Source organism: Micromys minutus (genome assembly GCF_963924665.1).
Source record: "Micromys minutus genome assembly, chromosome: 12".
NCBI classification, from domain to species: domain Eukaryota; kingdom Metazoa; phylum Chordata; class Mammalia; order Rodentia; family Muridae; genus Micromys; species Micromys minutus.
This window is the reverse complement of record NC_137981.1, coordinates 27,411,115-27,466,004: the sequence shown is the minus strand read 5'-3', so window position 1 is coordinate 27,466,004 and position 54,890 is coordinate 27,411,115. Positions and strand designations below refer to the sequence as shown.

Genomic DNA, 54,890 nt, shown 5'->3' with positions numbered 1-54,890 from the left:
TGCTCTCTTGTTCCTCATGACTTGCTCAGTTTGCTTTCTTACAGAACCCAAGAGATCAGCTTAGGGAATGGCATCAACCTCCATGGGCTAGGCCCTCCCCATTGATGGCTAATTAAGAAAATGTTCTACAACAGGCTTGTGTACTGCCCAGGCTTAAGGAGATATTTTCTCAGTTGAGGTTCCCTCTTCTCAGATGGTTTGTGTCGAGTTGACATAAACTAGCCAGCATAGTAGATACATTGCTGTTCCTGTGATATATCTCTCAGACTGAAGAACTGAAGGCAATATCTTTGGCTAAGGAAGCTGGTGCTTTGGTTGGTTTTGACAATTTCTTTGCGTGCCATTTATTTAACGACCTATCCAGGGGACTGAAGATTATAGGTAAAGTGAAAAATCTCTACAATAGGACAAAACTTGGATTGAAATGTTTGTCCATAAAAATAAATTCCACAAGCCAAACGTGGTGGCACATGCCTTTAGTCCCAGCACTCAGAAGACAGAGGCAGGCAGATCTCTGAATCTGAGGCTACCCTGGTCTTACAGAGCAAGTTCTAGGACAGTCAGGGCTACACAAAATAAAAAAAAAAAACATGTCTTACAAAAACAAACAACCCAACAAGACAAAACAAAACAAAACAAAACAAAGTTCTACAATTATTTAAGGAGAATGTCTCCAAAAGGAAGATTTCTTTCTAACATCTTTTCCTTCCCACTGCTAAGGTGATTTTTTTTTTTTTTTTTTTTTTTTTTTTTTTTTTTGCTTTTTTGTTTTTCTGAGAAGAAAAGATTATACCCCAAGAGGAAAATAAACTATTTCAAACTAGCTTTACCACGCTTGTGTATTTTGTCAGTATCTTCAAATAACCTGATTTTTCTTTCTCTTTTCTACTGTTTTGTTGGTAACTGTTTTTCTCTTCTAGTTCATTTGAGGTCACCATTTGGTTGTTTCCTCTAACTGAAAACCTTTACTGTTGGTGTTAGTGCTCCATGCTGTGACTGGGGGCCATGACAGTGTCCGTGTCCGTGTTGTTGCTGAGGACCACGGCGGTGCTCATATCCACGCTGCAGCCGAGGGCTGTGGTGATGTCTGCCATCCGTACTGCCACTGGAGAGCATGTCCGTGGTCAGTGGTGTTGCCAGAAGCCATGTAGACATCCATCGTCTGTGCCGCTGTTACTGCCTCAGTAAAGGGCAAGGAGGCTTCTAATGCAGTGGTATCACTCACTGCAGACGCGCAGTTGAGAATGAGAGATGTAGAAAGGTTCTGTGACAACCTCCTCTACTCTCACCCACCAAAGAAACAGTCTAGACAGGAGGCCGTTGAAGAGCTCTCTCAGAGGTGTGGTAAGGATAGTGCAGTGTAGCTAGCTCCTCACAGCTGATGGCTTCTTCGGGGGTGGGAGTTGGGAAGGACCCAGTTTTCTTTGGGGGACTGGCCACTGGGGGTTTGAACATGCAGTCAGTGTATGGACAAAAATACTAAGTTTTTTTCTCTCTCTTTCCCTTTCTTCCTTCCTCCCCCCCCCCCTTCCTCCCTCCCTCCCTTCCTGCCTTCCTCCCTTTCTTTCTTCTTCTCCTTCACCTTTTTCCTGGGAGGGGGTTACAAGGGTGGGGGTAGATATGGGAGAATGAAGAGGTGAGTGTGACCAGGTTACATTGTGAAAATTTCCAAATAATCAATAAAAGTATTATGTTGAAAAAAAAAACACTTTACTTTTTATTGGGTTCCCTCCCCCTTTTCTTATTTTTCTGTTTTGTTGAGTTTTGTTTTTTAGAGACAGAAAAGTGTTTTTCTGTGTTAGCCTTGAATGTCCTGGAACTTGCTCTGTAGACCAGGTTGTTGAACTCAGAGATCTGCCTGTCTTTGCCTCCTGACTGCTGGGATTAAAGGCGTGTGCCGCCAAGGTCTGACCTGTCTTTGTTTTTAAGACAGAGTCTCATTATGGCCCTCTGGCTGGCCTGAACTCATTGTGTAGCCTAAGCTGGCCTTCAACTCCTTATCCTCCTGCCTCAGACTCCCAAGTGCTGAGATTTATAGGGATAGGCCACCATGTCCAGTTTCCCCCCTGTTTTTTCAAAGTTATGTGTACTTCATCAATTCTTTTATCATATTTATTTCTGTCATGTTTTAAGGTATTATTTGCCCATAAAAACTTTTGCCATAACCCATAAGTTTTTCTATGAGGTACCTTTAAGTGAATTTAATTTACTCTTTCATACTTTCATACATATATTTAACGGATTTTGATCATATCTCACATTGTCCTCTTATGTCTCCCCTTTCCACTGAACCCCCTTTCTTCTTTTTCTATAAACCCTTTTTCCTACATACATGTCTTTTCATTGCTTTTATTTTTTTAACCTACTGTATTTAACTACAGTTGCCTGAATGGGCACATATGGAAGGTTACTTGCTTGATTAGTTACCAGTGGACATAGCACTGAGAAATATGGCTCCCCCAATCCCAGCAAGCTTGACGTTCTTATGGCTCCATGGATCCCTCCCCGTCTGGGAGGGAATGTTGGTAGGTCCAGTCGTATGCAGATCTTGTATACTTAGTCACTGCTGCTGTCAGTTCACCAGTGGAATAGCTGGAGGCTTCTTTCCCACGTGGCTAGCTCTCATAGCACCATGACTAGAAAATAGCAACTCACAGCACCCTTCCTATCCTCTGCTCTTGCCACGCCCTCTTCCACAACGTTCCCCAAGCCTCGGAGGAAATGACATCATTGTCAAGTTTACAGCCAAACACTCAGCATTCCCTTATTCTCTGCATAAATGACAAACAGAAGCCTCTCTGACCATTTTGGAGAGTAGCCCTAATCTATGGGTATATATACCTTGGGAGGCAGTTTGGTACCATGTCTACTCAGCAAGACACCAGTAGTAAGGTTCCCACCTCAGGGTCTATGATCTCCCTAGCAATGGGTTTTGACCATGTTTATAGTACCAGACACGAATTCCTCTTGTGAAGAGACACTCAGATCTAATGATAAAGTGACTGGACACTTTCATGTCAGCTGTGCCGCAATTACATGAATGAACACACTTGTCTGGCAAACTGGTCCTGCCTTGTATAAAAATGTAAACTGAGTGAGGCGTGAAAGAGCAAGCCAGTAAGCAGCACCCCTCCATGGCCTCTGCTTCAGTTCCTGCCTCCAGGTTCCTACCTTGAATTACTGGCCTGACTTCTTTCAGTGACAGACTGTGATGGAGATACCTAAGCCAAAGCAACTCTTTGCTCCCTAGGTTGTGTTTGTTTGGCTACAGTCTCTATCGCAGCAAGAGAAAGCAAACGAGGATGCTCCTCTTTCAACCCTCACATGTACATCAGTATTCCTTATCTTGTTTCCCTTCATCAGTGTCTTTAACAATATTAAACACATCTGTTTCTTAGCTTCTCTGAAGTGCCCATGGTACTGATTCTATTTGCCTCTGTGAAGCTCTCCTGTAGTGCGCATTATTTCCTGGCTTTGTATTTCTGACTGTGAGCTCATCTGCAATAGACAGTTTCCCACTGAGGGTGTTTGATGTGTCCAAGGTGAAAAGTGGTTTTGTATGTGATTCTCTGGGTCTTATCATATCAGGCCAGTTTGGCCTTTTAAAATGATTGTGTAAATGCAGACTTCTCATTTCCACAGGGCAAAGCTTCTTGTGGTTTTGCTTTCTCATGCATTTCTTTTCCTCGAATCTACCACCTTGAGTAGATGGCAGAATTTCTTGTTGCTGTCTGGTGTGTGTGTGTGTGTGTGTGTGTGTGTGTGTGTGTGTTTTGCTTTGTTTTTGTTTTTTGCCTTTTCACAGACAAAGATGCCTCTGGGGCTTTAGTTTATGCTGGAAACTAGGTAGTTTCTTCACTCTCCATGGGCTTGCACATCTTGTAAGCTCCACCGGACTGTGTGCCTGCAGGGCCCAGTGGATATGTCGCTGCTAGTAATAAAAGTCAACTTGCCACCACCTACAATCACCTGGGTAAGGAGTCTCAATTAAGGAATTATCTAGCTCAGGTAAGCTTGCCCGCATGTCCTCAGACTTGTCTGATTGTTTATTAGTGGGGAGATACTCTCTGAATGTGAGTGGCAGCATTTTCTGGGCTGCACTCTGAACTGTGTCAGAATGAAGACAGTTGAGCATCAGCCGTGGACAAAGAGGAGGCAGGGACCCAGGGGTTTCTTCTCTCTCTGCTCCTGGATATGGGTGTGATGTCCCACCTCCTGACTCCTCAGCAAGGCTACCCTGCAGCCTGCAACTGTCCGTTGAAGAAGCCCTTTCGCACCTGTGCTGCTCAGGGAGGGCGTATCAGCACAGCGACAGACATGAAGCTAGCACACACCTGCCATGTATGATGGACTTGTAGCTCCTGCTCACTACTCATGGTGGGCATCCTTTTTTCTGGAATTTGAGATTTAAGCTCTTCTCCTCTCCTAGTCTCTCTTCTTCTTTCCTGTCCTCTCCTCTCCCTCCTTTTCTCTCCTCTCTTCCTTTCTCTCTTTCTTTCTCCTTCACCACCTCCTCCTCCTGCTCCTCCTCCCACATCTTGACTTGCTAACCAGCATGCTGCAGGGTTTTACTGGGACAGCTCTGGGGTTTCCATTTGGAAGAATCTCCACTCTGCACTACAGATTGCTCACTCATGGAGAGGTTCTTGCAGCCCGGACCAGTGTGATTTTGCTTTGGTGATCTTGCAACAAGAATGCGGAATCTTTATGTTTTTCCTCGATTTTCAAACAATGGCCATCTCATGCCATCTTGTCCCACACCCCAGAAACAAGCGGTATTTATTTCTCCTATTCCATATTGCAAGTAAGGACACCTAGAAAGATGACAAGACACAAGTTTGGAGCACCATTGAGCCTCTTAGCTAGGCATCTCCACCATATGCCATCCACAGACATTTTTGAACAGGCTTCCAGAGAGCAATCTTTTCTGCACGGAATTCCTGTCAATCAACCACAAATGAAACCCATTCCTCTCCTCAATCATGACGTGGCCTGCCATATGCACTAGCAGAGACTCAGTTCCCTCCCTTTTCTTTTATAAACTGGTGTCATTTATTTCGATTCTTTAGATGTACAGTTTCCTTATGCTACCCAGTCTGGGTTTAGACTCCTGCCTTTGTGTGCTGTTCCAGCCATATCCTAAGACACTGTTGCTGGAAGATTCCAGATACAGGCCAATGAACTGTTGACTTGGATCACATAATTTATATTATCAGTAGAAACAACGACATCGTCTTTCTTGGCATTACATTTTATTGAATACAGACCTTAAATATCTTGAATAGAATGCTTTCAATATACTATTCTTTGTTCATACATGTATTTCTTTAAAGCACAGAACTATAAATTAAAATGTACATATTGCCATAAATCTAGAACTATATTATAAAAATAGAACCCAAACATCAACTTCATAAATAATTTGGCAATTTAGCAGTATGACAGGGTAGCCATACTTACAATACATCACTCCCTCAAACAACTGTCTCGTTTCCCATCTCTTAGGGACACATGGAATAGTCAGTGTCCTTCCCCAGGGTCCCCCCAGAGCAGCCTGTGGCCATGGCTCAGTGTTGCCTTTGCATAAATGTGAGTATACTCTTTTGTTCTTAAAGGGGGAAGGCCAGCTTCCGGTCCCTTCCTAAGGGAGGAGGTGTTCCCTCCAGCCAAGGGTCTACCACTTATGGGTCTTATACCCTCACAGTGCATGGTTTGATACATCCAATAAATACAGTGAGTTTCTTTTCTGATAGAGAAGAGCAACCAAGGTGTGGTCCCCCCAGCTCAGTGTAAATAGTCTCGGAGAAAAACCACCCAAGCAGTGCTTTTGGGCAGTGTCTTCCCAAAGGGGCCACTGCTGTTTATCAGCCAAGCAGCCTTTCACCCACAACACAGCCTTGATCCTCACAGCCTTGCCAGAGACTTAGTTCTCTCCGTTTTCAAATGGAGACAACTGCTGGTCAGTCAGTCAGTCTGTCTGCCTGTCTTTCTTTCTGACTAGCTGAAGGAGAGTGTATGAACTCTAGGAAGACTGTGCTGTGGAAGATGTGTTTGTGTGTGCAGGCCACTGTATTCTAAAGGAACTCTGGCTATCTGTGTGCATGTGAGTGTGTGGCAGGGTAGTGGCAGGTGATGATCCAGGGCGAGCCTCTGCCTTCATGGCTTATTTGGGCCCATAACATGTGATGAGATGACCATTCTTCCGCTAGGCAGAGCTAGCATGTGTGCCACTGGGTGTTTTGGGGGAAGAAGCATAAAGGTTAGTTTCTGAAGACCTCAGAGGGGGCTCCCAGCTCACCCAGGCTGCTTCCAAACCAGGCTGGGTCTCATTTCCAGTTGTAAAGGCCAGGGGCCACCTTGATAAATAGTGAGGGGCTCTCTCTCTCTTAACATGCCTGCTTTCTGTGAGCCCCCACAGATAGGGGAGCATCAACAAGCCGGGGTAGGGGGGTGGGAGCAGGGCTTAGTAGGGTCTGACTCCTGTAGGAGGTTGGGTTAGTGGCAGGAGTCAAGCTTGCTTGGCTTGGTTGGGCCTCTAGCTTTTCCCTTTGCTGCTGGTGGCATGCTGTCAGCAGGTTGCCGTGCACTGCAGAGATCTCTCATGTCAATAAGGCTCGCTCCCACAGCTTCCGCAAACGCCACAGAGGAGGTCTCTTTGCAACTGTGAAAGCTGGAGATGCAGAAGGTGATGGCCTCAGGCTGGGGGTTGTAGCAGGCTCCATAGCCATTGGGGACCACGGGGCCATAACAGCAGAACATCTCCATGGTGGTGGGGACCTGGAGAAGAGCATAGGTCAAAACCTGGGAGCCTGCTAGAACATGGTGGCTTAGTTCCTGCATCTAAAACCTCCATCATATTTGCTTCCTGCCCAAATCCCCTCAACATGGGTTTGACCAGATTGAACTGTGTTAGCATGAATGACTGGGCATGGCTATCGTAAATGGGCCCATCGAGGTGTAAGGTGTCAGGGGAGAGACCCCAAACCACTCCCCAGTGTGTACTTAGCCCTGCTGGTGGAGCTGGAAGCTCCCAAGGAGACTGGTTGCTCTGGCCTGAGTCATGGTTTTCCTTCATCCAGAGGCCATTTGAGGCACTGTGACAATCAGGCTAATTTACTAAATGGCACCCTGGTGGCACCCAGCCATTAGATGGCTTCCCGCAGGGAGTAATTTATGAACTGGAGGAAATCTGGCCTTCTTCTCTGTTGAGTTCCCCCAGATCCTTAATTACTGTCAGTATTGCCTGGCTGGTCTGATTTCCTCCCCAAGGCCCACCCACCCATGCACAGTTAGTTACTCAGCACCCGGCACCTCCAGTCCTGCTGTCACCTGGAATTTCAGTTAATCGCTTAAGATGTTTTGAATTTAGGAGGCTAAGACTTTGATATCCCGGATCACAAACCAAGAAAGCGCGACTCTGAAAGCATCCAAGCCATAAATGTTACTATTCAGTGGGAAAGATACCGCTAAACCACTCACACCCCAAATTCATCTTATTAGATGATTTTAGGGATAAGGAGAAAGGTTTGTTGAGCCAGTGTAGTGTGGGCCAGGGTCTGTTTTAAATCCACAGGTTTCTGGTGCTGTATTCTTAGGCCTTCTGAAATGGCACTGGCCATTTTAATGGGGCAGAACAAGCCATTAGTCTTGCTAATAGAGTCACTGCATTGTCAGATAAATTTGCCGTGCAATGGCTGGAGGCCATGAAGCCATTCCAGAGCACTCTACGCCCATGGATGGTTTCCCGAAGAATTTATGTTGTAGTATTCTGGTCTCATTTATTCATGTCTGCAAGCCCACTGCTGTAATGACAAAATTAAATCACTGAGTGGGCTTTTATCATCAGACACAGCTTTGTCAGCCCCCCTCACCTCCTATGTCCAGCGGTTTGCAGATGTGGTAACTTCCAGAAGGCTGGTGTGGTTATGTCTCCTCCCCTCCCCTGCAGCTTTATCCTAATGAATGTCATTCTGTCTGTGTGGTTGTGGTCCTTTAATACAATGGCATGTGTACAACACCAGGTAGGAAATGTTAGGGTGATAATTGATTTTCTGTCATTGGTACCCTGACCATTCATTACCATAATCGCTATGACCTAATTGAGGGACCCCCATCCAGACCTGCTAAGCTTTAGATCCCAGGGTCCTCTACAGTGGGATATCCCCCATGCAATAGATGGCAAGGCAGTACTGCATGATTGCTAGAACCCCCAGACAGATGTGTTTGTTCCCAGCCAGTCTACCTTGGCTAAGGGAGACTATGATCATTCCTGCTGTGAAGATGGGAGACTATCAATGTCCTGAGCACTTAGATCATTCTACTGAAGGTGACAAACTCCTAAGAGCCAGAGCCTGGGGGCTGGAGAAATGGCTTTGTGGTTAAAAGGGCTTGCCGTTCTTCCAGAGGACCCAAGTTCAATTCTTCCCAGCACCTTGATTAAGCAACTAGCTCACAGCTGCCTCTAACTCTAGCTTTAGAGGATCTAACATTCTGTTGTGGCCTCTGAGGGCACCAGAAGACACAGGACCCACACTCACACAGGCACATAGACAAATGCATACACACACATAAATAAATATAAAACTTGTTTAAAACGGGGAGTGGGGGGGGTGGGAGTGTTGAAGCGACGGCTCAGTGGTTACGAGCATTGGCTGCTTTTCCAGAGGACCTGATTTCAGCACCTAGATGGCAGCTCCCAACTGCATGCAACTTCAGTGTCAGGGGAGCTGATACCCTCACATAGATGTACATACATGCAGGGGAAAGCACCAATATGCATGAAATAAATATAAATAAATAGATAAACAAACAAACAAATAAATAGAAAAGAGCCATGTGGTGGGGTTGAGAGTGGAGAAGATATAGTTGACTTCATTGTCGTATGTCAGTGTGGCTGACAACAATAACTTAAATATTTCAAAGTAGCTAGTACATAGGTTTTGAATGTTCTCTAAGTAAATAAGTTGATAAATATGCCATTAGGTTGATCCGACTGTTACCTGTTACATGCAGATACTTCAGCCTGTATAAGTATGCATAATTACTTTGCTTAAGTAATACATATTAAATACTTGCAAATATATATGTACATGTGCATGCACGCATGAGTGTATGTTGTATGTGTGTGTTGAAAAAGAAGCAGAGACAAAGCCTGGTTCAAGTCGCTAACGTCTTTACTATGGGGCCTCCTGGGCCCTGGCCACACATGCAGAGGCTGTACCTGGCTGGTGGAGAGAATAAACCGGTTGCTCATCAGGTATGTTTCATCCATGAACATCTCAGGTGGTTCTTTGCACAGGTCACGGGCCAGCTCCCTCAGTGCCAGAAGATGGTTGTCGATGGCCATGCCGGTGATGGCCTGGGAGTCAAGAGCACAGGAGGTAACGAAACCTGCACTGAACTACATCCTCTGTACCTCCCCTCCCCCTCTTGTCTCCTCCTCAGGACCAGTGCGACTCCAGCCACTCCATGCTTAAACTGCTCTTGGTAGACAACCTGTACGAGCATCTGCTCTGGTGCTCCTGGGCTCCAGCACGTGTCTACACACGCAGGTCGTGTCCGGAGAAGGCTGGGCTCTTCCTTAAGAAGGTGAAGATTAAAGGTTAGTGAGCCCAGCATCTGCTGCACAGCCAGTCCTGCGTGCTACTATCAGGGAGAAAGTGCATGTGTTGGATCCAGGCATGGAGGACGGGTGTCAAAACCATTAGGGCTAGAATCACACCATAACTGATTTTTCACCTTCCAGCACAAAGCAGGGTTCGTCACCCAGTCGAGGCAATGTGTGGCCTCACTTAAATTTGATTTATAATCTTGGTAATTGAGTCAGGGATGAGACAGCCAAAATGGAAGTTCTGCTGATGTTTTAGAGAAAGATGGGTGCACTTTTTACATGACACGAGGTTTCATTTTTGGTTTTTGATTCTCTTTGTCTCCGTTTCTGTCTATCTCTCTTTCTCTCTTAATCTCTTAATCACAGAGATAGTTAAACTTCTCAGTGGGTGAGGCAGAAGAGGGAAAACTCCAGGATGTCATGTGGAGAGGACTCTGGGACTGGAAGTAGGATCAGGGCATTGTTCTAAGCCTCTCCCCCTAGAGGCTGAGTGAACAGGGTCAACATTCTTTCCTTTGGTTTTTCTTTGCAATTATCTGTTTATATGGAGCAATTAGAGAAGCTAGAGACTTGTGGGGTTGGGGTGTGTCGGGACAGGTGAAGAGGTGGAGGGGATTTGGGGGATAGCCCACACCTAACCTGCAGCATGGACCTTATTACCACCAGAGTAATTAAGACTTTCGGGGTCTGTTATGTATGGTGGCCATTTAGTTATTACAGACCCTCCTAGGACGTAACCCCCTTCCCAGTGAACTTCACTTGGGTTTGCAAGGCACGTATTAACATCTGACAGCCATTCTCCTTCAGTTGAGAGCAAATGCATAAAGATGATGCAGACACTTCTCCCTGAAGGCATCTAATTATAGTCTGAAAAGACAAGTTATAAAACTCGAGCTAACTTTATTCTTAATTAATTTATGTAAGGTGGTGCTAGAAATGGAGCAGAGGGCCCCACACATGCTAAATGCATGCTCTACCATAGTTTGCCTTTTATCTGCCCTGCTGGGACAGAAGGGAGGTACTAGGAGCTCTCTCTAGTAGTGGGGATGCTTTGTTTCTATGGTGACCTCTATTTATCCTTTCCTTTGTGAAGGTCCACAGAGGGAGATGCCCCCTGCTCTCAACAATCCAGTGTATCCAGAGGAAATCAAATGAACAGTTGTCTATAGTGGTGAGTACTCACCACTGTCCAGAGTACAAGGAACAGGGAGTGTTGAACGGGGCCTGGACAAGCATGCCCTCCCACTGGGGTTCCACTCCTTACTATCTCTATCAAATACATTCTTGAGGTGCTGTCTTGTTCCCTGTCTCTTTCCCCTGGTCTCATGGCTGAGCACTAGTCTCACGTGCCAGCTGCCTTCCTATCTCTCCTCTCTACTGCCCACTCCTGATTCAGTTGTTTTTGTCAAGTTAACATGGATAACACAAAAGGTCCCACGGTGATGCTTCTGAGGATGTTTCTCCAAAAGAGAAAGTTTATAACTTTAAATTTGTTACCGGAGTAGTGTTGGGTATCCCTATGTTTATAGTTTAAAACCCAAAGAAGCCAGTGGCTTATGTCACCTTGAGAGCAACATCTCCCACTACACAGGAGCAAGGTCTTGTAGCTACTCCCTTTGACATTATGTTTATTGCTCTGAATCCATGCTTGCGAGTGCTGTGAACTGCATTTTCCAGGTTTACTTAGAAACGTCCTGTTCTAAGAAATAAAGCATTTGCTTCTGCTTTTTAGTCTTCCCAGGAGAGTCACATTTCAACTCCTTGGTGCTTGAACGACAGTGGTTATAGAATGTCATGTAGACACCCACAGCTGGGTCTTCTAGCATACTATGATTAGATTTCTCTCCCTCCCTTGAATGGACAATCATGAAGTTGTGTTTTTCTATGTATCTACTTCTCATTAGTTCTGAAATGCAGCCTCCTCACATTCATTCCTCCTTTATGTACTAATCGTTCTCTAAGTCTACCGAACAGCTGTTGACTTCTTCATCGCTGTTGGTGTGTTGAATCTTCTATGTTATTAATTTATTTAGTTTACCTTTCATTTTCACTCTTTGGAGACATGCAGCCTTTAGTAGTTTTATAAGAAAGAATATTAAGTACATAAAAGGTGTAAATCTCCTCCGTTTAAAATGTCTTTATTCTGCCTTTAAAATCCGCTGATATTTTAGCTAGGTATGGATGGCGTGTTGAAGATCATTTTCCCTTAGGATCTGAAGGCATTTCTCACTATTTATCACCTTCCTTCTGATGATGATATTGAGAGATCAATTATGTCTTTATTTATGACCTTTGCCTTTCTTTTTCCTCTGAGAAACTTAGGATTTCTCTTTGTCTCTAGTGCCATGAAATTTCTTTTGCATAAATATTTCCTATTGTGTATGATGGTGAATTCCCTCAATATAGCAGAGTTTTCTTTGGTTTTGAAGTTTGTTTCATTTTGCTTTGTACTGGGGATTGTACCCAGGGAAGCTCTCTACCACTGAACTGTCCACAGCCTTTGATGTTTTTCTTGAATTATTTTGTTGTCTACTCTCCAATTACTCTTTCTGAACAACTATGACTTGGGATACTGCTCACCTGAACTAAGCCACCCTATCTTTCTTATATCTCACCTCTGCTTTGTTGGTGTTTAAAGTAGGTTACCACATGTTTATCTTCCAGTACTTCTACTGACATTTTCTGATACACTGAACTCTAGAGCTATCTTTATTTCTTGATCATGTTTTTAGAGTTTTCTGTTATTTATTGAATAAAATTTTTTTTTAATTTTGTGGGGCAGTGGACCATGACAAGAAACTTGGTAAGGTTGAGTAGGTTCTTGGACCCAAGCACCCAGGCACCCACCTAAGACAGTAGGTGTCTCCCTGCTCCCTGCCAAATCCTTGGCCCAGAACACGTGACTACACTTACACATCAGAACAGAGTTCTCCATGCTAATGAGGTATCTAGCAGTCCCAAGGGTTCAGCTGATAAGCTTCCTTTCCCAGACATTCATTCCTGCAAAAGGTATTTAATCTCTGGTCCACCCTGAGGAGGTGGTGTGCACCCATTTTCCACAATGAACAGTCAATAAACGGCATGGGAAACATGGCAAAAGCCTTCATCGACAGAGCCACACTGCCTAAGTCTCCCACTGAAGGCCCCTCCACTCTCCCAGACAATCACAACTAAACTAAGGACAATCTCTAATGAACTAAGCTGGAATTCCCATCCCCATGGCCCTGAGCTTCTCAACCTGCAGACTCTGTTCCCAACTCCCCATGACCCAGTGGAATCTGGATGTTCAGGAGTTTGGGAACTCCTGGCCCCGGGCTCTCCTCATCACAGGCCCATGGACCGCAGACTCTCGGTTCCTGACTCCTCTGTACGGTTTTCTGGACACCCGCTCAGGCGTCAGGGACCTTCAGCTTCAGTCTCAGATCACACCTTAGGCTTCGTTTTCCCATCTCCTGAACTGTGTATCAGTGCTTCCCTCAAACCCAACTCCTGACAGTGGGCATAGGGTAAATACAGTCTAGTGTCTCATGTTTTGACTGCCCAGCAGCATTCCCACAACCCAATGGTGGGGCAAAATCAAAACCACACCAAAAAAAAAAAAATCATATCTCAAAAGTTACTAGTCAATGAAATTTTCTAAGAGGCTCTGCTTTTAATATGGGATCAGGTCATTGGAAAGTGAAGGCCCCATATGAGAGAGATAGATCAGCTTCCAGCCTTCCTGCCTTCTGCCTTAGTCACATGAGCATCACACATCCTTCCTCTTGAGGATGCAGCAGCAGGTAGCATCTTGGAAGCAGAGACCAACAACCTCACTGGTTGGTCCTACGATCTTGGACTCCCAGATCCCAAAATTGTGGGAAATCTTTAGTTCTTTATAAATTAGGCACTGTACCGGATTCTGTTACAGCAGGCTAAACAGACAAACCTACCAGTCAACCCTTCTTTGTTCCACACACTCCTACTTTTGTTTCGTCACTGGTGCCTGAGTTGCCCCGAGGTGCTGCACCTCAGCCCTCTGGGTTGTCCAGTGTCTTTGTCCATGCCCTCAGCCATCTGCCAGCTGCTCTACCTTCCAGCACCAATGCTTTGCCAGTTGTCTTCTCTCCGATTCTCTTTTCATAGGAATATGGCTTCAACTACCTCTGTTCCAGAGAACTTCAGAGTGGGGGATATTCAACTCTTATGTTCAACATGCATGTTCAATCAGAAATCCCCATGTTCCTCTTTATCCCTTTGACTCTGCCCAACCACAGTTTTCTCCAGTATCATACATTTCTGCTCAGCAAGCCGCCCCCCAAATGCAGCCTGTCCTCCTGCCCCACGCTGGAGTAACAGACAATCCAGTTCTCCCCAGTCCTTTGCAAGCTGCACATACGGAGCTGCTCTTTCTATGAGATATATCATACTTTTAGAATGTGAGGCTCTCTCCTTGGCTTTCCTTCCCTTTCTTAATCTTTCACACCTCACATTAAAGACTGCTTCCTCTGGGAAGTCCTCTCAGCTTTTCAAAGCAGAGGAAGAAGCTTGCTCCTCCATGTTCTCTGTAACTTCCTCCTAGGACTCTTCCTCGTGTAGGTTTGACATAAGTTTGAAGCACCTCTACTTTGACTCCTTGTTAAATACCTACTGGTAGTGCTTAGGGATGTCAAATTCTACTGAAGCAGGGGAGACATTCATTGACTACAGAGCGGGCACTTACTGGAGTTTGGATCCGAAATGTCTCTAAAGACTCATGCATTAAAGACCTGGTGCCATTGGAAGTTGTGGAAATTTTAAGAGGTGGAGCCCAGTGGAAGGTTTCCTATAATTGTAAGTTGTGCCCGTGAGGCAGATCATGGCACCCTAGATCCTCCACGTCGTTTTCCCTTTATATTTGTCATAAAAGGGAAAATTTTTGTTTCATGTGCTCCCTACCACAATGTGATGCTGCCTTTCCACTAGCCTGAAAGCCCTGGAGGCCACCAACCAACGGAAGCCCCTGAAACTCTGAGCCAAAATTGGCTTTTCCTTCTCTGTGCTGATTGGCTGGTTGTCTCCGTTATTTCCTTCTCTGTGCTGATTGGCTGGTTGTCTACGTTATTTCCTTCTCTGTCCTGATTAGCTGATTGTCTACGTTGTTTGCTAGAGTAGTAGAAAAGCTGATTAAGAGCTTTTTGAAAGAAGTCTCACTCAGATCCCACACTCCTCTTGAACTTGTGATCCTCCTGCCTCACACTCCTGAGTACGTGGAGTATAGGCCTGAGCTATCATGTCTGGCTAACACAGTGTTTACACAGAACAAACAGCAATTGAGACGAATCAGGGACCGAGTTAGAGGAACGTCTACACCGATGAATTCTAAAACACAGAAATATGTTGGATTTGCTCTCAAGTACATACAGAATAATCCGCTCAATCTTTCTCGTCGATTTTTGTCATCCTTCTGCTTGTTTTTTGAGTGATCTGTAATTAACACATTGATCACCAGCTCAACTTCCCTCTTGTTTGCATGCAGATAATAGCTTTATGATATTAAAAAATAAATGATTCCCTCCAACTAGAGAAATAGTCCTCATACAATTTTTATTTCACCATTAATTTTTAGCAAAGGCTTTCAGTTCACAGGCAGCATAAATGAACATATAGAAAACAAGAGGGAAAATCAGCCCCAGGTGATAATAAATTCTGACTCCCTTCCAGTGTCAGGGAACAAGCCAATATTCATCAGCCTGCCCCCACCGCACCCCCAATTTGATGGTTCCTATAAATACTGTAAAGTACCATAAATATTGTGAACTATTATTATCATTATGGTATGTCAACAGGTTTCAAATACTGCTTACTGTTCTGTGGTGAAACCTGGGGAGAGCAGGAAGGGCGTGTTGCCTATGATGAAGAAATAAGGAAAAGACCATACCCAGTGGAACTAGCCTATAATCAGTTCCAGTCACTTGAGAGACTGAGGTAAGAGAATTGCATATTAATGGCCAACCAGGGTTACATAGTGAATTCAAGGCTAGCCTGGGCAACTTGATGAGTCTCTGTTTCAAAATAAAAAGTTAAAAAAAAAAGGGTGGGGGGGATTTGTCATATAGCTTAGTGTGATAGCACTCGCCTAGTACATGTAAAAGCCTAGGTTCAATCTCAGTGCCATTAAAAAAAAAAATAAAAAATATGAATAAGGGAGTGGTAGCCTTGCTAGGCCACCGAGCAGTTGGTGCTAGTGAGGGATGGCTACTCACCTTGACTGTGTACTCAGTCTGGGCTTGGATGGCTGTCTGTAGCAGCTGCAGTTTCTCAGAAGCCTGTGAACACAGAAGAGGGTCAGCCATGGAAGGGAGCTGCAGCATGGAACAAACGCACTGGCAGCCTGTGGAGGCCTCAGTGGCAGAGCGGGGTTTACCGGCATGGCAGCCTTGTGGTCAGTCATGGCTTGGACAAAAGCCAGAGCCTCTGGAGTGGCCGATCTGATATTGTCCACCCGACCTTCCTGGAACCGGCGGATGGATGCGCTCTCGTAGGTGGGTACCAGTCTCTGATACAGCCTGAACAAGATAAAAGATGGGTAGCAAACAAATCTGTTCTCAGAGAGTCATAAATCCTGAAAGAAAAATAGCTCCAGCAGGCTTTATTTCCATAGCTTTGACATGACGTGGCACAGTATTTCATTTTAATGTTAATAGAATTCTAGAGGAGAATTCCAAAGGTGGATGCTGGGAAGTCTTTGATGTGAAGAACCGTCTACACTTTTATACACTGGGGACACCATGTTGATATAAAACTAAGAGGCTACTGGTTTAAAAAAAAAACCAACAATCTATAGGGAAACCTAGGATTTTCTGTGAGACCCAATGAGTGTTGATTTATATCACGGTGTCAGATGAGCACAGTTTTTCACACACACCTTATTTTAAATGATTCAGCCATGGTCTCTGGTCAAAGCCCGTAAATATGGCGAGTGTGGACAAATGCCCTGGCCCACCAGGGGATCAAGGTGTATCTTGTGGAGAAAACTGTGTCTAGCAGCCACACACTGTTTTCGTTTCCTGGACACTAGCAGAGCTCATGCCGATGTCTAGAAAGCCTTTGCGTGGGAACCAGGTAAACAACCATGGGCTTGCATCCCTGACTGGCAGAATCTCCACTTCCCACTAGCCAGTAACATCCATGGAGTTGACTATGAGGAAGAAGAAAAGCCATAGGACTGAGACTAATGAGAGTCCAGTGTCCCATAACAAGTTGTGGCCCCACATCTATCTCTACAGGAGCTACACTTTTGCCAGTCAGTTCAATATCATAGAGAACTGGGTGGCAACAAAGCCTAAGATGGTTGCTTCTGGTGAGAGAGTATCTCCAGACAGCAAAGGCGACCCCTCAGTTGGAGGTGAGAGGACAGATTCACAGCTAAGGCGACGATCTAGAGGTCAAAAAGTTTACAGGATGGCCCCAAAGCACAAGGGGTGCCAGGAATGCCAGGCAGCCAGGAAAGTGGTAGGGTCTGATTTGCATACACCACACCCACTCTTCATGAAGACAAGACCATAGAAAACAGACAAGTAGAAGCAGCCGTCTCTGGGGCCTGTGCTGCAGCTGGTCAAGCAGAGGTTGGTCATAGCTTCTGAGGGACTGACTGTGGTGGTCAGGAGGACAAACGGCAGGTTTGAGAGACAACTGAAGAACCAATATAGGAATATGTAGGTGAAATAAAGGAAAAAATCAACAGGGACCCTTTTGGCTGGACTAACTTGGGGGGAAGGGTGTCACTGTTTTTATGTTCTGAACAAGGCTAGGAAGACCAGGGAGGTGTAGGTCATGTCAGAGGGACTCTGATGAGTGGAGGAAATCAGGTAAAGAGCACTCACTACAAGTTCATGGTCTCCTTAACCCTTCCAATTCTCCTTAGCTCTACAAGGCAGTCCCTGTGAGTCCAGACCCTTGCTCAGGCAGCCCCCCATTTGTGACACCTTCCTCCTGCTTCTGGACTTGGATTCCTATTTGGAACCTGGCTTGGATGATAGCATCTCTTTGCAGCTGGCTTTGGTTATCCTCCAGCCCTCTGCCCCCACCCTGAAAGCCACACCTCCCTCCAGGATGCTTCTGGACTCTAAAGCATCCCATGCAATAGTCCAGCTGGGCACAGGCTTCTCTTGCCCCCCCTCACCTGTAGTAGGCCAGCTGGAGGGCCACCTGGATGAAGCCATCAGGGCTGCATTTCTGCTTCTTAATAAATGTTTTTCCATAGTTGTCAAACTTATAAACAATGAAATCCAGATTCTTTACTATTCTGTGGAAGAGAAAGAAGATACTCTGCATGCAAGATAAGACCCCTATACCACAGATAAACTCCTATACCCCTATACTTCTGCACATGGCAGAAGGAACACTGGAACGGGGGCTTGTCTAGGCAGGTGAGTTCATCCCAGAGGGACCTTTCTAGGGAGAGTGGGCCTGGGCAGCAGATGGGAGGAGCATGCAAATGAGACATTTGCATGGGCAGAGTAAGCCTCACCCACACAGACTCCTACCTGCTAGCTGCCTACAAAGCAGGCCTGAAAAGACCATTTATACGACCTGTGTGGGAACTGTGTGGGGTCCAGTGTCCCTGTGGACAGTTAATTTCTCAGCTGTTTGTCATCCAGTCTCTCCTTGCTGTGCTCTGGGACAGAAAGACTTGGGATCTGACAGACTGCCATGGTAGCTCCAGTGAGGACTGGAGCTTTCTTTACTCACCCGTTGTTTTACTTGTTAACAGAAGCCCCATTTTACCCAGTGACTGCTAACACCCCCCCTCGCCCTGATCGATTCTCCTTAGTTCTGCAAGGCAGTCCCTGTGAGTCCCTGATCCCTAGACCACAGTTTAGACAGCCCCCCACTTGTTACACCTTCCTCCTGCTTCTGGACTTGGATTCCACCTTGAAACCTGGCTTGGATGGTAACATCTCCATGCAGCTGGCTTTGTTATCCGCCAGCCCTCTGCCCCCAACCTGAATGCCACACCTCCCTCCAGGATGCTTCTAGACTCTAAAGCACCCCATCTGACAGCTCACTTGAGCGTGCCTCCCAGGATCTACCCATCATTCATTATGAGAGAGGATCAGGAAACTTCCCTGTGTCTACACAGAAATGCCTGTGCCTCCCCGTATTGGCCAGTATTCTGTCTTATGATGAATTTGGGGTTGTGTGAGCATTGCCAGCAAGGTGTGTGTAACCAGGTGTGAGCACAGCTCCTGGAGGAGTAACCTGCCCCCACTCACACTGTCCCTGGGACTTGGTGCTACATCTGCTGTCCCATCGCTCACCTTAACTGAGTCCTTCTGCCTCACATGAGCTGAGCTCCCAAGAGTTATGCAGATGCTTGGGACAGGAACCCCCCCCCACACACACACCTTTTAACAGACTCCCTGGACAGATTTCTCTGTCACCATGGCCACTCAGAAACCCCTCTACCGACTCAGCTCACCTCGGCCCACCACCTCCCATGGACTGTGTAGGTCCCGGTAACACCTTGTACCCCATTAGGAGAAGCTGGGGGTGGGGGGATAGAAACACACAGGTCCCTGAGGAAAAGCAAACCCTTCAGCTATTTTCCTCTGTCTTCCTCTTCTGGCCGCCCACTCACCGTGGACCCCCATCATCAAAGATAAGATGTCAACGACATTCCATGGAAACCCAGAGACCTCTTCCTCACTCACTAAAGTCAGGCTGCCTCCATAACAGCTCGAAGTGAGGAGAGTCTCCGTCCTAGGTTCCCCAGCCTGGCTACACTGTGCAACCCCCATAGACTCCTCACGGGCTCCCCAACAACTCCTAACCAGGAGGAGCTCCTCATAGGCAGGGCAGGCTCTTCACAGCATGGCTCAGCTTCTCTCTCATGTTCCAATTCCAGCCATCTCCTCATTTGCTGTCTGCATACCAGCCTGGATTTTACGAACCTACAGAGGCTTAGAGAAGCCATTGTACTGACTCTTCCCTGTGTACAAGCCTCTCAAGCTGCTACTCATTCTTTGAGCCCCTTGCTCCCTGTCCGGGCAGAGTTCAACCCCTTGTCCATCTGCAGGCTCGGGTCTGCATGCCTCTTTGTTTTGGGCATTTCATGGCTTGTATGTGATTTGATATGCTTCTACCGCCAGAGTATGGAAGATAAGCCGGGGCCCATTCATTTCTGAGGTCTCAGTGTTTTACCACAGACCTGGCACACACGATAGAGCTCTTGGAGTCTGAGCGAGTGAATGGGTGTTCTCACCCAGAAAACCACAGCAGCAGTGCAGAGCTAGCCCTTCTGCCCACTATGACCAGAACCAGCTCCTCCCCTGGGAAAAAGGCCCCCTTGTCAAGTTGCAGTGTAAACTCAAGCAAATTGAAATAGCTTGGATTCAAATGACCTATTCAAAGCAGTTGTTTATTACTCCCTCAAAGCAGGGAATCTATTCCCAGCCTTGAATCTGCTTAGTCAGGTGAAACCTGCAGGGAAAAAAATAGCTTCGAGTTTGCATTTTATGAAAATGGTAGACATTTGAGCAAGGTTATTTCCTGAGAACCATAACTCCTCTTTAGTTTGACTACTTCTCCATGAGGGATGAGAATGGGTGGAGTCCGGAGGGCAGCAGAGTCCTAGGGGCCTTTGGAATCTTCCAGAATGCTTTGGCAGATAGTAGGGGTGAGGAAGTGTAGGGGTTCCCTTACCTTTGAAGTTTCTCTGCTGAGGAGGCAAGGTGGCCTTGAGTTTCTGGGGAACATTTCCACCTCAGCCTTCTGGGTGCAGGGAGCTCACTCACTGAGTCAGCTCTGACGAGCTTCTTGTTGCTTGTCATCCTGCAGACGCAAAGCGACAACCTCCTGAGACCCTGCATCCAGGGCTGAGTGTAGCACAGCCTTCCTGTGCAAGCATCTTAGCTGCTGCTGTGCACAGCCCCTGAAATTTAGGGTGTCTGAGCTGCCCACTGAGCGCATGAACCAAACTTCATTTGTGACAGGCAGGATCCCATCCACTTCCACCTGACTCGACCATGTATCATTTGCTTTCATTCGTCCTGGTGCTCAGCCCTGTTCGGGCTGTCCTTATGAGAGAGTTGGTAACGTGGTAGCAAGTTGAGCTGCTGTGTCTCCAAAGGCCGGTTTGTGTCTCTGTCAGGCCAAAGACGTCAGTGAAAGAGACTAGGGACCTATGTCCAAGAGGAGAGTGAGCAAAGCTAGAAGAAACGCGGCGTGGCTAAAGGATAGACAAGCAGGGCTTCGCCTAACAGCGCAGAAGTTGGGGATCTGGCCCGAGATGGAGGAGGCCTCCTTCTGTGCTGGGCCACCAGGTCCCTGGCACTGTCTCAGGGCCAAGAAGAAAGATTGATCTAAGCTCCCTGAATCAACTCTTGGATCCCCCGACTTCTCCTTGCCTGCTCTGAGTTTCCTGCCCAACCTGCACCTCCCATCTGTGGCTCGTAATGCTCGTTTTGCAGTCTTTGAGCCTCTTTCCAAATTTCATCTTTGGCTCAGCCATTTTCTGGACTGACATCCCAGTTTCTCCTGGCTCAGCATGGCAGCCCTCTGAGGTCTTCCTCTGCTCTGCCCAGACTCACATATGTTTCAGCAGGTGCTCCGTGCACTGCACCAGGACGATGCCATCAAATGGAGAGTGCTCACACACCACACCGCAGGTTCCATCTCGGCCCACCACAAACTGCAACAGAGAAGAGGCAGGTGAGCTAGGCCTGGGTTAGGACCTCCTGACTCTTGGGGGTGTTTCTTCTCCAGGAACTGCTGATTTCTAACAAGGATGCTGCTGGTACCTAACAGTGTGGAAATTCAAGGAAGCTCTTCCTGTAGGACTCTAGGCAGTGAAAGGGCAGCCCAAGTTCCCTGCTGCAGCAGTTCAGGGTTCTTAGTGAGCTCATACTGTCTGGGCAAAGTCTATAGGACCGAGTGGTTGCTCAGTCCCATTTGTCCTTTATGGCATGCACAGCAGAAACCATTGTCCAGCACTTCCACCATTTGCCTAATAGACCCATTCTGCTCCTATTGGCAACCACTGAGTTTATCCCCAAGATCTAGATGAGTGTCCATCCCAGAGCAGCTGCCAGTAATTGTGTTGCATAAATGAATAAACTATAGTGATGTGATTTGCCGGAAAGAAGATCTGTAAGGAGAAAGAACAGGTTCCTCGGTGGGAAAGGTGTGGGGAGCTTGCTCTATTCAACAGCCAACAATCTCAGTCTGCCGTTGTGTGTGCTGATGGAGGAAACGTCCACCAGAGCCTTCAAACCCCTGGACCCAAGGACTCATTCAAACCACCCCAGTAAAGCAGCTCACAGGACTGAGATGAAAACTAGAGAGAAGAGATCCACAGACACTTTAGAGATAGCTTAGGCACCTTTGCATGGCTTTACAAAGACAATGTTGAGCTCACTTGGGAAAGAAATATTCTCAGGACTCAAAAGGACGAAGGGAAAATAATGAGAAAGATGAGGCTTGACTCTTGGACTGTGAAGTGGGGTGCTCTGGAGTTCCTCACGCTGTCTGCCCTTGGTAAGAGCTCATAAGGTGTTCGCCGGAAGCATTCCCACGGCACACACATTTTGAGCTGCCTCTCCCCACACCTCAACTATCTGTGCCAGACACTGGAATCTCAATGACTGTTGGCTAACAATCGCACACCCACAGAGCATCTCTAAGTGTGTATCATTCCACCATCCATCTTTCTTTCCACGAGAAAACTTATCTTCCATTGCCTCAAATTCAGGTCCATGACACCTCGGTAGCAGCCCTGGCTCACCTAATCTCTGTCTTATCTACAAAATGGGGAACCTGCGCTCACACTCTATGGGCACCTTTTTGTCCCTGTCACTTAAAGGGAGGAAAATAGGTCTTTGAAAACTGTACCCAACTCTCACTATGTTCTGTGTCCTGCACATCCATTATATAATTTCATTCCAACCGCTGCTCTGTGGAAGATTCCAAGCCATTAGTGGCACCGCAGAGGCAAAACAGCCAGCCCAGCAGCAACAGAGCTCATCAGAAATAGCAGAATCACTATGCAAACCAACAAAGAAGAGAGCCCACCAAATGCGGGGGATGGGGTAAGGAGAAAATGAGACACTGCTGGGAAATGCTTATGGAGGTGTCCTAACCCAGAGAGATGGTTAGCTTGCTTTTATATGGCCACTGTGAGAGTGTGGAGGCATTGTAAATAAACAAGATTGTATTAGATATTGGCAGGTTGCAGAGTTCGCTGGGGGCTAGAGGTCTGAAATGAATGGCCAACCTAGAGCACAACCCGTTTGCAAGAGTGTTGTCTTCTGAATCAACAAAAGGCATTATCATGATGCATGTGAGTGAAAAGCTATGGGTTATTTGATTGATCCTTGGGATGCATTTATCGGATGCTGGGCTGCCCTGCTTCTTTCTGTGTGCTGAAATGGTCAAGCCAGGTAGGTGGTGGACATTCAGAAAAGCTGGCATCTCCGGTCAGCCCCGAATCCTGTTGACCTGTTGAGGATTTACTGGTGAATGGATGGTGGTATTCCACCCCAAAGTGTGATGGTGGTGGGGGAAGGAGCCCAGGTGTGACCAAGTTCTTCCCACATAGGACAGTCGGAGGGGGTTATTTGGGTTCTCCAGGTGGCTAGTCTAGAGGCGGCATCACTAGCTTAGTCTGAATGTCAGAAGACAGCAAGAGCATGTGCCTCTGGCCTGCTCCAGAGAAGGTGATGCAGTTGCAGGGCCATTATCACTTACCTGCAGGGACTTGTCATACCAACGATTTGCTCCATTCGTGCTGCAGCCTCCACCGTGAAGGAGCTGGAGGGCCCTGTGTGTGTCGCTGAGGTCTCCAGTGCCTGGACCATCCAGGCAGACCAGGCAGATGCATCTCTCGATCATGTCCAGGGAGTCCCGGTTGGTGGAGTCTGCAGGACGGGTGAGTACGGCCTCAGTCTGGGGCACCTGCAGAGTCCCGATTGCTGCCAGCAGCCTGCCAGCCTTGCCAGGGCCATGCGGTCAGATGTCCCGTCCTGAGCCTCTGCTCTGCCCAGTGATCTGGTCAAGACTGTTGACCCCTAGCAGTGCCCAGAGCTTTACCCAGGGTGGAGACACTGGCTCAGGGAGCACTTCAGTCCTCAGTCCTGCTCAGGCCCCTACCCCCACCCATAGGCATCCTTCCTCGTGCACAGACATAATTGAATCTGTGCACATTGATCATTGACTCTGACTTCTTTCCAAGTGTGTAAATTAGTTCCTGGAATTTTTAAATTAGGCAGTTTCAAACAGAAATGAAGGAAAGGTACTGTTCGCCCCCCATCATCTCCAGGGGTTATGGGTTCAGAGTCTGAGTCTCAGGGGAAAGGTAGGAGGACTACAGCTGATGCTGTAACTTAGTAACCAGGCCGGGACTGGTTCAGGCACAGAGATAGGCTAGAAGCCACAAGATGTGCAAAACACATGTCACCCGAGAGCGTACGTCTCATTCTTACAGAAAGCCTCAACACTCCCCAAGAGATTAACAAACCCAGTGGGCAGGTGGGACCAGGCATGGGCACCTGCCACCCCTCTGCTGTTTCTGTCTTCTGTATAGGTGACTTTCTTGAGGTGGTGTATTTTTCCACCATGCCACCCTGGTCATGGGTGTTAGCAACCCAACCTTTGTTTTAAAGTTCATCAGAATTTTAAGTCCATCATAAGCCAACACCTCACAGCTTCCATCTAAAAATTCCAAGGAGATCCGTCAGGGCCCGGAGGAGAGGGCTGAGCCTGGCCTGTTTGGAGCCAGATGCTGGGGCAGAGTGAGAATGTGGGATGTGCTGGTAGGCATCACCACACACTCACTGTCGGGCAATGGTTGCTGCTGTATCCACAGCCTTCATTCAGTGTGGGCAGAGAAGAGTATCCATAGTTAGTAATGGATTTCAGGACACTTTCCTCAGCCTGGCCCGGAAGGGAACAAGATCTACGACCAGGTAAGAGACAGGCTCGCAGCAGCTCAGCATTCTTATAGGAATGGTCAAAGCCCCACTAAGGACCAGAATCTATGACCTACTGCTCATAAGCCTAGGGGAGAGGCAGGAGGAGAGGTAGCTGAGAACAGGATAAAGATTCCCTTTACTATAGGGTTCTCCACACCCCATCCCCCTCTTTTCTCTGACATGCATCCATGAAGATAGCCACAGTACGAAGCCTTATGTGGTGTGGTGTGCTGAGAGTCTCTTTAGACTCCCAGTAGAGACAGTGCCTTTGGAACACGGAGCAGGTATGCTTTGTCAGTCCTGCGTCGGATCCAAATAGTCAGAGGGAGAGGAGACACATCCAGGGAGGGGTTAGCAGCCAGGACAGTGGGAGGGCTGGAAGCAGACTCCAGCCATGTGGGTGGAGCTTACGGATAAAACCCTTGTCCTCCAGCTTAGGGGTAAAGGTTATAGGATTTAGATGAGGCCAGATGAGCACAGCGATGAGAGGTTATTACCCAGCCTTGGCTGAGCACCTGTTCTTTGCCAGGTATCAGTTCATGCATACGGCAGTAGGAGACTGACAACAGTCTCACATCTCACTTGCAGGTCAAGGAAATAAAGAAAACAAAAAGCCTGACTGTAGGACATTTCCAAGGCCTTACTTAAACACGGGGTTTGACAATAGTTGACCAGTCACTGGAAAAAGCTGGGTTTGTTCTACACATATAATCCTCAAGCCCAGGTTGGGAGCAGAACACCAAGAAGTGAGACTCAGGAATAAGAAGTCCTCCCAGCAAGAAGATCTGGGCCAAGGGTAGAGGCCATGTTTGGAGTAGAGCCAAGGATGCCTCAGAACATGGGAAGATAAGACCACTCAGGCTGGTGAGGGGCCATGGGCAAGTAGAATGCTATATATCGTTGTCCTCCTGGCTATTTCTTGGTGAATGCACAAAGCCTGGCTTTGTGTCTTCTTTAATCGGGATTTCTAGGAAATAAGACCAAAGCAGTGTGGGACAGACAGGCTACAGAACTCCAGGCAGCCCATAGCTAGCTTGTCCAGTTGGGAAGGAGGCTGCTGCAAGCTTAATCCAACCTCTGGTTGTGAGAGTGAACCCTTGGGACACTCCTCCCAGCCACACAACACAGGCTTGCAGCAGAAAATGGACAGACAGACAGACGGACGTCCCTCTCTACGTCAGTGGCTTGGCCTCCTTCAGGCAAAGGTTTCCCTAGGAGGGACCAAGACCTTACTATCAAACTCAGCAGCACTCACCAGGAACCAGGCCCTGGCTCATTAGGCAAGCTGAAATGGGAGCGAGGCAGGACTGGGAAGCCAGGTGGCCTTGCAAATGAACTCCCTGAATGCAAGTGCTGATCCGTCAAATACTGACAAGTTTATTGTGGAAGGCAGGAAATGAAGCACACCCAAACTCATCTACCACAGCAAGGCCCAAGTGCAATAGAAACACTGGGTGGTGGGATGGAGACTTGTGGCAGGGGTCATTTGTCTCGTGACCTCCGTGTGGAGCACACCAGGGCTTGCTTAATGCAGCGAATCAATCTTCCTCAAGAAGCCCCCACTTACTCCTGAGAGGTGGGACTTGAGTAGTAAAGAATTTCTTCTGACGCTTCGGTGGCATTAACATTCCCGAGGTTAGAAGCTTCTGGACTTACTCAGATGAGCAAAGATACAAAACGTGTCTCAAGCCTCTGCCTTAGAAGGCTCAGACTCTCAGGTCCTGCTCTCTAACAGGTATGCACACCTGTGCACACACACGTATGTATGTATGTATGTATGTATGTATGTATGTATGTATACCCAGCCCTGTCTAGGACCCCTGCCTTCTCTGATGTACATCAAATAAAGGTACAAATCACATTTCGTCCCTGTAGATGAGGTTCTGGAAGTCTCAGAGATACAGAGCTTCTAATCTTTACAATGTCCATCGTAACAACTCTCCTTCCTAACACGGTAGCTTATATCTTCTTTTGGAAGCTACATTTTCCATCAGACATTTGAGACTTTAACCTAATCTATGGCCTTGGAGAGGTGATCTTTATCTTCCCAGTTCCAGGGGCAGAGATGGCAACAAAAGTGTGTCTTTGTCAATGAAACCTGTCTCTTGTGAGTTAGAACCAATTTGAACTGAGTTATAAAATCTCTTTTAGATCTTTCAAAAGGGAGAGTCTCATCTTCCAGGAAAATGAACTAGGTTCTTCCCCTCTCCTCTCACGGATAATATAGATAAGTATTATGTTTAAAGCAAATGTAAGAAGGCGGTGGAAGACTGAAAGAGGAAAGCCTCCCAGACAGGAATCTCACAATCTAAGAAGCAGGGTAGTGATGGGTCCTTTGAGTGTGTTGGGCTGACTTGGACTCCCTGCAAATCACATACTAAAGATCTAACCTCCATTCTGACTGAATTCTGAGAAAGAACAATTGAAACGGAAACTGGAGTTAAATGAAGCCATAAACAGGCTTGTAATCCACCAACAGGACTGCTCCATATAAGGAGAGGTGTCAGTGAGACTGACACAGCGTGAAGATGGAAGTCTGCAACCTAGAGAGAAGCTGCAGGTGAAACCGGCCCTCAGATTCTTCCATCTGGATTCCCAGGTAAGTTAGAAAGACACTTTGAGCCACCCAGTCTGTGGTGTTTTTGTTATGGAGTCTAAAGTAAACCAACACCCAGAGAGTTCTTCCTTCCTTTTTATGTAAAATAGCCCACATTTGGATTAGAAGAAATCAGGAACAAGAAAACACAGATAGGAACCCTCACACACAAGGACACAGTTCCTACACGGGCCTACTTTCTCTACCCACAGCAGAATAGTGCACTCTCGGATAAGCAGGGTGTAGTGTCACTTGCTTTTAATCCCAGCATGTGGGAGGCAGATGCAGGCATGTCTCTGTGAATTTGAGGCCAGCCAGAGTTATATAATAGAGAGACTCTGCCCCCACAAAAGCAAAGCAAACCAAACAACAACAACAACAAAAGCAAACCTACAAACACACACAAGGGAAAAAAAAAAACTCTTAGATAACAGCCTTTCTACTTCAGCCAAATATCAACAAGAATTCTGTACAAGCCCCTACCTCTATATATACCCACAATCTAACAGTTCTACCCCAGGCTGCCACCTCAAGGCCAGCAGAGAACCTAGTGTGCTATCACTCATCTGAGGCACCTCCACCTCTGAGGATAGAGATGCCATCGTCTCTCATAGAAGCTGAGACTTCCATCTCCACTAAATGGTGACCAGTTCTCCCTGACATCTTTCACATGGCACCTTCTGAAAGCATGTGGAGATCTTGAGCCTCATTTAGCAGTAATAAAAACTACCTCCCCAACCAGAGTGTCGACAGAATGAGGGACTTGGATTTCTGCCTTCACCTAGATGTGATGAAGTAACACCTCTCTCATCACCTGCTGCTGCAGTAGCAGCGTGAGACAACAAATCAAAAGGTTTACATAGCACCCAGGGCCCCATAACATATGTCACTCAAGTTCCAGTAGAAACCAGTCACCACATCAAGACTGGGGAAAGTTTGACCTTAGCAAAGTGAAAGACGTGTTCAGATTATATGACATACATTTTTTAAAATCAACAATCATAAAGTGTACCAACAAGCAATTTTGAACATGTTTGAAAAGAGTTTTTAAAAAAGACATAATGTAAACAAAATATAAACACATAGCACCAGCATATAAACAGACACTCTAAAAAAATGTAAAGAACCAAATAAAACATTTAAAAGTGAATGTATAATGCCAGTAAATATAAAGGTATAAAATCAGTAGTTGGATTCAAGAGTAGAATGTAGGCAGAGAAGAGATAAAGGACTTGAGGATGGAATAACATCAGAAAGACAAGAGAGGGAAAAAATAAACTGTACCTATGAAACCTGAAACATAGAAGATGTAAATTACTTCATCAAAGTCCTAGAAGGAGAAAAAAAAAAAAAAAAAAAAACCAGAACAGAAGTACTCAAAGGAACAATGGCTAAAACTTCCAGAATTGGTAGAAGTCTTCAATCTAAAGATCAAAGAAACTAGCAACCCCAAACAAAGTAAGTTCAAAGACATCTATATCAACTTATATCATATTAGATTTATGATGACCAATAACAGAAGCGTGTACTAAAAGCGGTGACAAAAATGGCATTATCTATAGAGAAAGGTGGAGAGAGAAACAGCGAACTTCCTCCTAGACCTGGTGGGGCTGGATGGAAGAAGTGGAAACACAGAATTCTACCAAACAGAAACCCTTTAAAACGGAGGAGAAATCAAGGCATTTCAAAAAGCGAGAGACTGGCTAACTCTCTGGTGAGGAGCTTGCCTTTGATCCTGGACTAGGAGAGAGAATTTATCTCTAGTCTTTCTGTTGTAAAACAACTAAAGGAAGTTCCACGATAAATATGGCTGTGATAGGGAATACTGGCACATCACCAAGGAAGGAAAAACACTGGTAGGAGTGAAAACCTGAGTGAAAAGCTCATTGGAGTTTCTTATGTTTTAGTACAAAGCAAATTATAGCAATGGTTCACATGGCTCTAAATATATACAAAGACAAGATGAGTGTATCATTTGAAGGGAAAGTGGTAATCTTTCTGCTCATTCAACACCATAGACTGGTAAGTTGTATAATCTGAGGTCAATACTTATGTGAACACCTAGGAAGCTTATACAAACAGATAATGTTAAAAACACTAATTTTTTAAAAGAACATGTAATCTACAGGAAGGCAAGAAAGAAGGAAAATTCAAAATCAAGGAAAAAATATAGAGAAAACAAAATTATAAAATGAGTTAAGCTAAAACATGTCAGTAACTACTTTATGTATAAATAATCTAAGTACACCAATTAGAAATAGTGGTAGGTGGTGGTAGAATATATTAGAATGTTACTCAGGTACATGCTTCCTACAAAAAGCTTACAGTCAAATATATAAATTTGCTGTAAGCAAAGAGAAGGAAAGTACTATTTAATGCAAGCATTAATCAAAAGAAATCATGAATCTGAATTAGTGTGATATATATTTCAAACATAACAAAACCAGAGACCTAGGACCAAATTACATACAAAAATAATGGGTAAATCTGGAAAGGAACATAGTAATGCATATGTTATAAGTAACAAATACTTTGCAAATGTGTGAATCAAAACATAACATGAAGGAAAATATAGAAATGTACTATTGTAGCTGAGACATCATCACTTTTGCCAATGGTGGACACAACAGCTAGGTATAAATTTAGCAAGGACACAGAACTCAACACCACGACCCAACAGGAGGCGTTTGATATTTACATAATATTTTGATCAACAATAGAAGAATGGAAATTTCTTCGAAACACCTGCTAAACATATGGCAAAACAGACTACATCTAGGGTCATAGAATGGCCCTTGAAAAAAAAAAAAGACATGTTTGTTCTCTGACTGTGATGAAAACAAAATAGAAACAAATGACAGGAAACATCAGTAAATTACACACATTTGCATTTTAAACAATACACTTTAAATTAATCCATAAGTTAAAAGGAGAGTCATTATAAAGCATGCACCACAACAAATGAAAATACAAGTACACAACTTAAAGATTAGATTCAAGTAAAGTAGTTAAAGAGAGATTTAAAGTGTTGTGTGCTTTGTGTGTGTTTGTGTGTGTGTGTGTGTGTAGAGACAGAGAGAGAAACAGAAAGAATGAATCACCAATATCAGCAGCAGAATGAATGACATCACTTAGACCTCCATAGATATAAACACAATTAAAAATATTACAACAATCACGCACATAAATCTGACAAATTAGATGAAACCCACCAATTCTTGAAATGCATAAAACTTCCACCATACATTAAGAATGAAATAGATCATTGCAGTGGTCTTATAGCTATTAAGGGAATTGGCTTTGTATGTTTATATGCCCTGTCACCTTCCCAGCAAATCTCTAGGCTCTGATGACTTTACTGAAGAACACATTCCACTGTATTACTACACTGCCAACACAACTTAAATATAATACAAGAGAACTACAGACCAGTGTTCCTTGTATACAAATATAAAACAAAACCAAAAACAGCCTACCAAGCTGTATGTTAAAGGGTAGAATTGAGCAACAGACTTCTATAAAAACAAAACAAAAGCAAAAGCAATCCTCACTGTAGTGGCTATTTCTGATTGTCAACTTGACTATATCTGGAATGAACCACAATTCAGAATTGGGAGGCCCACCTATGATCTTAAGGCATAGAGGCTATGAATCTTAGGATACTAAGGCAAGGAGATCAATGAACTCAAAGTCATCTGGGACAAAGCAAGTCCCAGATCTGGGTGTGGTGGTACACACCTTTAATCTAGTACACACCTTCAGCTGGAGACCTACATAAGGACATTGGCTCTGTTCCCCTGCTTTCCTTGTGGGACAGAGCATCTGCTGGATGCTTGGACTTCGAAGCTGCTGACGACCCTTGTTAGGGAGTTGGACTACAGACTGTAAATAACCAACAAATTCCTTGCTATATAGAGACTATCTATAAGTTCTGTGACTCTAGAGAACCCTGACTAATACACTCACATTATTAGAACAATTGATATCAAAAGAGTTGGCCAAATCCAACATCCATTCATGATAAAATTTCTTCCAACAGTAAGAATAGGACCAGTGTGATAGCACAGCAAGTAAAGGTGCTTGCCTTTAAGCTAGACAATATGAATTTGATTCCTAAAGCAAGAAATGAGAACTGACTTTTGCAAGTTGTCCTCTGACTTTTATATGTGTGCCATAACCCCTATATTTGTACATGTGCACACACACACACACACACACACACATATAAACAAACAAACAAATATTTCTAAATATTCAGAAAATAGAATTGAACATCAACTTAATAAATAAAATCCACAAAATCTCTAGAGTTCACAGATCTATAGGTTTTAAAATACCCGAATCCTTTCTTTAAATTTTTAATATAGTAAATAGTCATGTAAGGATGGCCATGGCTGGGAACTTGGATTCAGGGTGCCTCAAATAACATGCAGTGTGGAAGCCATTCTTGAAGTTTTATGATTCCAGAGTGAAAGAAAAAGTCTTAAGGTAGGGTGTGTTCCACACACACTGGAGGGCTCACTGTAGGAAGGTTACAGCAGGAAGAACTGTATGTCTCAGATGTTCTGGTGAATGTCTTAGCTTTGAGGTTGGGGAAAGGTAGTGAGTGATCTTTAATACAGTCCCAAAGGTCACCTGATAGCCACAAGGGTGTTAGGTTAGATACAGAGAGGGCAGTGATGGTCTAAGAGGACTAAAGATAGTCCAAAATGATTTGGTTCTGGGCCACAACATCCCAGCAGTCACAAAGTTCTAGGGAGGCTGAAATTGTTTTAAGATCAGAAATAAGATAAAAGCATCTACTCTTGCCACACCACAGCTACTCAACACAGTGGAAGCAGCCTCACCAATGTAACAAGAAAGAAAGGGTTTATAGAAGATAAAAAAAAAAAAATTGTCGCCATTTTCATATAACATGACTAGCTAAACTTAGTGATTCTTAGGATGCCTTGTGTCATCTATTAAAAATTCTCAGAGGGCTTACAAGATTTCACGATGAGTAAAATATTTGCTGCCAAGCCTGATGAGCTGAACTTGATCTCCAGAACCCACATAGTGGAAGGAGAAGTCTTAACTCCAGCACACTGACTTTGGGTCTCTACTGAAATAAGTATGTACACACACACACACACACACACACACACACACACTACATAGATGTAAAATAATCTCTCATAGAATTAATAAACGAATTTGTCCATATTACAAAATATACAATCAATACACAGAAGGTAAGTATGTTTTACATGCCACAAACAAACATTTATAAAAAGAGAAAAATAAAACTTCAACTATAATAATTCATAAAACTTAAATAATTAATGATATAAAACTCATGAAAATTAAATACTTCAATTTAAATCTGACAGAATAATACAGGACACTTTTATGCTGAAAACACAAACCACACATGCAAGAAAGAAAACTCAGGATAGGGAGCTGTGCTATCTATGGGCAGGCTTTGGAGACCCATCACTGTGAAGTTCAGTTTTCCCCAAATGAACACATGGGTTTAACATCAAGCTCCTAGCAGAATTGTTTTCCAGATAGAGATGAAACTATTCAAAAATCTATATAAAAAGGGAAAGGAAATCAAATCACTAAGACATTTTTTGACAAAAACCCTCCAAACAGACCCACCAAATATGCCCCACTGATATTCAGAAGGATGGAAGGACCATTCGATGGAATAATAGGAACCATTTCTTCAACAAAGGTTCTCAAAGCAGTGGGACCGCCCCCCACAGGATAAAGACAAGGAAACTTTGACATGAATTTTATGCTTTATCCAGAAACTGACTCAAGATGGATTTCTTTAACACTATAAAACTCCAGAAGGAAAAACAAAAACCCACAGGAGAAAGTTTTGACAGCTAAGACTAAGCAAAGACGTCTTAGTCTTGACACCAAAAGTACAACTGTAGTTAAAATTTAAGCCACAAGGAAATAAAAACTTATTGTTCATTAGGATGCTCCATTAAGACAAGCTATAAGCTCATATTTGGAAGCCACGAATTCAACAACTTGCATCTAGAATGTACAAGCAACTCTCAAACTTCACAGTGAAAATAATCCAATTAGCAAATACACAGGATGTGGAGTGATGTTATTAAAGATGACACACATGCGATGTATGGATGCTCAAATCATTAGACATGTATGCAGACAAAAACACTCACACACATAAAATAAAAACAAATCATAAAATAGAGCTTAACAGGCAACTGTTCTGCATCCCACTAGCTTCATGCCTAAACATTTCTCCAGAAATGTAGACATATTCCTGTAAAATCCCTTATGCTAACTAATCTGGGTGTGGTAATGGGAAACTTTAATCCAAGCACTCGGAAGGCAGAGGCAGGCAGATCTCTGAGTTCAAGACCAGCCTGGTCTACAGAGCTAGTGTTAAGACAGTTAGGGCTACACAAATAAACCCCATCAGAAAAATAGAAACATCAAGATAAACTTAAATAAATCCCAGAAGAATTATACTAGGTTAAAAAAAACTCTGATGACTATACATTTTATAGAATTTAATTTATATAATATTTTAAAGCAACAAAAATTATAAAAATGGAGAGCTCTGTGGTTGCCAGGGGCTAAAGAGGAGTCGAGGTGGGAGAAAGGCGAGCAAGGCTCAAACGTCTACTTCAGGGAATCCTTGAGGCGGTAGAAATTCCCAGCAACCAGCCATCGGCACCCTGGGGGTGACACTGCACCACAGTTTTGCAAGATGTCAGCTCTGGGGTAAGCAAAGACATATGGCCTCTCTCTATGTTATTGGGGACGTCTATATCTATGCCAAAATAAGTTTGATGCAATTTGGAAAAAAAATAAAGGACCTTTTTTTTTTTTCACCTTTTTTCCTGCCCTCCATTACAATCCTTCCAGTCTTGCAGATCTCACCCTAACTCCATTTCCTGGAGACTCTGCCTAACCTTGGTGCACACCAGCTTTCATCATTTTTGTGACCCCTCTTCGCACTCCTTTCTGTCCAGTCCCATACCTCTCTGTCAGTCCTGATGACTAGAAACACTTTCTACCCGGGACCCCTAGTGGCCACAGGGAACCTGGACTCTGTCTGGTTCAGCCCGCATCAGAGAAGCTTCCTCCTGGAATGGATGCAGACCCACAGCTGGACAGTGTGCACAGAGTGAGAGCCCTTAGAACACTTGGTCCTTTCTCCATCAAATTCCCCTCAGGCTCAGGGAGCTGTGAGTGTAAGAAAGAGTGTAAGAGCCAGAGGTGATGGAGGACACCAAGGAAGCAATGTCTTCCAACAGGACAGATGTGCATATGAATTCAGGAGACTGTGGCTGCATGCACAGATGCATCCCAGCACTGAGAAGGGAAATGGACATGAACCCCCAGCCCTAATCAAGAAGCTGTCTCCAATTGACAACCACTTGCAAAAGAAAATTAGTTTTCTCCAAGGCAGTCTCACTGGGTATATAAATCACACTTAAGGATAGGCCCCATGCCCAGTAGATGGCTCACACAAACAAAGAAAAAAAGAAGTAATAGTATTTTTGTAGTTTTTTTTGTCTCATATTGCTTTGTTTGGGCTTTTTAAAATTATCAGTCTCTTGCTTCTATATTATAGTTTCTGATTTTATGGTTTAATGAATTTGGAGATTTTTTGGGGGGTGTGTGTGTATGTATCTGTGTGTGTAAGTGTATGTATTTGTACATGTGTATGTGTGTGCATCTGTGTATCTCTGTGTGTATCTGTATATATGTATGTATATGTATCTGTATGTATCTGTGTGTATGTATCTGTATGTATCTGTGTGTATGCGTATGCATCTGTGTATCTGTATGTGTGTTTTTATATGTGTGTATGTGTGCATGCACACATTTTTTTGTGCCTTTTCTTTGTCATTGTCACTGTTGTTTTATTCTGGTTAGTTTAATTATATATATATTATATATATACATATATATATATACATATATATATATATATATATATATATATATATATATATATTTGTCTGCTTGTTTTCTTCAGAAAGAGAGAAAAAAGGAGTGTGTCTTAGTTAGGGTTTTATGGCTATGAAGAGACACCATGACCAAGGCAAGTCTTATCAGGACAACATTTAACTGGGGCTGGCTTACAGGTTCAGAGATTCAGTCCATTATCAGCATGGCAGCATGCAGGCAGACATGGTGCTAGAGAAGAAGCTGAGAGGCAGCCAGAAAGAGACTCTCATTCCACACTGGGCAGAGCCTGAGCATAGGAGCCGCAAAGCCCACCCCCTGTGACACACTTCCTCCAACAAGACCACACCTCCTCCAATAATGTTATACCTCCTAATAGTGCCACTTCCCATAGGCCAGGCATATCCAAACTCTACAGAATGCATAGGGATGGGTGGGCAGGGAAGTGGGAAGGAGCTTCGAGATCAGGAAGAAAAAAACATGATCAAAATATACTGTATGAAAAATTATTTTCTTTGGGGGGCTTTATTTGTTTGAAACAGAACCTTTCTATGTAGTCCTGGCTATCCTGGAGTTCAATATGTAGACCAGGCTGGCCTTGAACTCACAGAGAGATGTCTGCTTCTGCCTCTGCCTCCTAAATGCTGAAACTAAAGGTGTGTGCAACCATGCCTGGCCCCCAAAATTTATTTTCAATGAGAGAGAGAGAGAGAGAGAGAGAGAGAGAGAGAGAGCTCTTTCTCCTTGTTTTAAGCTCACTTTCCAAGAAGAGAAGACATAAGGAGTTCCACTGCTCTAGAACTGGGGACAAGGGAGGCAGTGGGGTGGGGGAGGAGCAGATAAGATAAACCCACTTTCCAGATGCATTAGACTCCAAATGCTTAAAACGGGGGGGGGGGGGGTGGTGGCAAATGGAGACGTGAAAGTCAGAGAAGTTTTTAAAAAGGTGCATGTGTGTTTGTGTGTGTCTTTGTGTGTATATGTGTTTGTGTGTATATGTGTTTGTGTGTTTGTATGTGTTTGTGTATGTATTTGTGTGTGTGTATTTGTGTATTTGTGTGTTTGTGTGTTTATGTGTGTATTTGTGTGTGTATGTGTTTGTGTATGTGTTTATGTGTGTGTTTGTGTGTGTGTGTTTGTGTGTGTGTATGTGTGTGTGTGTGTTTATGTGTGTGTTTGTGTGTGTGTGTGTGTGTGTGTGTGTGTAAAATATGATATGCAGAAGGCAGGGAGGTAAATGGCTAATAAGTTAGGGTGTTATGTAAGGAAGAGCCGTGAAACCTACAGGTCTGCAAGCCATTGTCTGACTACATGGGCAGCACACTTGTGGGCCTTAGGCAAAGTGACCCAGAGATTTCCCCTAGATCTAATGATCGTTCTCATGCAGTGAACACCCTTGGTACACCAGGCACCAGGCCACATGCCCACAATACCCATGGAGAAGCCTGGGGTATCCACCATGGAACAGGAATCCCAGGTTGTAGCTGACAAGAGGGCAGGTCAACAGCAGACCTTTTGCCTGGACCTCTCACTTTCCCCTCTGGATGCGCTCATCACAAAGGCCTCTCTGCTTCTACTGCAGAGGGGACATAGCTCCAGACCCCCTCTCCCTGGAGAACGAAAATCGTATTCCAATTCGAAAGCTCAGGAGGTCTTTCTGGGCCAATTAAATCAGAGAGGCTGTTATTGCTAATGTGTAATTGGTTTTAAAGCCAACAGACTTGCTGAGCTCTGGATGACAATATTTAAACTGCATTCTGCCCCCTTCCTGAGTGGTTCTTGTAAACCATGACCACGGCCTCAAGCAGCTGCAACCACCTTCTGTCAACTCCCTCCTTGGAAGCAATGCCTTGCTTCTAATTGGCTGCTGGGGATAAATATGTACAGGCTGTGTAAGTGGAGAGCATCTGCCTGTAAGGTCTGTTCCCAGGATCACCACACAGAGCCCAGGAAGGCTGGAGGGCTCGGGGGGCCTCTCCGAGCTGGCCATACTTCTCCTACAAATTGACAAGCACTGTAGTCTTCCAGACTCAGGGCTGAACGTCTAATTAAATTTCCAGACCATGATAATGGTGTTAGCTCCTCCTGGGTTCAGGAGGCCACAGTTTCACAGTTTGGTGGGGAGGAAGGTCCTCTAACAATGCAGGGTCCTTCTGAGGCCCCAAGTTCATCTTCAGACTCTGCCCCTCTCCCCGTGTAGTGTGGACCTTAGGCTGGGGAGCTAGGTGCCTCATGCCCCCCCCCCCAGCTACTACCTCTAAGTCTAGGATGCTGCAGTGGACAAAAACAAAACAAAAAACCCCACAACTCTATATCATAGGCAAAATGAAAACTCTGACAAAGGATGGAAATACCCAGGTCAAGGCCATGAACAAAAGGAGGAACTTGTATGGCTGAGGCTGATATCTGAGTAAGCAGGTCCCAACCATAGCTTCACTCGAGGGTGACAGTGTGCTTTAAAAATGGAATCCTAACCCACTCCAACCGTACTGGAAATTCCCTGGAGTATGAGAATCCTCCCCGTGTGTGTATTTTTATAGGTCATGTATATTTCCTATATACAGCATCCACGGTCTGCTAGACAGCACCTCTCTGGCCGGTGCCAGTGAAGGAAAGGGAGGTGGGACTCCTGGGCTTTGGCTGGGAGTTGGGCTCTGTGACATCTGGGAATGGATCAACAATAACACCGGTTCCTTTGGGCCCCAGAAAACCCTGGCAGCTGACAGACAGCAGTTTTCTAGACGTTATGAACAGAGAAGCATGGCTGGCTATGGAGAGTCCTCCCATTTCCCATCTTCATGTGTTCCCCAAGAACACTTGGTCCTCACCTACTGCATGGTCAACCCTTCTATAAATGCTCCATTCGCCTGCTTCAACTGGAGCCTGGTGCTCCCGAGTGCTCCCACCCAGTGCTCCCGAGTGTTCCCACTCCGTGCCCTGTGTTAAGACACTACTGTTTTCCTTCATATCCACATATCAGGGGCCAAGATGGGCAGGGGCCTTTTCAGCAATCCATCCCTCGTCCCCTGCCATTTGGATCTAGAGCCTGTAATTATTTTTAGTTCCCCTTGCCCCCTCATTGGGTCCTTGTCACTACACTGTACCAATCTCTTCCCTGACATGAGTATTTGGGTTCTTGAATCACATTCACCCTTCCCATTGCAACTGTCATGCTCATTCTCAGCAACATCCATGTGGATGAATGTGTGAGCCCACACTCCGTTCTCTCTGTTCCTGGGTCGACTTCATCTCTAACTGACCATAGCACCCACTAGGGAACTTATCACTATCAGAAGCCAGCCCTTTACCTCTGAAAGAGCTTGTTAGATGGGGTCTTGTCAGTGTGGATCCTAATCTAGCAGGACTGGTATCTTTCCAAGAAGGAGGAGGTAACTAGGACACAGACCTACACAGAAAAATGACCATGTGGAGTCACAGGCTGAAGTTGTCACCTGCAAGGCACTAAGAGAGGCCTCAGAAGAAAACAGCCCTGTGGACCCTGGTGGTGGACTTCAGCCTCCTGAACCATGAGGCAAGCCACTCTGTTTTTAACCACAGCCTGTGACACTTGGCTATGGCAGCCTAAGCATACCCCTATAGCAGATTACTCTATTCAGATTAAAGCACAGCTTGCTCCTCCCCCATCTTCTCAGAGAAGCTGAACACTGTGTGTGTGTGTGTGTGTGTGTGTGTGTGTGTGTACAGAGTCTACTATAATAATGTTAAGTAGCTTTTACTGAGACTGATGGTTCACAAAATCCTCCATTTGAGCCCAACAAGTCCAAATACATCAGCATCATTCTGAGAATGTTTATCCCCGCTCCCCAAGAGGCTACTTTACATATTTCTCTGTTTTCAGAACCCAGCCTTCACTTCCCTTAGCTCACACTAGGATTCTGCCCATCCCTGACCCGGAGCCACCTCTGAGATCCTCCCTATAACCCACCATGCCAGCTGTAGCCCCATAGATCCATCTTCCACACTTCCATCTGCTTTCACCTTTGCAAACATTCTTTACCCTTAACCCCCCCTTTATTCCTTTGAGGCACTTGCCTGCCCACCACGGTGCAGAGCACTTACTTACCTCTTCTGCTACCTGTTTCCTGGCCCTTACCATCTTCCAGAAATGCCCTAGTATTCTTTTTTAAATCCCCAAGTATCTGAACAGTCACCCACATGTGCTGGGTCTAGTTGCTGACCACCTCATGAACAATTCCCTGCTGCCATGCCTACTCATATCTGCACTGGTAATTTCTCTTCTCTCGCTATAGCCTTGTCAAGCTCACAGACAGTGTCAAGGTTAAAAAGCTCAGTAGCTCCTCTCTGAGCTATTCTTTCTTAGGCTCTCAACAACCTTCCATGTGGCTGAATACTCACTCCTCTTCCCCTTTCCAATCTCTGGCTTTCTTGCTTGCCGAGTTTCTTTGAATCTCTGCCTAACCCTGAGACCCTGTTCCATTCCCACATGATCTCATCTGGGCCCATAACTTTAAATGATACTTAGGGTCTGATGTCTTTCAAATTTATAACTGTTTTGATCTCCCCCCTCTCTCTCTCCCTGTCTCTTTCTCCCTCTCTTTCTCTTTCTCTTGCTCCAGACACATAGATCTAACATGACACATCCACTTAGATGACTCAGGGTGGCCCAAATCAATTGTGCATGTACAAGATCTCTCCATTTTCAGCCCACTCCTCATCTCAGTAAATGATACCAGCATCCACTCAGTGGATTAGATAAGAAACCCAGGGATCTCACCCCTTTTCCTTCCTGCCTGATGATGCTTCTGACTGAGAAAGACTGCCCCCCCCCATCCTTTCCTTTCCCTCTCAGGCCTTGGCCATGATGCCATCAATAGTTCCCTTGGAAAGAGAAATCATTTCTGAAATGGTTTCCCTGTTTTCTTTCGGTGGTGGCTCTGGGGAAGAGGGTGTTACTCTGGGAGGGATTGGTTTCCTGCTGTGCAGAGACACTGCCAGTGGTACTGATTGGATTAATTGATTTGCCCAAGGGGAGGTATGTGTGATGCTTTTCTGCTGAACTTCCTTTAAAAACAGCACTTCCATTCAGAAAGCCAGATCAAGTGCCATTAACAAATTAATTCCGATTAGTGCTGCCCAAGCACTCAGACCTTAAGGCAACCCCATTCAGTCATCTTGGGCCTGGCCTGCTAATAAAGTGAACACTATCAGGGCAGCAGAAGTGATTATTTTGATGCCTGTCTCCATCCCTGGAGGGAAAAAGAGTCGGGTGTGATTTCACTACAGTCTCCTGGGGGAATTAACCACCTTCAAATTCTAAGTTTCAATTCCCCAACATGGAAGTCTTATCCATGCAAAGGATTTGGAGTACATCTATCCGCGTCTTCTGAAGTTCTCTTTTTAGGATCCAGTATTCAGCTGGTGTTCAATATTTAGAAGAAAGAAATTAAGTAGGTGCTAATTCTGTCTAGGCCTAGTATCCTTAGCAAGCCTTCATCATTTTATTTAACATATGTAGGAAGATGTCATTATACAATAAGGTGGGTCCAGCCTATCATTGGATGAAAAGGAAAGGTGGGGGGGGGGTTCTAGGAAGGAGGGAGCAGGAGAAAGGGGGAGATTTAAGAGGAGGCAACATAGAAGCAAACTTGGATGTTTCTCTCAGCACAACTCTATATGGATAAGGTTGTTATGAATATTTTATAAAGTACGGAATTGTACAGGATCATTTGACTTATCTAGGTGGGCAAATTATTATACCAATTGGATCAGAGTATTTTGGTGTGTTCTTTGACGTGGCGAATTAATTGAGTTCGAAGTGGCGGACACTCAAGGCCCACCATGGAGTTGGTATGTGTGTGTGCAAAGCTTGGCAACAACACTCCAAGGGAGAGTGAGTAAAAACAACACACTGGGGCGGTTGTGGACCACCCAGGACAGAAGCAGCCAGGGCAGGCAGAGTGGACCACGCCTGGGTCAAAAGAAGCCAGTGTCTGTGAGTATTGAGAGAAGCCGCTAAGATAAAGATACCCTGCAGTGCCATGTGGTCCTATGGGTTCTGGGGATAGACAGTAAACACCTCTTAAATAATTACCGCCACAAACACATGCAATTGTACTACTGCTGTGGTTGAGCTGGTAGTAGACTTGGAGGTTAAACCAAACAGGCCCCTGTCCTCCCAGACCTTACAGACAGTGACAGGGAAGCAGAGCCCTGACCAGAGAGGAGCGGAGCTACTGGCAGGATAGCAAGTCATTTAGGATAAGAAATTGGGTCAAGGGGACTGGAGGGATGGCCTGGGGGTTATGAGCACTTACTGTTCTTTGGAGGGCATGAGTTTGGCCCAGAACCCACCCATGTATGGGGGTCATAACTGCCTGTAACTCCATTCCAGGGATCTAGTGCCTTCTTCCAGACCCTATGGGTGACTGCACTTGTGTGTGTTACCTGCCCATAGAGCACACACTCAGGGATGGGGAAGAGAGATTAAAATAAATCTTTAAAAGGTAGATCAAGATGACAGTGTGTTGGTTGCAAGGAAGGAGGCATGAGGAGGCCATGAGACCCTGGCCCCTGAACTGAGCTGGGCATGATACATGAGGGTGAACCAAGACTAGAGGAAGAACTTTCTAGAAAGGGGCCTGGAAAATTCACTCATCATCTGGGAGCCAGACCGTAGGACACCCGATAAGAACAGGCATCTTTGCTAACCAGTCACTCTTCTTATAATTTCTAGAACAGGGCAACTTGGTCCCTGGGCCATTCATGTGGTACCTGCTGTTCTTATTGCTTTATAAAAGTAAAGATGGCATTCCTGTGTACTTGGACTTCTTTATGCCTTGTCCTGTTCCTGTCACTGGCTTGCACAGGGACAGCGACTTAGGCCTCTGTCTCTCACACCCTAGCTTTAGCTTGGCTTCCCTGGTTATCCACATGCAGCGTCTGGATTATTGCCTGGTCCTTTGCAATCCTTAGCAGTGGGTGGGTAAGGCTTCTGAAAGTCTGGCTTCTTGTTACATGGTGTCCACCATAAGCAAGAGAGGAAGCCGCTCCTCCATCAAAGGCTCATTTTGGTTTGAAAAGTAGTTTCTAGAGAATGACTAAAAACTTTTAAACAGGGGCTGGCAGACAAGAGGTGAAGCCGGGGAACCCTGAACAAGAAGGGGGAAGGGGAGAATCTAGGAGCCAGAGAGTTCAAGGACACCATAAGAACATGGCCCAGAGGATCTACTGCACAGGGATCATAAAGGGTCATAGAGACTGAAGCAATAGCCATGGACCGTACATGGGTCTGAGCTAGGTCCTCTGCATGTACATTACAGCTGCATAGCTTGGTGTTTTTGTGGGACTCCTAACAGCGGGAGTTGGGGTATCTCTGATGCTTTTGCTTGCACTAGGGATTCTTTTCTTCCTATTGGGTTACCTTGTCCAGCCTTGATATGAGGATTCATGCCTAGTCTTAGTGAAATTTGTTTTGTCTTGTTTGGTTGATATTCCTGAATATCCCTCTTTCCCTCTCCCCAACCCCTTCTCTCTCTCCCCATCTCCCTCTCTCCCTTTCTTTCTCTTTCCTTCTCCCTCCCTCTCCTTCTCCCTCTCCTTTTTTCTTTCCCTTTCTCTCTTTCTTTCTCTCTCTCCCTCTCCCTCTCTCTTCCTCTCCTTCTCTCCCTCCCCCTTTCCCTCTCTCTTTCCCTCTCTCTCCCCCCTCTTTTTCTCTCTTCCTTTCTCTCCTCTCCCCCTCTGCCCCTCTCCCCCCTCTCTTTTCTTTTTGGAAATAGGGGATGGATCTAAAGGGGAGGGGAGTTTGGGGGGTTGGGAGGAGTGGAGGTAGGAGAAACTGCAGTAAAGAATGAAAAGTCAAATAAACAAGCAAATAGAAACTGTGGCTGGAGAGGTATTTGAATTGAGAAAAATGTTTGACCTACAAGTATTAGGGCTTCAGTTTGACTCCCAAGAGCACATACAAAGTTAAATGTAAAAGACCACATTGAACAAAGTCTGGGTGTGATAGTGCACCCCTTTAATCCCAGAACTCAGGAGGCAGAGGCAGGTGGATCTGAGTTTGAGGCCAACCTGGTCTACAAAGTGAATCCAGGACAGCCAGGGCTACACAGAGAAACTCTGTCTGGAAATACCAAAACCAACCAAACAACCAAAAAACAAAAAACAAAACAACAACAAAACCCCACACTAATCATAGTATAACACACTCTTAACCTCAGCATGGGGAAGACAGAGAGAGATAAATTGCTCTCTGGGGCTCTCTGGCTAGCCAGCCTCTCTTACTTGCTGCATTCCAGGACAGTGAAAGATGTTGTCTCAAAATAGGACAGGCAACACCTGAGAAATATCAACTGAGGGTGTCCTCTGACCTCCATATCTACACACATGTGCACTCATATACATATGAACATGAACACACACGCACACACAGAGGGAAGGGAAAGCAAAGGAGGGGAGAGTAAATGGACCAAGAAACCAGGTGAAGAAGGAGGTCAACTAAACTTCCAGAAATGGTCCCCACACCGAGGCTCCATTTGCCTGCTCTTTCAGTGACTCAGGGTTCCAAATGAACACCACACATCCCACCCGTAAAACACAGCGGCTAGCTGTCCCCAGCCTTCTTCTCTCAAAACCTCCTGCACTTGGTATTCCCAGATGACCCACAATTTTGAACTCCTTTACCTCACCCAGAAAGCTGGAGTATCATCACACAGAGTACAGTAGGTCCCCTTCTGTTTCAAGGCTCCCCACTGCTCCACCCCGAGTTGGAGGGCTGAGCATTCCGCGCTATGGTTGATGGGAATGAGATTGTGCGCTTGACCCTGGAGGAGGAAAAGCTAATGGGCATGAGGATGAGATGCAGATGGGCTGATACTGCAGCTAACCTTTTAAGAGGACCGTCCTGGCCTTGGCCCACTCGCTCCTCCCGTCTGACGTCAGCAGGCCGATTGGAGGCAGGCGTTCATCCTCGTTGGACGCCATTTTGACTATCTTTCTCAACTGAGTGAACAGATCACCCTCACTGAGACGGCGGAAATTAATGACAACATCCAAGACAAAGAACTGTGGGGGAAACAGGTCAAACATATCACTTGTGGCAGCCAGCCCAAGGCTCCAGGCCTTCACAGAGCCTTGACAGAGAAGCTCAGGCCCAAGGCTCCCGGGTTTTTAATGGTTTAGCTTTGGAGACCATCCAAAGCTGTTGTCTGTACTTGACTCTAAGCTCTCCTTAGCACAGGCCAGATTAAACCTAGCTATGAGAAAGCCTTTTTCTTCCTCTCTTTTTATTTATTTATTTATTTATTTATTTATTTATTTATTTATTTATTTATTCCTAGGGTGTGCAAAAATCATTATGCTTGCAGAAAGTCAAGTATAAACTGGTACAACTGTTGGAAGGCAGTGTTAATCAAAACTAAGAGTGCTTGCCTATGACTCAGCAGTTGCACTTCTATATGCAGAATTTAGCCCATGGCTTAGGGAAACCCATCAATGTGCACTAGAAGAATATGAAAAAAAAAATGTGTGCAGATTAGATCATTTGATTTAGCAAAACAGCAGAAAGAACCTGGCTAGTTTTTGGAGTATACCGAATACGTAAAATGCAGACATCTATCCAGTGTCCAGTGAACTAGATCAAATAGCTATTGATAAAGCTGTGGCTATAGATCTAACCAACAACATCAACATCATCAACAACAACAACAACATCAACATCATCATCAACAACACCAACAAGCCAACAGTTGTGGACAAATATCAAAACAAAAAATAACAACACACAAAACACTGGGTATATCGATGCACATACATGTATGTGTGTATGCATGAGCTTGGCATGGATGCCTTACACCTCTATAGCTTTGAAAGCCAGATCCTTGGACTTGGCAAAGGGTCTTATTCTAACGCAGCCTGCTGCAACCTCTTAGTATGCAGACATAAGTAACTGCCCCGCCCGCCACTGTCATCAAAGTCCATGAAGATAAAGAAAGGTTTCCATTTTGTAGCTGGCTGGTCAGGGTGTTAGATAGGCTTGGAAGCCTCCTGCTAGCTTTTAAGCCCTCAAACAGCGGTCACAACTACTCTCAGGGGACTAGCTTTCTCCGGGCTCTCAGTTTACTGAAATGAGCTCAGAAAGAAAGCATTAGATAATAAGTATGTAGGGTACGAAGCAGGGATGGTTGTCAAACTTAAGTTTTCAATACAAAAAGATAGTAAGACCCTTCCCCAATCCCCACTCTTTGCTATGTGAAATATTTTGTAAAGCATATAGTGTGGTGGGCACCAAATGGGGTCAGTAGCCTTCATGTTCAGCTTGTTCAACCTCTATAGGGATCTGTATTGGCCCTGTAGAACCATATGTAACAACCTGTCTGGACTTGGGCAGTTGGTAGTACCTGGGACCTTTTTTCCTCTTACACACACCATTAGTTTACCGAAGCTTCACTTTCTCACCTGTCAAATGAAGACTCAAAGGGCTGTCTCTACAGGGTCATTGTTAGCAATTACATGAAATTAGTAAATGTAAGTTCTAGACTCACAGTCTTACAGAGGGGAGGTCTTATCTGTCCTCCTTTACTCTGTCCATCCATATACTTTCCAGGAAGGATATGGACTATATGAAAATGAATCACTGTGAAGATGAAGGGTCCAGGGCCACACTGGAACTCATTCATGACCCTAATCTAAGAAGTCCTTGCCTTCTTAGAGATACAAACAGGGGATTCATTCCCTAACTGAATATTCTTTTCATTCTTATAATTCAGCTGCTGAAGAGAAATGGACAGGAAATTCTATGGGGGTAGGGGCTTCATGCCCCAAGCACACTGTATGACTCAGGGAACCAGCCTGCACACTTGTGAAGAAGCCAGACTGGATGAGCACACCTAGCCACTGTGTGCTCCACACCCTCTCCAGGTCTGAGAGCCCATGGCAATGGGCCACTTACCTGATTGCAGCAGGCCACGATGACATGCTCAGGCTCAGGCATGACACTGCTTTTCTGGGCCACCAGTGTGTCCTGGGTATGACCAGGAAGCCGGTAAGAGGAGAAGAGTCTGTGGTACTGCTTCATGCAGAGGGGCTGCCCTGAGAGCTGCCCCTTGGCCCAGTCAGTGGGAAGGGAGTGGCTGGAAGGGGAGAGGGAGGAGGACAAAGGAGGAGAGAAGGCATCGTGATGGGCTCTCTGGAAACCTTTTTTTTTTTTTTTTCCTTTTTGAAGGTTTTGACATCAAACTCAGGGCCGTATGCATGCTAATGAAGTATAGTACCACTGGGTTTCTACCTTGTAGTTTCTTGTTGTGGTTAGGCTGTCAGTGAACCAAACTTAGAATGTCACTTCTACAGGGCTGTTCTTTATTTTGTGAGGCTACAAAATGTTCCATTTTTGCAGCTCATGGGGCACCTCAGAATTCCCACAACTCCACCCTCACCCCAGTCCCAGGTAACACATGTGTAATTTTTGCCGTCTAACTCTCTGTGCCTTTCCTTATACCAATCTTTTCTTGGCATGCCTTTCCCTCTACCCCAGTGTTCCATTGTTTTTTAAAGAAAATTCCTCCTTCAAGTGTCTATTCTTTATTATCTCTCATTGAAACCTTCTCAAAGTTTGTAGCATCACTCTACTTTCTTGGGCTCTCTGTGCACTAACCCCCTGTGTGTGTGTGTGTGTGTGTGTGTGTGTGTGTGTGTGCCTTTCTCATTCCCTCTCTCTGCTTTATATGTGCTGTTCAAATATATTCAGCCATCTTCCTTCCTTCCTTCCTTCCTTCCTTTATTGTTTGCTCTCTTCCTTATCCCCCTGGTTATTTCTATACCTTCCTTGCCATTATGCCATCCCCCAGTCCTGTTCCGTAACTGTAGGCCAAAATAAACTTCCTTCTAAAGTTGCTTTTGGTCATGGCACTTGGTTGCAGCAACGGAAAAGTAACTAATGCACCATTCACTCACTCATCTACTCTTCCACGAATCCGTCCATCTGGCCACCTACTCTTCGCCGACCACACATAAAACCTTCCACCTCCACACATTCATCTATTGCTCACCCATCAATTCATTCATCCATCCACCATGCATATGTGCACACATGCAATTAACCATCCGCCATACATGTATTCATCAAGTGTCAACCCATTACTATCCGTCCGACCACCGTGCATCCAATCACCTACCATGCATTCATCTCCCTACCATCCATCCAGCTATTGACCTAGTCCCTATCCATTGGTCCATTTATTCTTTGGCCCTTTCAGTACCTAAAGTTTGCTGAGCACTTCTAGCCAGGTGCTGTACTGAGGTCTGGGGGAATATAAGGGTTATTAGACAAAGGATGAAACCTGCCAGATGGGTCCAGAGTCCGGAGTTCAGGCTCAGTCTGAGGAAGAAGGAAAGCTCTGGAAACAGGGCTGGAAGGGGCAGCCCACAGGCCTGGCAGTCCAGTATGGAAAGAAAGCTATCAGACTGGCCTCAAGTCGGTGCTCTGTCTAAAACCCATTTTGGACTCAGGTGTGTTGTGCTGACCCTAGGGCCCGAGTCTCGACCGTCTTCCCCAAAGAGCGTGTGTCTTAGCTTCTGTCCCAAGGTTGGGTAAACACTGACTGGGACCAACATAGAACAGAGAGCGAAGACTGTGAAGACTGCTCCCCCACTCCCCTGCCCCCGTGCCCTCATTGCCTTTCCACTTCTCAGCTGTTTGGCCATCAGTGCATTTCAAACTCTCTGAGCTTCACTTGCTTATCTATGCATAGCACACTTCTTCCGGCCCCTCCTTCGTTCCAGCATCCATAGCTCTTCGTTCTTCCTGGTGTTCCCAGTGTCCCAGGGTTGGCTAGGCTGGAGACAGCTCTCCTAGCATTAAGGAGAACTTCACGCCTGCTTAGCTTCCACCACCTATAGGAGTATAGCATGTTCACTGAGCTAGGACGAGCATGTGGACACTAAAGCTCAAAATGGGAGGCATCAAAGTGGAGAAAGAAGAGGTCAGGAGGGGGAGCCATTTTCCAAGGTCAGAGAAAGGCTGTGCTTACATTGGCAGCCGGGAGAGCTGGGCTAATGTAGTGTCCTGGTGCTGGCAGTGGGCAAGAGACACCACATAACTGGATAAAAAACTCAGTCCCTGCCCTCTGCAGCACCCTATATGTCCTGGAGACAGATGTGAGAGGAGACAGCCAAGCAGAGCCCTACCCATCCCGAGCCAGGGTCCCGGCCTACCTGTCCAGCAGAGTCTTGTAGCTAAGCACACCAGAGATGAGGCTGGCAGCAAATCTGCAGAGATGTGAACAGAGGAATGTTATAAGCCAGCCCCATGGCCCATGCTCCCACCTCCTTTTCCCTTCCTAACTTCCTCCTCCCTTCCCTTCTCCTTCCATGCCTTCCGTGCCCCTCCCTCTGCTCCAAACTCACCCATGTATCACCTGCCATATGCCAGGCCCGTGTGCACTAATGGGGTGTGGGTAGCACTGCCCCTCCCCCAGTGCTGTCAGCCCACTGTGGCCTGGGATTTAAAATGGCCCCTTGGTGAGAACTGGGGATGGTTTAGCTCTGGGGGCTGGGGAGAGGAAGCCAGAATCAACTTGAGGAAAAAGAGGTGCCTGAAGAGGCAGGGAAAGGAAGGTGAGGGGTGAGGCTCCCTCTGGACAAGGCCAGCCCTGTGGCAGGATATTTTGGGGGAAATGCAGTCTTTTGGGGGCAAGCCTTTTAGTGGCTTGACCCTCTTAGTGGCTAATGAAAAGGAAAGTTAGTCCTGGGAGAAAAGCCTCAGGGGCTGGTTCGAGGAGACAGTGCCATGCTAACTATCTATGGATGACAAGGCCTGGCTTAATTGCATAGGAGGAAAATGCCCTCGGATGCAATTTGGAGAACTGTTTTCAGAATCCATCCATCCTCAGTCTTGGGGGGGGTAGGAACGAGGCCTGAGCTGTGCCTGTGTTCACCCCACTGAGGCATTAAGAGGATGAAATCCTGACAGATTCCAACAGGGAGAGCCTTCTTCCCGGCCCCTACCCACACTGCCGCCATTCTCAGTGCACCTAGAGGCTCTTCCAGCAGCTCACTGAGCTCTGAAATTGAGCAGATGGCAGCTGTACCTTCGGGAAGGGATGAACTCCCCAGGAGTCTGAAGCAGGGCTCCAGGGGGCACAGAGGAACTCTCCGACACCTGGAGCAGCATGTCCCAATCAGGACTACTTTTAAGTGACAGCTCATAGACCCAGGCCAAAACTGCTATGTGGGTACCTGAGGCTAATGGCCCTCATTAGCACCACCAAATAAATGTATTTATTACAGAATGATAGCATGCCTAACCTCCCTCTGGCCTGGTGTCTGGTATTGGGAGAAGATGGCTTGTGTTACTTGGCCCCAGGAAGCTCAGCCAACACACAAGCTCTGGCCTTGATATCTTCTTGATATGGATTTCCCTGCTGAGCACCCAGGAAGGTGGCTTCATGGCCTCACCTTAACTGGTCATTGGTGTCTTGGAAGTGCTGCCTAGCAAAGATCACAGCAGGGCTGGAGTTGACTGGCAGGGCCAGGCGGTTGTTTAGGTACATATCATTCAGCCAGTATTCAGAGACCTGCCAGGGAGCACAGAGAGGGGTAACATTACATCTGACTCCCTACACCTACACATCCCTCCTAAGTAGGAACTGTGTTAGCAGAGGTCATCAGTCCTATTGTGCCTACCCTGAATTAGGCCCTGCTCGATCAATCATCCACCCACCCATCCATCCATCTATCCATCCACTCATCCACCCATCCATCCACTCACCCACTCATCCATCTATCCATCCACCCACCCACTCACCCACCCACATACCCACTCACCCATACACCCATCCATTCATCCACCCACCCATCTACCCACCCATTCCCCCACCCTTCTACCCATCCACACTTCTATTCCACAAATGCTCTAAGCCCCAGCTGTGTGCTGAGCCTGCATCTTCCTGGTCCTCTAAGCCTGTCCTTCACTGTCACCCCATAGCATCTCCTTTACTCCTTCCTCTTTTCCCATTTTTAGTGATGCATCCCTGCCCCACTTCCTGTCCTTGTGCCTTAATTCTATCTGTCACTCAACTCTGCCTTCTAAGCTCAACTCTACTCCCATCTTTCCCTGTCCCTGTCTTTAGCTGTGTCCCATCTCTCCCAGTCTCTCACCTCTCATCACCTTTCTCTGTCCTCCTCTTCCTCCAGTCCCCTTTTTCATCTTGCCTGCCTCTCTCTCTTGCAGTTACCCAACCTATGTTACCAGTGTGTTCCCATCTACTGCCCATCTCTGTCTCCTCTCAAGCCAATTGCCTCTTACCCTCACCCCTTTCCTCTTCCTCCTTCCCCTCAGAGATCTCTTGTCAGCTTCTGTCCAGGAACCCTTACCCAATTGGCTGTCTTCTCTTGTCTCTCCAAGAGTTTTTGCTGCAGAGTCTCACCCAGGCCACCAGAGGCCCCGAAGCGCTTCACAATGGCCTGGCTCTTCCTGAACTGCTCTTCAGGTATCAGGTGCTGCATGCACTGCAGGTAGGTGGCCAGGGTTTGCTGCAGTGGGGGCACTGGCAGTTTAGGTAAGTCCTGGAAAAGACGGTTCATGGGCTCTAGCTCCTTTCCTTTAATATGATCCATATGTGCCCCTGAGTTGATGCCAGAATGTGTCTCCTTCTGTCCTATCCCCATTCCCCATTCTCAGACCTGTTTACTGGGCTCAGCTAAGCAGAATTATAAATGAAGGGCCCTCCTGTTTGCTCTCCCTGCTGCCATATTGTCCCTAGGTCTCAGGAAGGCACAAAATGCAGTTGATAGGCCTGGACTCACACCCCGACCCTGCTGTTGGCACCAGACAGACCCAGGTTCACACCCTGTCCTTGCTACAAATCAGTCGTATGTCCTTGGGAGAGTCTCTCCCTCTGCAAGGGCCCAGTTCTTCTATGAAAAATGATCCTCTCACAGGATGGAAGGGATGACAGATGTGAATGTGCTAACAGCCCATAAAGGATGGGTCTGGGACGAACGATCATTGGCAGTACTGCTGACTGCTGGTCACTCTACACATAGGAGCTTCTCCCAGCTGGTGCTCCAGAGCCTGCATGCTCTCCGGACTGGAAAGTGTTACTCTTACAGAGACAGTCAAATGGGTTAAGATGGCTCTGGGTGGAGACATGACCAGCTTCCTGGAAAGGCTTCCTGGAGCAGTGGCTATCTCTGCCCTGTGCCTCTTGTTTCAAATGCTTCCAGGCAAAGGATTTGTTCCACGAGGGAGCTAGAGTCAGGTAAGGCACAGCACAATTCTTTCCCACCCAGATTGCTCGAAGCTTCAGTTCTTTTCATTAATGCGACACAACCGCAACTCTTCCTACCTGACAGACCCCAAGAAAATAAGAGAAAAATAACTGGCTCCAACAAACATATATTATGTTTGGTTAACTGGCCTTATCCCTCCAAAGGGGATCCTAAGAAGAAGCCTGTGGTCTCTGGGCTTCCAGTGAGGTGAGAGTCAGAAAGGAAGCCCCACTGGGATCCCCCCACATGGATACTGCCTGCTCCAGGTGATCAACCACGGTTGATCAGAGGCCATATATGTTTGCCTTCGATGTGATACATAGCCAGGGCAGGGACTTTTGTCATTACAGATGGGGAAACTAAGACCCACAGCATAGAAAGACTTATCCCAGGTCACATAGTAATTTTTACTCATTGTATTTCCTCTCCTTCCCTTCCCTGTTTCTTCTCCCCTCTCTATCTATCTCATCTCCCCCCCTCCCCTCCGCTCTTCTCCCCTCTCCTGTCCCATGATAGGCAAGTTGATGCTGAGCTCCACCCCCAGTTCACTTCCCCTCCTTTTCGTGTGGTGTTCCTCTCCTCTCCCTCACAGCCTTTCTGCTCTTCCCTGTTTCCTTCTCTCAGCCCTTGATAATACAGAAGTGAGATTTGTCATGCCATTGTTAAATTGTACACAGTTGGCTACAGCAGGACGCCCTTCTCCAGGGGCTTCTTCTCTGTAAAGTGATGCATTGTTTCTCTCAGGTAGCCAAAGGATCACCCTACCCTGGTGGGCTGCTGAAAGCACCTGTCTTCTCCTGAGGCTCAGCCCTGGAGGCAGAACTGATGGATGAATAAGTCCCCACCTGTCTGGTCCTGTCCCTGGAGCTCACTCTGACTGGAGGTGGAGTGTCAGCAACAAACTCTGGTGCTGCCCTGGGGAGCAATGTGATACAAGGACAGGTCTGTATGGTGCCTCCATATTGTTTATCCCACTCCAAGAAAACCAGGCTCACCCCCTCTGGTCACTTTGGCTTCTCCTCTTCTATTTAGAGGATCAGTGTGGCTGGGACAGACAAGTATCTCTAGAAGGCATAGCCCAGATAGTGGTCTGGCCAAGAGTGGTGATAGGTTTGGCTAGAGTGCCTGAGCTTTTAAGTGTGCTGTGGCACAGTCTGGGTGGTGGGTAAGATAGGCAAATCTCAGTTTAGGCATCTCAGCTTCTTGCCTGGTTCCTTCTCTGAGTCTTGTGGACCTAAGGCTTGGGATTTTGTAGTCTGTGTGAATTTCTGGGTGGTTCAAATGAGCCAGGCCATGGACTAGACTTAGAGACAGTGTCTGCCCTCCTGCCTGGAAGTCACATACCATGACAGGGGAGAAGAGGAACATGGCATGGATGGTGGCAGCAGGCGGGTCAGCTATAGCGGTTCAGGCAATGCAAGGAGAAAGTCTACATGCAGAAGACGGGATGTTCCCACAGGGCCAGGGAAGGGTAAAAAGGGTGTGGTCGGGGCCAGTGCATGCAGGAACTTGAACTGAGATGCACTGCTCCATCTGGAAGACTAGTTGGAGCAGGAGGGAGGCTGCCTGCCCAGGGAGGCTGCCCAGGGAGGGTAGTGTTGTTTCAAACCAGTGGAAACGATGATGTTTGGATGTTCCTCGGCTGAACCAGTGGCAGCAACTGGAGCTGCTGGGATGTGCAAGGGCTTGGGAAGGGGGTTCAGCCTTGCCTAGGCAAGCACGTTGGGCTTAAAGCCATCTGAAGTGGAATTTGGGGTACAGTGGGGTTGGGAAAGGTGAGGGAGATAGGGCTTGACTGGTTCCGGGGCTCGTCTTGGACTTGAGAGCAAGAAGTGTGGTTACCTGCATTTCCCAGCACCCTAAGGCTGTAGCTGGCAGTTAGAAACTGCTTGTGCTCCCAAAGCCTTGATACCTGCATCACTTGGCCCACAAGGTAATTAAGACTGGATGAAGCCTGGCACTTCTGCCTTCATTTTGTGTGTGTTCCCTTTACTCTGGGTGAGACTCCTGACCGACTGCATGTAGATGGGATAAGCACTCAGTGAGTATCTGCCTTTAAAAACAAAGCAAAACAACAACAACAACAGGGACAACAACAGCAAGGACTACCCTAAGTACCCCCTCCGCATGGCAGAAAGCACAAAGAACTTGACTGTGCTGGGTGGCAGTGGCTCACGCCTTTAATCCCAGCACTCTGTCAGGCAGAGGCAGGCGGCTCTCTGTGAGTTCGGGGCCAGCTGGATCTACAGAGTGAGATCTAGAATAGCCAGGGTTACACAGAGAAACCCTGCCTCAAAAACCAAACCAAACCAAGAGGAACTTAACCACCTCCTACAGATTCTCCAGTGCTCGGTCCCAGACCCATCCCAGACCCTCTGAATGTGCCTAAACCTCTCCAGTCCTTGTTCTAAACATCAGTTACCTTGCGCTCCCAAAGCAGCACAGTCGGAAGCCCTCCAGAACAGACAATCCTTCAAAGCAGAGCAATTATCCACAATAAGAAAGCTTCCTTCTGGACCAGGAAAACACTGGCAACTAAATTGCCTCCCCCAAATGGTCACAGTACAACTTCTGACCATTTTGCAGAATCATATCTCAGATAATGATCATTCAGACCACATATTAAGTCTTAATCATGCACATATTTGCAAATATTTCTGAAATGTGTGTGTGTGTGTGTGTCTGTCTGTCTGTCTGTCAGATACCAGGATATATTCATATATTCTGATTGTCCCTCTAAAAACATCCAGTTTATGGCCATGCCTTGAGGATAGATTTAGAATCACTGGATCTCCTTACCTGACCATTTCCCCAATATGTCGATTAAGTCTCTTTTCCCTTCCTTTTTAACATATTGTCTCTTTAATTGATACACGGAGAACAGACAATTGAGTCTAGCCCATTGGGACTACTGGAACCAGAGCTGGGTTTTTGTTTTTGTTTTTTGTTTTTTTATGGTTTTTTTTGCCCTAAGATTCCCATAGCAAGGCTTTGAGACCCAATCAGTCAGGGCAGGGCTGCAGTCTGGCCTTCTGCCCAGGAGAATACAGAGCTGGGGAAGGATCCAGGGCCAGTGTCACTCAAGACTGTCCTGGGAATAAGAGTGTGTGAGAGAAGAGATCAGGGATAAGACACATGGATCAAAAGGCTACTCACCAGCTCCTCCTCACAGCTAGATGCTTTAACAGGAATCTTTTGGGGGACCTTTTCCAGGATAGGCATCGTAGCTACTTCTTGCTCCAGAGCTCTGCTAGAGCTGTCGATCTGGGAACAGAGGAGAAGCATCATCACATATAGCCTGAATGAATCCCAGCGTATTACCCCCACACTACAAGGAGGCTACTGACTGACAGTAGTGTGTAGGGAACTCCGTGCCTCTGTGACTGACATCTCAAATCTCAGCTCTGTGCCCCTGCCTGCAGTGAACTCCCTAAATCCCGAGGTGGAAGAGAGGGAGTCCTGCCTTGAGCCACCAGTAAGAACCTGCTTCCATGAAGCTATGACTCCAGGCTAGCTGACCATCCCAGGTTGCTTTGGGAAGAGCTGGACTGTGTTGCCCACTCCC

General features: G+C 46.1%; 1 protein-coding gene across 1 annotated transcript; it reads right to left on the bottom strand.

The window, feature by feature from the left end:
* Window positions 1-6,495: 6,495 nt before the first annotated feature.
* Window positions 6,496-54,547, bottom strand: CHAT (choline O-acetyltransferase; the record flags this gene model as incomplete). The annotated part of the gene is made up of 14 exons (XM_080926146.1): window positions 6,496-6,777; window positions 9,221-9,358; window positions 15,835-15,897; window positions 15,996-16,137; window positions 17,754-17,876; window positions 20,276-20,404; window positions 21,163-21,263; window positions 23,318-23,487; window positions 43,945-44,122; window positions 46,008-46,188; window positions 48,269-48,322; window positions 49,511-49,629; window positions 50,429-50,620; window positions 54,482-54,547. 14 exons carry the CDS (start codon window positions 54,545-54,547, stop codon window positions 6,496-6,498), a joined length of 1,938 nt encoding a protein of 645 aa, XP_080782272.1.
* Window positions 54,548-54,890: the final 343 nt, after the last annotated feature.